Source organism: Argiope bruennichi, chromosome X2 (genome assembly GCF_947563725.1).
Source record: "Argiope bruennichi chromosome X2, qqArgBrue1.1, whole genome shotgun sequence".
Taxonomy (NCBI): Eukaryota; Metazoa; Arthropoda; class Arachnida; order Araneae; family Araneidae; genus Argiope; species Argiope bruennichi.
Genome location: NC_079163.1, coordinates 51,097,153 through 51,169,241, shown reverse-complemented (window position 1 = coordinate 51,169,241; position 72,089 = coordinate 51,097,153). Strand labels below are relative to the sequence as shown.

Below are 72,089 nucleotides of genomic sequence, written 5' to 3'. Positions count from 1 at the left end.
AACAATACATATAGAAAGTGATATGTAATTAGTAAATATTTATACATTTACAAAACAAAACATTTGTATGGGCTAAAGAAAAAGTATTTAAATGTTATTTTAATTGAATGATCTATAATTAATTATAATAGAAAATCTTTATAAAGCTGTGTTATGAAGTTTAATATCAATAGATAGATTCCTAAAAATTTATATTTTCATAAAAACCTCTTCTTTTTTAGCAGTTAGTGAATCACAAAATATTAGTTCTATCTTCCCTTTTCTGCTATAGTCTGTTTTGTTTGTTGCTTTTATTGATTGTTCTCCCATTTGTCTCACATGGGATGTATATAAAACTTTTTCTTTGAAAAACCTTGGTCATTGATCAAGGTAATTTTGTTTTAAAAATTAAATAAACATCTCAATATTTAAACCAATAAATATCATGGGAATGATAAAGGTTTCTATTTAAAAATAGTATAAAAATTTTTTGTTCAGTAGTTCCACCTTATGAAAATTTACTTAAATTTCACTTAATTTTTAAATGAAAATCTAATCCAAAAAAGCAGGTGGAGGCACTAATGCACAGATTCCTAACCTCCCAAATATATCTATTCTCAAATCTGGTCACTCTCAACAATTTGTTCTGTATATTGCTATTAGACACACAGATATTGAAACCTCCTTTCTCCTGGCTCATCTGTGGTAGACAATAAATCACTTTATTAATATTTTAATACATTAATTAAGATACTTTTAGATTTTAATATAAAAATTGACGTATAATATAAACTGAAATTTGTTATTTAATACACCATTTGTCCAAATATAATTAGAGACACACAATACTACTCTAAAATAATTTTCAACACTTTTCTGTTATATTGTGATATATTTAAAACCAATTACAATAAATAAATGGAAAAAGAAAGTAATAATGATATTTGTAATTCAAAGTAAGCGTAGGGACTCAGAAGGATGAAAAAAGCTAAGAGAAGTTATAATACAGTGACTCGCAATGATAAATTTAATCATTAAGAAGTATCCCTTAAATTAAGCAACAAGAAGAAAGGCCATTTTTTTTAAACTCAAGAGTTAAATGTTGAATGAAAAATCATCTATACTTTAATTACCCCTCAAGAGATTTAATGAGTGTTTTTCGAGATGATAATGCTAGACTCGTGTCTTCACTTATTTTGCATTTACATCACTTTATTTCTGCATTTACTTTGCAAGCATAAAATTAGTTACTCAGCTCATTTTCTTCAAATGCCTAGAATGTATCCGTTATTATATTAGAAATATTTTCCCACTATCAGCATTAAAATCTGATACTGTTTCATTGTATTTTGATGGCTATAACCCTTTTTGAAATGTTCAGAAGAGCCAGAACCTTTTCCACATAGGCTGGACTACGCTATCAGTAAAATTTTGCTCCCTATCCTAATGTGTTTCTTAGATAGAAATAAACAGGAATTCATTGTCAATATTTATGTTTCCAACTGTTCATCAAGAAACTAAAGACAAAAACCTGCAAGTAAACAGTATTTTCTTTAATACAAACATTTTAAGTGAAAGGTACAATCAGAAGAAATATTAAAATGAGAAAAATGAGATCGGACATTCTGTAGCAGCAACAGCAACAAGCACGAGAAATGAAAAATACATATAGAAAGTGGCAAGAAGAAAAAAAACATTGATTTTATACCGTAAGTTCATGATTTGTTGTATCATTTCTCGAATTCATGTACAAAGGTCCAAATTATAATTCATGTTACTTTTTTCTGATCCCTTTCATTAGAACACATTTAAATATTAAAGATAAGTGTTCATTAAATTTAAAAAAAACATTCAAAATATGAAAGAAAAACAAAAATATACACAACTGCTTCTTAATGTCTTAAGATTAGTTTCGCTCCTTCTTTGCATTTCAACCAAGTCCCTTTCATAACTTTTCATACTTATAAAAGGAAATGTGAAAAATGTTTATATTCAACTTGCAGTATTGCTAAAGAAATGCAAAACACATAAGGTCATAAAAAATTATTTTTAAAAATTCATACAATTAAATATTTACACACCAAATCCCAATCTCAGTTTTTTCGAAAGATAGATTAATTATTAAGTTCATCAGAGGGAAAGCAGATTTCATCCTGCATCGACATTAGTATGTAACACAGATATTAGATATAATTAAAATTCAAATCTAATAATAACTGAATATACTTTTTGCGACATGCCAAAAAAAAAAAAAAAAAAACCACTACATTTTAAAATACATTATATCTTAAAAAGCACTATTTTCAATCTTTAATCTTATAAAAAAGCTGAGAAAAGAATATACTGGAGTGAAAAACATAATCAGTCTTAATAACATACAGAAATGTTCGAATATTTCTAATGAAAAGAAAGTCTTAGATTTATTTTCTTTAATACAAACATTTTAAGTGAACAATACAATTAGAAGAAATATTAAAATGAGAATAATGAGATCGGACATTCTGTAGCAGCAGCAACAAGCACGAGAAATGAAAAATACATATAGAAAGTGGCAAGAAAAAAAACATTGATTTTATACCATAAGTTCATGATTTGTTGTATCATTTCTTGAATTCATGAACAAAGGTCCAATTTATAATTCATGTTACTTTTTTCGGATTCCTTACATTTGAACACATTTAATATGAACATAAAGTGTTGACTGAATAAAAAAAACTTGAAAATATGAAAGAAACACAAAAATATGCACACCTACCTCTGAATGTCCCAAGATTAGTTTAGCTCTGTAATGATTCGGTTATACCGAGGACTGAACAAGCATTGATTGGGTTTGTAGTCGAATAACATGACCACAAGACAGAAGTAATTACTTATGTCTCGTAGTTGTTAACTGGCTTATAAAACATCACCACCCCTCGAGTGAGTCGGTGGTCAGACGAACGATATTTTGTCCTGTTTCTTGCTTTTGTTAGTGGGGTAATTGGCTGTTGCGTCTTACCCATTTTTATTGTCTGAATATTTATCAGCATTGTTTATTATCAGTTACATATTATTATTAATCATGATTTGGTGTATCATTTCTTGAATTCTGAACACAAAGTGGTAATGAAATAAAAAAAAAACTTAAAAATATTACAGAAAAACAAAAATATACACACTTGCCTCTTTATGTCCTAAGATAAACTAAGCCCCTTTCATAACTTTTCATACCTATAAAAGGAAATGCAAAAAATGTTTATATTCAACATGCAGTATTGTTAAAGAAATGTAAAACACAAACACATTAGACCATAAATAATTATTTTTAAAAATTGATAAAATTAAATATTTACACAACAAATCCCAATCTCAGTCTATTCCAAGGCCCGCCAAGGTTAAAAAATTAAGTCCTAAGCGAACCGCACATGTATAAAGCGTCCACCCACACCTAAGAAACAGATATCCAAAACACCACCAAGAAAAAAACGAAGAACCAGGAAACCATCTAAAAAAGTTGCCAAAATCAAAAATACTGTAAAATTAATAAATCAAGCTGATAAATAATCAGCCAATAAATAAATCAAGCTGATAAATAATCAGCCAATAAATAAATCAAGCTGATAAATAATCAACCAAAAAATAAATAAATAAAGCTGATAAATATTCAGACAATAAAAATGAGTAAGGCGCAACAGCCAATATCACCATTAATACCAGCATTCAATAATACACAAACCAAAACTAACTTCAAATTACTAAAAAACGCTGGATAATCAGATTCTTTTGACTCGTAAAATAAGTTAGGATCTTTTATCACAAGTGGGCACGTTTAAATTAAGGGTAAATAATATCTTAATTACTTCAAAGATACTTTTACTCTTTCAAATGAAAAACTCACATTTTGTATAACGAACACTCTATTCAAATTATTTACAAGAAGAAAGTAGAAGTTGTAGTTGTTCTCTTTTGACAAGAAACTCCGGGTTGAGTTGTATACAATTTCGCTCGCGTACGCAACACTCCCACCTTTTGAGTTTGAAATTTTAAAACTCAAAACTAAATTAAGATCAAAGATCAAGTCTCTTGACAGTTTTAATCCTGGAAATGTTAACCTGGTTTTCATTCTTAATAATCCATTTTGGTCAACAATATATTGGATATTTTTTAGACCTTCGTTCTTACCGGAAACGAATGATGTTTTTTTTACAATCAACACGATTTTTGTTTCTGCTTCCTTCAGTTTGTCAGGAGTCAGTATGTCTGTTACACGACAAGATTTTGCTAGTTTACTGTTTCTGCAAAACCTGATCATCCATGCATTAACTCGAACCAGCTTTTCAAATGACGAAAATCTTATTAAGAATTCTCTAATGTAATTTGACACAAACAGAGAAGTGACAACTGATTTTTTCTTTTCTGCATTGACGACATTCTTGTCAGGGGATAAATTAGACATGGGCCACAATTCTTCTTCCTCTGTTAACCAGGCTGGACCTTCCCACCATCTTCGAGCTATCAAAGTATTAACTGAACAGGCTCTCGAAGGTAAGTCAGCTGGGTTTATATTTCCTGGTACGTGATTCCATTAATGATATTCACTGACCGATTTAATTTCCTTTAATCGGTTCATTACAAACGTTGCCCATTGCTCATCATTTTTAATCCAATACAAACAGTTCATGGAATCTGACCAGTAATAAGCAGGTATGTCACCAAGTTCTTCTAAATCGGTGCAAATACTTTTAGCAAGCCTGAAGCCGATGCAACAACCCAATAGCTCTAATCTGGAAATGGAAATACTTTTTAGAGGTGCTATTCGTGATTTTGCTACTACTAAATGACAAGTAACTCCTTGTTGGTTCACAGATCTTAAAAAAATGCAAGTAGCATAGGCTTGTTGACTAGCGTCACAAAATACATGCAAACTATGTTTTGAGTTCTTATGCCCCTGAATCCATCTTGGTATTTCTAGTTTGTTTAACTGATGTAATTGTCTGTCCCATTTTTCAAATTTATGAACAATTTCTTCTGGAAGAATATAATCCCAATCAGCCTTAATTTTCCACGTTTCTTGGAGCAATATTTTTGGAATTAAAGTTATGGGGGCAGTAATTCCAATAGGGTCAAATATTTTGTGACATTTTGAGAGAATATATCTCTTTGTTACTTTCACAGATTCACTCTGCGTGTCACTTCTGACATCAATTTTTAACGTGTCCCTTTCAATGTTCCAAAGAAAACCAAGAACTGGAACGTCTTGTAAGGTAAGAGAAGCATCTTGAGATTCATTACAATTGTCTTTTAAGGACTCAAAAGAATTGTATTGCCAGCCACGTCAATCAAATTTTCCGAGAGCCATGACTTTTGTGGATTCATTTATAAACTTTGTCAAGTCAGCTTCGCTTTTAACACTAGCCACACAATTGTCAACATACATAGATTTCTGTAGGTGTTGAGCTGTCATCTTGTAGCAATCAGAAGCTCCATCTAATAGGTGATTCAATGTCGCCCCTAAAAGGAATGGACTTGATTTGATCCCAAACACTACGCGGCAATGTCTGTAGATTTTGACATTATTTGATTGGTGGCAAGAATTATTTTGCCACCAAAGAAATCGCAGATAATCCTTGTCACTGTCATTCAGCTGAATCTGTAGAAAAGCTTTGCGTATATCGGCGATCACACCATACTTTCCAATACGAAACCTATTTATTAGGGATGGAATAAGTTCCACAAGGTTTGAACCTGTTATTAGGCAGTCATTTAAGGATGGACTTAATTTCGATTTTGCAGAACCATCGAAGACAGGTCTCATCCTTGTTGTTGAATTATCTTTTATGACAGGTCGATGAGGAAGATAGTGACACTTAGAGTCCTTGAGATCTTCACTATTTAACTCTTCAACAATACCTTCTTTCTTCCAGTCTTCAAAAACATTTTCATAGTCCTGTAGAATACCAAGATTTTTGATTCTATCAACTGTATTTTTCAATCTTTTCTCAGCAAGAGTTTTGTTCGAAGGTAGAACAGGGTGATCTTCTAACCATGGTAGTGAAACAACATATCTACCATCTCCATCTTGTTTAACAGAATTCAAGAACAGGTTTTCGGTTTCTTTCTCAATTTCCATTTGACTTTGTTTATTTGCAGGATCCAATATTCCAAGAGTGTCCAAACTCCAAAGATCACTAATGCTTTTATTGTTCACGTGTAAAGACAGTACTGTCATGTAGCTGTCATTTTTCACTTCATTTTCTAATTTTCCCATAAGAGTCCATCCAAGTAGCGTTTCCATTGCTACTAATCCGCAACTTTTCCAGTAAAAAGTTGACCGGCTATATCAGCACCTATCAACAAATGCACTGAAGACATTGAATCATAGAGACAGACTTCTTTGTCACTAAGAAATATTCCTTTTTCTTCAATCTCTTTGGTCCAAGGTCCAGAAGTCGCTGTTGGTATATCAATACATTTTGTCTCTTGATCATAAGCTTCGAAAGAACACTGATAGTCCTTTTAAAAACTGTTTGCATACACTTTGTATAAATGATGTTTCTGCTTACTCTCTATACCACCAAAAAGATTGTGGATCATCTTCAGCTCTAATTGGTTCATAACTCAATTTAGAAGCGGTTGCTTTAGTTATGGAAGATTTTTGGTTGACTGTGTCAATTAACGCTCTCACAGGAAAATTGCCGTCATTACCATAAAGATATACTACTAAAGTTTGCAGAAGAACATCAGCTGAACAAGTTGGATTCGCCAAGGTATTGTATTTTTCCTTTGAATTTGCCACAGCCTTGTTGACTATTTTATCGGAACCAGTGGATTCAAAATGCTTCATTTCAGGACACATAACATTATAATGTTTTCTTTGACACTGGGAACATTTAATTTCATTTGTACACTGCCTTACCATATGTCCAATCCTGAAACATCGATAACAGCATTTCTTCTTTGCCAGCAAAGTTGTTTTTTCCTGTAAATCTAAATTCAAAGCAAGTTTGCAATTTTCACTTTCATGATTCTTTTTGTTGCAAAAAACACAATTAGTAGAGCTTTGACTTCCAGCAAAAAGCCCGGCAGCAGTGTGCATTGGTTTTTTTCAATGAGTAAATCTTAGGAACAGAAAACCCTTTCATGGCCAGACTAATTCGTTCTTCTCCGTTTTTCAAAAATATCCATCTTTGGCCACATCATCATGACTTCTATTTTTAGGAATTTTTTTTCACTATAATCCTGTTTCTTTGTTACATTTTGTCGATACCACAAAATATAATTCTGATATCACACATCATAACTAAATCTTTCAATTATTGTTCATTTGGTGTCAAATCGTGCTTGGTTTTTAATTTCGCTACAATTCAACTTTATTTTATTTCAACATAAAGATATCTCTTTACAGAGATTACATATTCATTTGAACTTGAAATAAAAACTGATGTTCATTACACATTTTCATTTTTCAATTATTGAAAAAAAATTACTACCTGCATTTTATTTACAAAAATGTTTAATAATTGTGTGAATATTTAAGAAATTATTTGCAAATTACTATCATTTCATTTTATTTATAGCGTAATAATTCTAATTTTTATTATTTGGAGGCATTTTTTTTTCAATTGATAGGTGTTTACTTTTATTTGGTTTTGTTAAATGCTTAGAATGAATTGCTCCCTTTTTTTAATGGATTTGATTAATTGTCACATTTTATATGATATCAAGTATCATAAATGATTTACATGAATATTAAATTGAACTTTATGCCACTGATAAACAATCTGATTGATTTTGCTCCTGGGTCAAAATATTGGCCTAATATTATAAAAATCTGTTTAATTTTGATTTACTAAGAATTTGGAATATTTAATTTTTTGCACAATAAGTTTCTTTTTTTGATACATTTCGACAGATACCCCATTTCAAAGATAATTTACTTAATTATTATACAACACATTTTCAGTGAATGTCTCGTTAATTCTTCATTTAGTGTGAAATCACATTTTGTTTTTAATTTCACTAAAATTCAACTTCATTCCATTGCAATATAAAATTTCTCTCTATGCAGATTACATAATCATTTGATTTTGGAATAAAAAACTCATGCTGAACACACATTTTCATTTTCCAATTATTGATTTAAATTACATACTGCCATTTTATTAACAAAAGCAATTAATAATTGTATATTTAAGTAATCAGTTGCAAATGATTATCATTTCCTTTTGTTTATAGCACGAAAATTCTGGGTAGTTTCAAGTTGAGGAAAATGTTTTCCATAAAAGTTAAGGTTTGTATATTTTTCTACTAAAAATATTCTCCGTTTATAAATTTGATTGTCTGTTATTTTTTGTAATTAGATACCAAGGATAAGATACAAGAATATTAAAATGGAATTCATACCATTAATAGCTTAATATTTTGATTTATTTTGCTCCTAAGCCAACAAATTGGACTTATTATAAAAATACATTTAGTTTTGATTCAATAAATATTTGATTTTTTTTTTTTTTTTTTTGCTCAACAAGGGTTTTTTTTTATATATATATACATATTGAATAATACAACATAACAAAACTAACTTGCATAGTTATTATTTTGCACATTCTTGATGACCTCATTTATTGTTCATATGGTGCCTAACCTTCATTCAGTTTTAAATTTCTGCTTTGAAAATGTAGCTTTATTCAATTGCAATATAAATTGTTCTCACCATGTAGTTTACATATTCATTTGATCTTGGAATAAAAACTGATGTTCAACACACATTATCGTTTTCCAATTATTGATATAAATAGCATACTCCCACTGTATTCAAACAACAGTTTAGTAGTTGTATCAATATTGAAGAAATTATGTGCAAATTATTTTCATTCCATCTTATTTACAGCACATATGAGTCAACTTTTCAATTTTTAATTTGAATTTTCTCTTCAAATTCAACTCAAAATTTCTCTTCAAATTATTCACGTGTTCTATTTTATGTTGTTAAATATTTAGAAAAAAATTTCTTCTCTCTTTTAATGGATTTGACGACTTGTTATATTTTATTTTATACCAAGGATCATAAATGATTTACACCAATATTAAATTGGACTTTATATCATTGATATCTAAATAACTTGATTGACTTTGCATCTAGGTCAATAGATTGAACTAATATTTTAAAAATATATTTATTTTTGATTTACTAAGTATTTAGAATATTGATTTTTTTGCACAATAAGCTTGTTTCTTTATTACATTTTGATTAATACAACAAAACAAAACTAACTTGCATAATTATAAAATAGAACATCCTTGATGACCTCATTTATTGTTCATATGGTGTCAAAACTTCATTAATTTTTAATTTATGTTTTGAAAATTCAGTTTTATTCAATTACAAAATAAAGTTTTCTCTCTATGTAGATTACATATTCATTTGAAATTGCAAAATAAAGTTTTCTCTCTATGTATGTTACATATTCATTTGAAATTGCAAAATAAAGTTTTCTCTCTATGTATGTTACATATTCATTTGAAATTGTGTCACATGAAACGAGTTCCAGCAAAATTTACTTACTTGTTGGAATAAAAAACTCGTATTCAAGACAGATTTCATAATTTTAATAATTGACGTTAATTACATTCTGGCTTTTTATTTCAACATTTGTTTAAAAATTCTTTGATTATTTAAGAAATTATTATTATTTCCTTTTATTTTAGCATGATGAGTGATTTTAATACGTGGAGACTTAGAAGTATTTTCTTTAATACAAACATTTCATGTGAACGGTAAAAGTAGAAGTAAAATATTAAAATGAGAATAATGAGATCTAATATTCTGTAGCAGAAGCAACAAGCATAAGGAATAAAAATACATATAGAAAGTGATATGTAATTAGTAAATATTTATACTTTTATAAAACAAAATATTTGCATGTGCTAAAGAAAAAGTATTAAAATGTTATTTTAATTGAATGATCTATAATTAATTATAATAGAAAATCTTTATAAAGCTGTGTTATGAAGTTTAATATCAATAGATAGATTCCTAAAATTTATATTTTCATAAAAAACCTCTTCTTTTTTAGCAGTTAGTGAATCACAAAATATTAGTTCTATCTTCCCTTTTCTGCTATAGTCTGTTTTGTTTGTTATTTTTATTTATTGTTCTCCCATTTGTCACACGTGGGATGTATATAAAACTTTTTCTTTGAAAAACCTTGGTCATTGATCAAGATAATTTTTTTTAAATTAAATAAACATCTCAATATTTAAACCAATAAATATCATGGGGATGATAAAGGTATCTATTTAAAAATAGTATAAAAAATTTTTGTTCAGTAGTTCCACCTTATGAAAATTTACTTAAATTTGACTTAATTTTTAAATGAAAATCTAATCCAAAAAAGCGGGTGGAGACACTAATGCACAGATTCCTAACCTCCCAAATATATCTATTCTCAAATCTGGTCACTCTCAACAATTTGTTCTGTATATTGCTATTAGACACACAGATATTGAAACCTCCTTTCTCCTGGCTCATCTGTGGTAGACAATAAACAACACTTTATTAATATTTTAATACATTAATTAAGATACTTTTGGATTTTAATATAATAATTGACGTATAATATAAACTGAAATTTGTTATTTATTATACCATTTGTCCAAATATAATTAGAGACACACAATACTACTCTAAAATATTTTCAACACTTTTCTGTTATATTATGATATATTTAAAACCAATTACAATAAATAAATGGAAAAAGAAAGGGATAATGATATTTGTAATTCAAAGGTAGCGTCAGGACTCAGAAGGATGAAAAAAGCTACGAGAAGTTATAATATAGTGACTTACAATGATAAATTTAATCATTAAGAAGTATCCCTTAAATTAAGCAACAAGAAGAAAGGCCACTTTTTTAAACTCAAGAGTTAAATGTTGAATGAAAAATCATCTATACTTTAATTACCCCTCAAGAGATTTAATGAGTGTTTTTCGAGATGATAATGCTAGACTCGTGTCTTCACTTATTTTGCATTTACATCACTTTATTTCTGCATTTACTTTGCGAGCATAAAATTAGTTACTCAGCTCATTTTCTTCAAATGCCTAGAATGTATCCGTTATTATATTAGAAATATTTTCCCACTATCAGCATTAAAATCTGATACTGTTTCATTGTATTTTGATGGCTATAACCCTTTTTGAAATGTTCAGAAGAGCCAGAACCTTTTCCACACAGGCTGGACTACGCTATCAGTAAAATTTTGCTCCCTATCCTAATGTGTTTCTTAGATAGAAATAAACAGGAATTCATTGTCAATATTTATGTTTCCAACTGTTCATCAAGAAACTAAAGACAAAAACCTGCAAGTAAACAGTATTTTCTTTAATACAAACATTTTAAGTGAAAGGTACAATCAGAAGAAATATTAAAATGAGAAAAATGAGATCGGACATTCTGTAGCAGCAACAGCAACAAGCACGAGAAATGAAAAATACATATAGAAAGTGGCAAGAAGAAAAAAAACATTGATTTTATACCGTAAGTTCATGATTTGTTGTATCATTTCTCGAATTCATGTACAAAGGTCCAAATTATAATTCATGTTACTTTTTTCTGATCCCTTTCATTAGAACACATTTAAATATTAAAGATAAGTGTTCATTAAATTTAAAAAAAACATTCAAAATATGAAAGAAAAACAAAAATATACACAACTGCTTCTTAATGTCTTAAGATTAGTTTCGCTCCTTCTTTGCATTTCAACCAAGTCCCTTTCATAACTTTTCATACTTATAAAAGGAAATGTGAAAAATGTTTATATTCAACTTGCAGTATTGCTAAAGAAATGCAAAACACATAAGGTCATAAAAAATTATTTTTAAAAATTCATACAATTAAATATTTACACACCAAATCCCAATCTCAGTTTTTTCGAAAGATAGATTAATTATTAAGTTCATCAGAGGGAAAGCAGATTTCATCCTGCATCGACATTAGTATGTAACACAGATATTAGATATAATTAAAATTCAAATCTAATAATAACTGAATATACTTTTTGCGACATGCCAAAAAAAAAAAAAAAAAACCACTACATTTTAAAATACATTATATCTTAAAAAGCACTATTTTCAATCTTTAATCTTATAAAAAAGCTGAGAAAAGAATATACTGGAGTGAAAAACATAATCAGTCTTAATAACATACAGAAATGTTCGAATATTTCTAATGAAAAGAAAGTCTTAGATTTATTTTCTTTAATACAAACATTTTAAGTGAACAATACAATTAGAAGAAATATTAAAATGAGAATAATGAGATCGGACATTCTGTAGCAGCAGCAACAAGCACGAGAAATGAAAAATACATATAGAAAGTGGCAAGAAAAAAAACATTGATTTTATACCATAAGTTCATGATTTGTTGTATCATTTCTTGAATTCATGAACAAAGGTCCAATTTATAATTCATGTTACTTTTTTCGGATTCCTTACATTTGAACACATTTAATATGAACATAAAGTGTTGACTGAATAAAAAAAACTTGAAAATATGAAAGAAACACAAAAATATGCACACCTACCTCTGAATGTCCCAAGATTAGTTTAGCTCTGTAACGATTCGGTTATACCGAGGACTGAACAAGCATTGATTGGGTTTGTAGTCGAATAACATGACCACAAGACAGAAGTAATTACTTATGTCTCGTAGTTGTTAACTGGCTTATAAAACGTCACCACCCCTCGAGTGAGTCGGTGGTCAGACGAACGATATTTTGTCCTGTTTCTTGCTTTTGTTAGTGGGGTAATTGGCTGTTGCGTCTTACCCATTTTTATTGTCTGAATATTTATCAGCATTGTTTATTACCAGTTATATATTATTATTAATCATGATTTGGTGTATCATTTCTTGAATTCTGAACACAAAGTGGTAATGAAATAAAAAAAAAAAAAACTTAAAAATATTACAGAAAAACAAAAATATACACACTTGCCTCTTTATGTCCTAAGATAAACTAAGCCCCTTTCATAACTTTTCATACCTATAAAAGGAAATGCAAAAAATGTTTATATTCAACATGCAGTATTGTTAAAGAAATGTAAAACACAAACACATTAGACCATAAATAATTATTTTTAAAAATTGATAAAATTAAATATTTACACAACAAATCCCAATCTCAGTCTATTCCAAGGCCCGCCAAGGTTAAAAAATTAAGTCCTAAGCGAACCGCACATGTATAAAGCGTCCACCCACACCTAAGAAACAGATATCCAAAACACCACCAAGAAAAAAACGAAGAACCAGGAAACCATCTAAAAAAGTTGCCAAAATCAAAAATACTGTAAAATTAATAAATCAAGCTGATAAATAATCAGCCAATAAATAAATCAAGCTGATAAATAATCAACCAAAAAATAAATAAATAAAGCTGATAAATATTCAGACAATAAAAATGAGTAAGGCGCAACAGCCAATATCACCATTAATACCAGCATTCAATAATACACAAACCAAAACTAACTTCAAATTACTAAAAAACGCTGGATAATCAGATTCTTTTGACTCGTAAAATAAGTTAGGATCTTTTATCACAAGTGGACACGTTTAAATTAAGGGTAAATAATATCTTAATTACTTCAAAGATACTTTTACTCTTTCAAATGAAAAACTCACATTTTGTATAACGAACACTCTATTCAAATTATTTACAAGAAGAAAGTAGAAGTTGTAGTTGTTCTCTTTTGACAAGAAACTCCGGGTTGAGTTGTATACAATTTCGCTCGCGTACGCAACACTCCTACCTTTTGAGTCTGAAATTTTAAAACTCAAAACTAAATTAAGATCAAAGATCAAGTCTCTTGACAGTTTTAATCCTGGAAATGTTAACCTGGTTTTCATTCTTAATAATCCATTTTGGTCAACAATATATTGGATATTTTTTAGACCTTCGTTCTTACCGGAAACGAATGATGTTTTTTTTACAATCAACACGATTTTTGTTTCTGCTTTCTTCAGTTTGTCAGGAGTCAGTATGTCTGTTACACGACAAGATTTTGCTAGTTTACTGTTTCTGCAAAACCTGATCATCCATGCATTAACTCGAACCAGCTTCTCAAATGACGAAAATCTTATTAAGAATTCTCTAATGTAAACTGACACAAACAGAGAAGTGACAACTGATTTTTTTTCTTTTCTGCATTGACGACATTCTTGTCAGGGGATAAATTAGACATGGGCCACAATTCTTCTTCCTCTGTTAACCAGGCTGGACCTTCCCACCATCTTCGAGCTATCAAAGTATTAACTGAACAGGCTCTCGAAGGTAAGTCAGCTGGGTTTATATTTCCTGGTACGTGATTCCATTAATGATATTCACTGACCGATTTAATTTCCTTTAATCGGTTCATTACAAACGTTGCCCATTGCTCATCATTTTTAATCCAATACAAACAGTTCATGGAATCTGACCAGTAATAAGCAGGTATGTCACCAAGTTCTTCTAAATCGGTGCAAATACTTTTAGCAAGCCTGAAGCCGATGCAACAACCCAATAGCTCTAATCTGGAAATGGAAATACTTTTTAGAGGTGCTATTCGTGATTTTGCTACTACTAAATGACAAGTAACTCCTTGTTGGTTCACAGATCTTAAAAAAATGCAAGTAGCATAGGCTTGTTGACTAGCGTCACAAAATACATGCAAACTATGTTTTGAGTTCTTATGCCCCTGAATCCATCTTGGTATTTCTAGTTTGTTTAACTGATGTAATTGTCTGTCCCATTTTTCAAATTTATGAACAATTTCTTCTGGAAGAATATAATCCCAATCAGCCTTAATTTTCCACGTTTCTTGGAGCAATATTTTTGGAATTAAAGTTATGGGGGCAGTAATTCCAACAGGGTCAAATATTTTGTGACATTTTGAGAGAATATATCTCTTTGTTACTTTCACAGATTCACTCTGCGTGTCACTTCTGACATCAATTTTTAACGTGTCCCTTTCAATGTTCCAAAGAAAACCAAGAACTGGAACGTCTTGTAAGGTAAGAGAAGCATCTTGAGATTCATTACAATTGTCTTTTAAGGACTCAAAAGAATTGTATTGCCAGCCACGTCAATCAAATTTTCCGAGAGCCATGACTTTTGTGGATTCATTTATAAACTTTGTCAAGTCAGCTTCGCTTTTAACACTAGCCACACAATTGTCAACATACATAGATTTCTGTAGGTGTTGAGCTGTCATCTTGTAGCAATCAGAAGCTCCATCTAATAGGTGATTCAATGTCGCCCCTAAAAGGAATGGACTTGATTTGATCCCAAACACTACGCGGCAATGTCTGTAGATTTTGACATTATTTGATTGGTGGCAAGAATTATTTTGCCACCAAAGAAATCGCAGATAATCCTTGTCACTGTCATTCAGCTGAATCTGTAGAAAAGCTTTGCGTATATCGGCGATCACACCATACTTTCCAATACGAAACCTATTTATTAGGGATGGAATAAGTTCCACAAGGTTTGAACCTGTTATTAGGCAGTCATTTAAGGATGGACTTAATTTCGATTTTGCAGAACCATCGAAGACAGGTCTCATCCTTGTTGTTGAATTATCTTTTATGACAGGTCGATGAGGAAGATAGTGACACTTAGAGTCCTTGAGATCTTCACTATTTAACTCTTCAACAATACCTTCTTTCTTCCAGTCTTCAAAAACATTTTCATAGTCCTGTAGAATACCAAGATTTTTGATTCTATCAACTGTATTTTTCAATCTTTTCTCAGCAAGAGTTTTGTTCGAAGGTAGAACAGGGTGATCTTCTAACCATGGTAGTGAAACAACATATCTACCATCTCCATCTTGTTTAACAGAATTCAAGAACAGGTTTTCGGTTTCTTTCTCAATTTCCATTTGACTTTGTTTATTTGCAGGATCCAATATTCCAAGAGTGTCCAAACTCCAAAGATCACTAATGCTTTTATTGTTCACGTGTAAAGACAGTACTGTCATGTAGCTGTCATTTTTCACTTCATTTTCTAATTTTCCCATAAGAGTCCATCCAAGTAGCGTTTCCATTGCTACTAATCCGCAACTTTTCCAGTAAAAAGTTGACCGGCTATATCAGCACCTATCAACAAATGCACTGAAGACATTGAATCATAGAGACAGACTTCTTTGTCACTAAGAAATATTCCTTTTTCTTCAATCTCTTTGGTCCAAGGTCCAGAAGTCGCTGTTGGTATATCAATACATTTTGTCTCTTGATCATAAGCTTCGAAAGAACACTGATAGTCCTTTTAAAAACTGTTTGCATACACTTTGTATAAATGATGTTTCTGCTTACTCTCTATACCACCAAAAAGATTGTGGATCATCTTCAGCTCTAATTGGTTCATAACTCAATTTAGAAGCGGTTGCTTTAGTTATGGAAGATTTTTGGTTGACTGTGTCAATTAACGCTCTCACAGGAAAATTGCCGTCATTACCATAAAGATATACTACTAAAGTTTGCAGAAGAACATCAGCTGAACAAGTTGGATTCGCCAAGGTATTGTATTTTTCCTTTGAATTTGCCACAGCCTTGTTGACTATTTTATCGGAACCAGTGGATTCAAAATGCTTCATTTCAGGACACATAACATTATAATGTTTTCTTTGACACTGGGAACATTTAATTTCATTTGTACACTGCCTTACCATATGTCCAATCCTGAAACATCGATAACAGCATTTCTTCTTTGCCAGCAAAGTTGTTTTTTCCTGTAAATCTAAATTCAAAGCAAGTTTGCAATTTTCACTTTCATGATTCTTTTCGTTGCAAAAAACACAATTAGTAGAGCTTTGACTTCCAGCAAAAAGCCCGGCAGCAGTGTGCATTGGTTTTTTTCAATGAGTAAATCTTAGGAACAGAAAACCCTTTCATGGCCAGACTAATTCGTTCTTCTCCGTTTTTCAAAAACAGCATTAGTTTTTCCAATCGGGATTCTTCTTTTTTATCACTGTAACTATTATTCCTTTGCTAAGCTCTGAGAACTTCCTCGGATAAACAAGATTCAACTAAAGGAAAGTGCATAGCTGCATATTTTTCAGTGGTTACTCCAAAACTTTCTAAAGCTCTAAGCTGTGTCTCAATCCAATCGTACAAAATAGGACGTTTTAACCTTTGATCCCTAGAATTCATAGAAATTGTTAACTTCAAAAGTTCCCGAACATAGAATTCGACAAGTAAGTCATCTCGTCCAAATCGAGATTTTAACGAGTCTATTGCTTTGTGATAATTTTCCTTTGAAGGTGGAAAACTTTCAACTAACTCTCTAGCTCTAGTAGAAAGCAATGTAGCTTGTACCAAATACTGAAGTTTATCAGCCTCGTCAATATTTGGGTCACTATCAATTTTACTAAACTGACCCCAAATTGGCAACCAGTCTTTGATTTCACCACCAAACTTTAATTCCAGTAAAGGTAACTTAAATTTTCTTTTAGAAATACTCTGAACAGAACTAGAGTCATCACTTTCTTCACAGTTATTACTTTCGTTTTTAAAAATAATGTTGATTCGCTTAATTCATCTGCAGCAAAAGTTTCAGCATCCAAGTCATCTGGTTTCGTTTCTGTTTCAAGCAACATTAAATTCATAATTTCATCATTCAGTACACAAAGATCGTTATAATTTTCGCCAAGTAGCTCAAATTCGGCCAATAAATCAAAATCGTCCGTTAAATTGGCACCATCTTTAGAAATCACATCATTAATAGTTATATAAACGTGTAAATGCTGAACGTGCAACAGTTCTTTTCTTTTTAAAATTTTCCATTTTTATCTTAAACAAATTCAAAGTGCAATAAATTACTTAAATTCAAAATTCACTTGCCCTTTTCTCACTTATTATCCACATCAAATTATACAAGTACTGTCGCGGACGCCATTAGTTACGTTGTACCAGCATTCAATAATACACAAACCGAAACTAACTTCAAATTACTAAAAAACGATGGATCATCAGATTCTTTTGACATTAGCATGAATTATTATTGAAGTTAACAGTAAAGATTTATTCTAAAATGCTCTGTTTATAAGAATGAAATTAAATATTTTGCGGATTCTTTGTCTGGATATGTTGCTGAATGCAACTCTCATAAGACATTTTTATACTAACCCTTTATTTATTGAGGGGGACTCTGAAAGCTCCTAATTTTTCTAAAGGCATATAGCATTGTGTTCTATATTTTGCGCAAAATTTAAGGTTTAATTTTTTATATCTTCCAAATTACGATTGAATTTTCAAATATTATTCTAATATTTGACATTTTAATGGTAAAAATAAAATATTTACATTACATCGGTCTTCATCGGGAATTCGTTTCAAATGTTGCAAGAGCAATTTATAATTAGTCAATGTTGATCTAATTTCTCATCAGAATGTTTGCTTCTATTTTACGCTGCTCTCTTACTGCTAACAGACGTATGTCTCTTTGCTCTAATTCTGCAATGGATCATGATGAATAACTTTAACAAAGGGAAAATGGTGATAAATAATTTAAGACAAAGAACAACAACAACAGCAAAAGAAAAACAAAAAATCAAGACGATTAAAAGTTCCAGACATTGCTTGTTTAAGTTAGAATTAACATTCACTTGAAGAAGCAGAGTCCGAATTTGTTAATTAACTTGTCTCTTTTTTTTTTTTCCCTTCATTTTCTTAATTCATTATCAAATAATTTATTTGATTAAACACTTTGTGTAATATTGTTTATATATTTAAAGAAACATGTATAGTGGTACCTTACGTAATAAGCGAAATTCGTTCTAGAATCTTATTCGGAAAAATGCTACATCCTTGTTACGCACAAAAAAAAAAAAAAAAAAAATCTATCCAGAGAAAACCATGTAAAACAGGACAGTCTGTCCCATTACACACACACACTGCATTTTAATGCATGCCTTTTTTTTACAAGAAAACTGTCTAAAGACATTTGTCTTTGGATACGCTTCGAAATTTAGCGAAAATGAAGAATAGCATTATTCGTAAATTAATTAGAATGTGTATAGCTACTACCTTATAAGGGTGATAAGACAGTAACTTTCAGTATCTCCCTTATTTCACTGGAAGGCTGCTGCTCTGTTGAAGTTGTGATTTTCTTTTTTCTAGATCAAATCTAATACTGCAACTTCTTGCTGCAGTACAGAACACACCTCCATAAAGTTTTCGGGAGTTCTTTCTATATTCTTCCGTCAGCTCAATGATGTCGTGCTATCCATCTTTGGCCACATAATCATGACTTCTATTTTTAGGAATTTTTTTTCACTATAATCCTGTTTCTTTGTTACATTTTGTCGATACCACAAAACAAAATTATGATATCACACATCATAACTAAATCTTTCAATTATTGTTCACTTGGTGTCAAATCGTGCTTGGTTTTTAATTTCGCTAAAATTCAACTTTATTTTACTGCAACATAAAGATATCTCTTTACAGAGATTATATATTCATTTGAACTTGAAATAAAAACTGATGTTCAATACACATTTTCATTTTTCAATTATTGAAAAAAATTACTACCTGCATTTTATTTACAAAAATGTTTAATAATTATGTGAAAATTTAAGAAATTATTTGCAAATTACTATCATTTCATTTTATTTATAGCATGATAATTCTAATTTTTATTATTTGGAGGCATTTTTTTTTCAATTGATAGGTGTTTACTTTTATTTGGTTTTGTTAAATGCTTAGAATGAACTGCTCTCTTTTTTTAATGGATTTGATTAATTGTCACATTTTATATGATACCAAGTATCCTAAATGATTTACATGAATATTAAATTGGACTTTATGCCACTGATAACTTAAACAATCTGATTGATTTTGCTCCTGGGTCAAAATATTGGCCTAATATTATAAAAATCTGTTTAATTTTGATTTACTAAGAATTTGGAATATTTAATTTTTTGCACAATAAGTTTCTTTTTTTGATACATTTCGACAGATACCCCATATCAAAGATAATTTACTTAATTATTATACAACACATTTTCAGTGAATGTCTCGTTAATTCTTCATTTAGTGTGAAATCACATTTTGTTTTTAATTTCACTAAAATTCAACTTCATTCCATTGCAATATAAAATTTCTCTCTATGCAGATTACATAATCATTTGATTTTAGAATAAAAAACTCATGCTGAACACACATTTTCATTTTCCAATTATTGATTTAAATTACATACTGCCATTTTATTCACAAAAGCAATTAATAATTGTATATTTAAGTAATCAGTTGCAAATGATTATCATTTCCTTTTGTTTATAGCACGAAAATTCTGGGTAGTTTCAAGTTGAGGAAAATGTTTTCCATAAAAGTTACGGTTTGTATATTTTTCTACTAAAAATATTCTCCATTTATAAATTTGATTATCTGTTATTTTTTGTAATTAGATACCAAGGATAAGATACAAGAATATTAAAATGGAATTCATACCATTAATAGCTTAATAATTTGATTTATTTTGCTCATAAGCCAACAAATTGAACTTATTATAAAAATATATTTAGTTTTGATTCAATAAATATTTGATTTTTTTTTTTTTTTTTTTGCTCAACAAGGGTTTTTTTTTATATATATATATATATACATATTGAATAATACAACATAACAAAACTAACTTGCATAGTTATTATTTCGCACATTCTTGATGACCTCATTTATTGTTCATATGGTGCCTAACCTTCATTCAGTTTTAAATTTCTGCTTTGAAAATGTAGCTTTATTCAATTGCAATATAAAGTGTTCTCACCATGTAGTTTACATATTCATTTGATCTTGGAATAAAAACTGATGTTCAACACACATTATCGTTTTCCAATTATTGATATAAATAGCATACTCCCACTGTATTCAAACAACAGTTTAGTAGTTGTATCAATATTGAAGAAATTATGTGCAAATTATTTTCATTTCATCTTATTTACAGCACATACGAGTCAACTTTTCAATTTTTAATTTGAATTTTCTCTTCAAATTCAACTCAAAATTTCTCTTCAAATTATTCACGTGTTTTATTTTATGTTGTTAAATATTTAGAAAAAAATTTCTTCTCTCTTTTAATGGATTTGACGACTTGTTATATTTTATTTTATACCAAGGATCATAAATGATTTACACCAATATTAAATTGGACTTTATATCATTGATATCTAAATAACTTGATTGACTTTGCATCTAGGTCAATAGATTGAACTAATATTTTAAAAATATATTTAGTTTTGATTTACTAAGTATTTAGAATATTGATTTTTTTGCACAATAAGCTTGTTTCTTTATTACATTTTGATTAATACAACAAAACAAAACTAACTTGCATAATTATAAAATAGAACATCCTTGATGACCTCATTTATTGTTCATATGGTGTCAAAACTTCATTAATTTTTAATTTATGTTTTGAAAATTCAGTTTTATTCAATTACAAAATAAAGTTTTCTCTCTATGTAGATTACATATTCATTTGAAATTGCAAAATAAAGTTTTCTCTCTATGTATGTTACATATTCATTTGAAATTGCAAAATAAAGTTTTCTCTCTATGTATGTTACATATTCATTTGAAATTGTGTCACATGAAACGAGTTCCAGCAAAATTTACTTACTTGTTGGAATAAAAAACTCGTATTCAAGACAGATTTCATAATTTTAATAATTGACGTTAATTACATTCTGGCTTTTTATTTCAACATTTGTTTAAAAATTCTTTGATTATTTAAGAAATTATTATTATTTCCTTTTATTTTAGCATGATGAGTGATTTTAATACGTGGAGACTTAGAAGTATTTTCTTTAATACAAACATTTCATGTGAACGGTAAAAGTAGAAGTAAAATATTAAAATGAGAATAATGAGATCTAATATTCTGTAGCAGAAGCAACAAGCATAAGGAATAAAAATACATATAGAAAGTGATATGTAATTAGTAAATATTTATACTTTTATAAAACAAAATATTTGCATGTGCTAAAGAAAAAGTATTAAAATGTTATTTTAATTGAATGATCTATAATTAATTATAATAGAAAATCTTTATAAAGCTGTGTTATGAAGTTTAATATCAATAGATAGATTCCTAAAATTTATATTTTCATAAAAAACCTCTTCTTTTTTAGCAGTTAGTGAATCACAAAATATTAGTTCTATCTTCCCTTTTCTGCTATAGTCTGTTTTGTTTGTTATTTTTATTTATTGTTCTCCCATTTGTCACACGTGGGATGTATATAAAACTTTTTCTTTGAAAAACCTTGGTCATTGATCAAGATAATTTTTTTTAAATTAAATAAACATCTCAATATTTAAACCAATAAATATCATGGGGATGATAAAGGTATCTATTTAAAAATAGTATAAAAAATTTTTGTTCAGTAGTTCCACCTTATGAAAATTTACTTAAATTTGACTTAATTTTTAAATGAAAATCTAATCCAAAAAAGCGGGTGGAGACACTAATGCACAGATTCCTAACCTCCCAAATATATCTATTCTCAAATCTGGTCACTCTCAACAATTTGTTCTGTATATTGCTATTAGACACACAGATATTGAAACCTCCTTTCTCCTGGCTCATCTGTGGTAGACAATAAACAACACTTTATTAATATTTTAATACATTAATTAAGATACTTTTGGATTTTAATATAATAATTGACGTATAATATAAACTGAAATTTGTTATTTATTATACCATTTGTCCAAATATAATTAGAGACACACAATACTACTCTAAAATATTTTCAACACTTTTCTGTTATATTATGATATATTTAAAACCAATTACAATAAATAAATGGAAAAAGAAAGGGATAATGATATTTGTAATTCAAAGGTAGCGTCAGGACTCAGAAGGATGAAAAAAGCTACGAGAAGTTATAATATAGTGACTTACAATGATAAATTTAATCATTAAGAAGTATCCCTTAAATTAAGCAACAAGAAGAAAGGCCACTTTTTTAAACTCAAGAGTTAAATGTTGAATGAAAAATCATCTATACTTTAATTACCCCTCAAGAGATTTAATGAGTGTTTTTCGAGATGATAATGCTAGACTCGTGTCTTCACTTATTTTGCATTTACATCACTTTATTTCTGCATTTACTTTGCGAGCATAAAATTAGTTACTCAGCTCATTTTCTTCAAATGCCTAGAATGTATCCGTTATTATATTAGAAATATTTTCCCACTATCAGCATTAAAATCTGATACTGTTTCATTGTATTTTGATGGCTATAACCCTTTTTGAAATGTTCAGAAGAGCCAGAACCTTTTCCACATAGGCTGGACTACGCTATCAGTAAAATTTTGCTCCCTATCCTAATGTGTTTCTTAGATAGAAATAAACAGGAATTCATTGTCAATATTTATGTTTCCAACTGTTCATCAAGAAACTAAAGACAAAAACCTGCAAGTAAACAGTATTTTCTTTAATACAAACATTTTAAGTGAAAGGTACAATCAGAAGAAATATTAAAATGAGAAAAATGAGATCGGACATTCTGTAGCAGCAACAGCAACAAGCACGAGAAATGAAAAATACATATAGAAAGTGGCAAGAAGAAAAAAAACATTGATTTTATACCGTAAGTTCATGATTTGTTGTATCATTTCTCGAATTCATGTACAAAGGTCCAAATTATAATTCATGTTACTTTTTTCTGATCCCTTTCATTAGAACACATTTAAATATTAAAGATAAGTGTTCATTAAATTTAAAAAAAACATTCAAAATATGAAAGAAAAACAAAAATATACACAACTGCTTCTTAATGTCTTAAGATTAGTTTCGCTCCTTCTTTGCATTTCAACCAAGTCCCTTTCATAACTTTTCATACTTATAAAAGGAAATGTGAAAAATGTTTATATTCAACTTGCAGTATTGCTAAAGAAATGCAAAACACATAAGGTCATAAAAAATTATTTTTAAAAATTCATACAATTAAATATTTACACACCAAATCCCAATCTCAGTTTTTTCGAAAGATAGATTAATTATTAAGTTCATCAGAGGGAAAGCAGATTTCATCCTGCATCGACATTAGTATGTAACACAGATATTAGATATAATTAAAATTCAAATCTAATAATAACTGAATATACTTTTTGCGACATGCCAAAAAAAAAAAAAAAAAAACCACTACATTTTAAAATACATTATATCTTAAAAAGCACTATTTTCAATCTTTAATCTTATAAAAAAGCTGAGAAAAGAATATACTGGAGTGAAAAACATAATCAGTCTTAATAACATACAGAAATGTTCGAATATTTCTAATGAAAAGAAAGTCTTAGATTTATTTTCTTTAATACAAACATTTTAAGTGAACAATACAATTAGAAGAAATATTAAAATGAGAATAATGAGATCGGACATTCTGTAGCAGCAGCAACAAGCACGAGAAATGAAAAATACATATAGAAAGTGGCAAGAAAAAAAACATTGATTTTATACCATAAGTTCATGATTTGTTGTATCATTTCTTGAATTCATGAACAAAGGTCCAATTTATAATTCATGTTACTTTTTTCGGATTCCTTACATTTGAACACATTTAATATGAACATAAAGTGTTGACTGAATAAAAAAAACTTGAAAATATGAAAGAAACACAAAAATATGCACACCTACCTCTGAATGTCCCAAGATTAGTTTAGCTCTGTAACGATTCGGTTATACCGAGGACTGAACAAGCATTGATTGGGTTTGTAGTCGAATAACATGACCACAAGACAGAAGTAATTACTTATGTCTCGTAGTTGTTAACTGGCTTATAAAACATCACCACCCCTCGAGTGAGTCGGTGGTCAGACGAACGATATTTTGTCCTGTTTCTTGCTTTTGTTAGTGGGGTAATTGGCTGTTGCGTCTTACCCATTTTTATTGTCTGAATATTTATCAGCATTGTTTATTATCAGTTACATATTATTATTAATCATGATTTGGTGTATCATTTCTTGAATTCTGAACACAAAGTGGTAATGAAATAAAAAAAAAAACTTAAAAATATTACAGAAAAACAAAAATATACACACTTGCCTCTTTATGTCCTAAGATAAACTAAGCCCCTTTCATAACTTTTCATACCTATAAAAGGAAATGCAAAAAATGTTTATATTCAACATGCAGTATTGTTAAAGAAATGTAAAACACAAACACATTAGACCATAAATAATTATTTTTAAAAATTGATAAAATTAAATATTTACACAACAAATCCCAATCTCAGTCTATTCCAAGGCCCGCCAAGGTTAAAAAATTAAGTCCTAAGCGAACCGCACATGTATAAAGCGTCCACCCACACCTAAGAAACAGATATCCAAAACACCACCAAGAAAAAAACGAAGAACCAGGAAACCATCTAAAAAAGTTGCCAAAATCAAAAATACTGTAAAATTAATAAATCAAGCTGATAAATAATCAGCCAATAAATAAATCAAGCTGATAAATAATCAACCAAAAAATAAATAAATAAAGCTGATAAATATTCAGACAATAAAAATGAGTAAGGCGCAACAGCCAATATCACCATTAATACCAGCATTCAATAATACACAAACCAAAACTAACTTCAAATTACTAAAAAACGCTGGATAATCAGATTCTTTTGACTCGTAAAATAAGTTAGGATCTTTTATCACAAGTGGACACGTTTAAATTAAGGGTAAATAATATCTTAATTACTTCAAAGATACTTTTACTCTTTCAAATGAAAAACTCACATTTTGTATAACGAACACTCTATTCAAATTATTTACAAGAAGAAAGTAGAAGTTGTAGTTGTTCTCTTTTGACAAGAAACTCCGGGTTGAGTTGTATACAATTTCGCTCGCGTACGCAACACTCCTACCTTTTGAGTCTGAAATTTTAAAACTCAAAACTAAATTAAGATCAAAGATCAAGTCTCTTGACAGTTTTAATCCTGGAAATGTTAACCTGGTTTTCATTCTTAATAATCCATTTTGGTCAACAATATATTGGATATTTTTTAGACCTTCGTTCTTACCGGAAACGAATGATGTTTTTTTTACAATCAACACGATTTTTGTTTCTGCTTTCTTCAGTTTGTCAGGAGTCAGTATGTCTGTTACACGACAAGATTTTGCTAGTTTACTGTTTCTGCAAAACCTGATCATCCATGCATTAACTCGAACCAGCTTCTCAAATGACGAAAATCTTATTAAGAATTCTCTAATGTAAACTGACACAAACAGAGAAGTGACAACTGATTTTTTTTCTTTTCTGCATTGACGACATTCTTGTCAGGGGATAAATTAGACATGGGCCACAATTCTTCTTCCTCTGTTAACCAGGCTGGACCTTCCCACCATCTTCGAGCTATCAAAGTATTAACTGAACAGGCTCTCGAAGGTAAGTCAGCTGGGTTTATATTTCCTGGTACGTGATTCCATTAATGATATTCACTGACCGATTTAATTTCCTTTAATCGGTTCATTACAAACGTTGCCCATTGCTCATCATTTTTAATCCAATACAAACAGTTCATGGAATCTGACCAGTAATAAGCAGGTATGTCACCAAGTTCTTCTAAATCGGTGCAAATACTTTTAGCAAGCCTGAAGCCGATGCAACAACCCAATAGCTCTAATCTGGAAATGGAAATACGTTTTAGAGGTGCTATTCGTGATTTTGCTACTACTAAATGACAAGTAACTCCTTGTTGGTTCACAGATCTTAAAAAAATGCAAGTAGCATAGGCTTGTTGACTAGCGTCACAAAATACATGCAAACTATGTTTTGAGTTCTTATGCCCCTGAATCCATCTTGGTATTTCTAGTTTGTTTAACTGATGTAATTGTCTGTCCCATTTTTCAAATTTATGAACAATTTCTTCTGGAAGAATATAATCCCAATCAGCCTTAATTTTCCACGTTTCTTGGAGCAATATTTTTGGAATTAAAGTTATGGGGGCAGTAATTCCAATAGGGTCAAATATTTTGTGACATTTTGAGAGAATATATCTCTTTGTTACTTTCACAGATTCACTCTGCGTGTCACTTCTGACATCAATTTTTAACGTGTCCCTTTCAATGTTCCAAAGAAAACCAAGAACTGGAACGTCTTGTAAGGTAAGAGAAGCATCTTGAGATTCATTACAATTGTCTTTTAAGGACTCAAAAGAATTGTATTGCCAGCCACGTCAATCAAATTTTCCGAGAGCCATGACTTTTGTGGATTCATTTATAAACTTTGTCAAGTCAGCTTCGCTTTTAACACTAGCCACACAATTGTCAACATACATAGATTTCTGTAGGTGTTGAGCTGTCATCTTGTAGCAATCAGAAGCTCCATCTAATAGGTGATTCAATGTCGCCCCTAAAAGGAATGGACTTGATTTGATCCCAAACACTACGCGGCAATGTCTGTAGATTTTGACATTATTTGATTGGTGGCAAGAATTATTTTGCCACCAAAGAAATCGCAGATAATCCTTGTCACTGTCATTCAGCTGAATCTGTAGAAAAGCTTTGCGTATATCGGCGATCACACCATACTTTCCAATACGAAACCTATTTATTAGGGATGGAATAAGTTCCACAAGGTTTGAACCTGTTATTAGGCAGTCATTTAAGGATGGACTTAATTTCGATTTTGCAGAACCATCGAAGACAGGTCTCATCCTTGTTGTTGAATTATCTTTTATGACAGGTCGATGAGGAAGATAGTGACACTTAGAGTCCTTGAGATCTTCACTATTTAACTCTTCAACAATACCTTCTTTCTTCCAGTCTTCAAAAACATTTTCATAGTCCTGTAGAATACCAAGATTTTTGATTCTATCAACTGTATTTTTCAATCTTTTCTCAGCAAGAGTTTTGTTCGAAGGTAGAACAGGGTGATCTTCTAACCATGGTAGTGAAACAACATATCTACCATCTCCATCTTGTTTAACAGAATTCAAGAACAGGTTTTCGGTTTCTTTCTCAATTTCCATTTGACTTTGTTTATTTGCAGGATCCAATATTCCAAGAGTGTCCAAACTCCAAAGATCACTAATGCTTTTATTGTTCACGTGTAAAGACAGTACTGTCATGTAGCTGTCATTTTTCACTTCATTTTCTAATTTTCCCATAAGAGTCCATCCAAGTAGCGTTTCCATTGCTACTAATCCGCAACTTTTCCAGTAAAAAGTTGACCGGCTATATCAGCACCTATCAACAAATGCACTGAAGACATTGAATCATAGAGACAGACTTCTTTGTCACTAAGAAATATTCCTTTTTCTTCAATCTCTTTGTTCCAAGGTCCAGAAGTCGCTGTTGGTATATCAATACATATTGTCTCTTGATCATAAGCTTCGAAAGAACACTGATAGTCCTTTTAAAAACTGTTTGCATACACTTTGTATAAATGATGTTTCTGCTTACTCTCTATACCACCAAAAAGATTGTGGATCATCTTCAGCTCTAATTGGTTCATAACTCAATTTAGAAGCGGTTGCTTTAGTTATGGAAGATTTTTGGTTGACTGTGTCAATTAACGCTCTCACAGGAAAATTGCCGTCATTACCATAAAGATATACTACTAAAGTTTGCAGAAGAACATCAGCTGAACAAGTTGGATTCGCCAAGGTATTGTATTTTTCCTTTGAATTTGCCACAGCCTTGTTGACTATTTTATCGGAACCAGTGGATTCAAAATGCTTCATTTCAGGACACATAACATTATAATGTTTTCTTTGACACTGGGAACATTTAATTTCATTTGTACACTGCCTTACCATATGTCCAATCCTGAAACATCGATAACAGCATTTCTTCTTTGCCAGCAAAGTTGTTTTTTCCTGTAAATCTAAATTCAAAGCAAGTTTGCAATTTTCACTTTCATGATTCTTTTCGTTGCAAAAAACACAATTAGTAGAGCTTTGACTTCCAGCAAAAAGCCCGGCAGCAGTGTGCATTGGTTTTTTTCAATGAGTAAATCTTAGGAACAGAAAACCCTTTCATGGCCAGACTAATTCGTTCTTCTCCGTTTTTCAAAAACAGCATTAGTTTTTCCAATCGGGATTCTTCTTTTTTATCACTGTAACTATTATTCCTTTGCTAAGCTCTGAGAACTTCCTCGGATAAACAAGATTCAACTAAAGGAAAGTGCATAGCTGCATATTTTTCAGTGGTTACTCCAAAACTTTCTAAAGCTCTAAGCTGTGTCTCAATCCAATCGTACAAAATAGGACGTTTTAACCTTTGATCCCTAGAATTCATAGAAATTGTTAACTTCAAAAGTTCCCGAACATAGAATTCGACAAGTAAGTCATCTCGTCCAAATCGAGATTTTAACGAGTCTATTGCTTTGTGATAATTTTCCTTTGAAGGTGGAAAACTTTCAACTAACTCTCTAGCTCTAGTAGAAAGCAATGTAGCTTGTACCAAATATTGAAGTTTATCAGCCTCGTCAATATTTGGGTCACTATCAATTTTACTAAACTGACCCCAAATTGGCAACCAGTCTTTGATTTCACCACCAAACTTTAATTCCAGTAAAGGTAACTTAAATTTTCTTTTAGAAATACTCTGAACAGAACTAGAGTCATCACTTTCTTCATAGTTATTACTTTCCTTTTTAAAAATAATGTTGATTCGCTTAATTCATCTGCAGCTTATATTCATCTGCAGCAAAAGTTTCAGCATCCAAGTCATCTGGTTTCGTTTCTGTTTCAAGCAACATTAAATTCATAATTTCATCATTCAGTACACAAAGATCGTTATAATTTTCGCCAAGTAGCTCAAATTCGGCCAATAAATCAAAATCGTCCGTTAAATTGGCACCATCTTTAGAAATCACATCATTAATAGTTATATAAACGTGTAAATGCTGAACGTGCAACAGTTCTTTTCTTTTTAAAATTTTCCATTTTTATCTTAAACAAATTCAAAGTACAATAAATTACTTAAATTCAAAATTCACTTGCCCTTTTCTCACTTATTATCCACATCAAATTATACAAGTACTGTCGCGGACGCCATTAGTTACGTTGTACCAGCATTCAACAATACACAAACCGAAACTAACTTCAAATTACTAAAAAACGCTGGATCATCAGATTCTTTTGACATTAGCATGAATTATTATTGAAGTTAACAGTAAAGATTTATTCTAAAATGCTCTGTTTAGAAGAATGAAATTAAATATTTTGCGGATTCTTTGTCTGGATATGTTGCTGAATGCAACTCTCATAAGACATTTTTATACTAACCCTTTATTTATTGAGGGGGACTCTGAAAGCTCCTAATTTTTCTAAAGGCATATAGCATTGTGTTCTATATTTTGCGCAAAATTTAAGGTTTAATTTTTTATATCTTCCAAATTACGATTGAATTTTCAAATATTATTCTAATATTTGACATTTTAATGGTAAAAATAAAATATTTACATTACATCGGTCTTCATCGGGAATTCGTTTCAAATGTTGCAAGAGCAATTTATAATTAGTCAATGTTGATCTAATTTCTCATCAGAATGTTTGCTTCTATTTTACGCTGCTCTCTTACTGCTAACAGACGTATGTCTCTTTGCTCTAATTCTGCAATGGATCATGATGAATAACTTTAACAAAGGGAAAATGGTGATAAATAATTTAAGACAAAGAACAACAACAACAGCAAAAGAAAAACAAAAAATCAAGACGATTAAAAGTTCCAGACATTGCTTGTTTAAGTTAGAATTAACATTCACTTGAAGAAGCAGAGTCCGAATTTGTTAATTAACTTGTCTCTTTTTTTTTTTCCCTTCATTTTCTTAATTCATTATCAAATAATTTATTTGATTAAACACTTTGTGTAATATTGTTTATATATTTAAAGAAACATGTATAGTGGTACCTTACGTAATAAGCGAAATTCGTTCTAGAATCTTATTCGAAAAAATGCTACATCCTTGTTACGCACAAAAAAAAAAAAAAAAAAAAAAATCTATCCAGAGAAAACCATGTAAAACAGGACAGTCTGTCCCATTACACACACACACTGCATTTTAATGCATGCCTTTTTTTTACAAGAAAACTGTCTAAAGACATTTGTCTTTGGATACGCTTCGAAATTTAGCGAAAATGAAGAATAGCATTATTCGTAAATTAATTAGAATGTGTATAGCTACTACCTTATAAGGGTGATAAGACAGTAACTTTCAGTATCTCCCTTATTTCACTGGAAGGCTGCTGCTCTGTTGAAGTTGTGATTTTCTTTTTTCTAGATCAAATCTAATACTGCAACTTCTTGCTGCAGTACAGAACACACCTCCATAAAGTTTTCGGGAGTTCTTTCTATATTCTTCCGTCAGCTCAATGATGTCGTGCTATCCATCTTTGGCCACATAATCATGACTTCTATTTTTAGGAATTTTTTTTCACTATAATCCTGTTTCTTTGTTACATTTTGTCGATACCACAAAACAAAATTATGATATCACACATCATAACTAAATCTTTCAATTATTGTTCACTTGGTGTCAAATCGTGCTTGGTTTTTAATTTCGCTAAAATTCAACTTTATTTTACTGCAACATAAAGATATCTCTTTACAGAGATTATATATTCATTTGAACTTGAAATAAAAACTGATGTTCAATACACATTTTCATTTTTCAATTATTGAAAAAAATTACTACCTGCATTTTATTTACAAAAATGTTTAATAATTATGTGAAAATTTAAGAAATTATTTGCAAATTACTATCATTTCATTTTATTTATAGCATGATAATTCTAATTTTTATTATTTGGAGGCATTTTTTTTTCAATTGATAGGTGTTTACTTTTATTTGGTTTTGTTAAATGCTTAGAATGAACTGCTCTCTTTTTTTAATGGATTTGATTAATTGTCACATTTTATATGATACCAAGTATCCTAAATGATTTACATGAATATTAAATTGGACTTTATGCCACTGATAACTTAAACAATCTGATTGATTTTGCTCCTGGGTCAAAATATTGGCCTAATATTATAAAAATCTGTTTAATTTTGATTTACTAAGAATTTGGAATATTTAATTTTTTGCACAATAAGTTTCTTTTTTTGATACATTTCGACAGATACCCCATATCAAAGATAATTTACTTAATTATTATACAACACATTTTCAGTGAATGTCTCGTTAATTCTTCATTTAGTGTGAAATCACATTTTGTTTTTAATTTCACTAAAATTCAACTTCATTCCATTGCAATATAAAATTTCTCTCTATGCAGATTACATAATCATTTGATTTTAGAATAAAAAACTCATGCTGAACACACATTTTCATTTTCCAATTATTGATTTAAATTACATACTGCCATTTTATTCACAAAAGCAATTAATAATTGTATATTTAAGTAATCAGTTGCAAATGATTATCATTTCCTTTTGTTTATAGCACGAAAATTCTGGGTAGTTTCAAGTTGAGGAAAATGTTTTCCATAAAAGTTACGGTTTGTATATTTTTCTACTAAAAATATTCTCCATTTATAAATTTGATTATCTGTTATTTTTTGTAATTAGATACCAAGGATAAGATACAAGAATATTAAAATGGAATTCATACCATTAATAGCTTAATAATTTGATTTATTTTGCTCATAAGCCAACAAATTGAACTTATTATAAAAATATATTTAGTTTTGATTCAATAAATATTTGATTTTTTTTTTTTTTTTTTTGCTCAACAAGGGTTTTTTTTTATATATATATATATATACATATTGAATAATACAACATAACAAAACTAACTTGCATAGTTATTATTTCGCACATTCTTGATGACCTCATTTATTGTTCATATGGTGCCTAACCTTCATTCAGTTTTAAATTTCTGCTTTGAAAATGTAGCTTTATTCAATTGCAATATAAAGTGTTCTCACCATGTAGTTTACATATTCATTTGATCTTGGAATAAAAACTGATGTTCAACACACATTATCGTTTTCCAATTATTGATATAAATAGCATACTCCCACTGTATTCAAACAACAGTTTAGTAGTTGTATCAATATTGAAGAAATTATGTGCAAATTATTTTCATTTCATCTTATTTACAGCACATACGAGTCAACTTTTCAATTTTTAATTTGAATTTTCTCTTCAAATTCAACTCAAAATTTCTCTTCAAATTATTCACGTGTTTTATTTTATGTTGTTAAATATTTAGAAAAAAATTTCTTCTCTCTTTTAATGGATTTGACGACTTGTTATATTTTATTTTATACCAAGGATCATAAATGATTTACACCAATATTAAATTGGACTTTATATCATTGATATCTAAATAACTTGATTGACTTTGCATCTAGGTCAATAGATTGAACTAATATTTTAAAAATATATTTAGTTTTGATTTACTAAGTATTTAGAATATTGATTTTTTTGCACAATAAGCTTGTTTCTTTATTACATTTTGATTAATACAACAAAACAAAACTAACTTGCATAATTATAAAATAGAACATCCTTGATGACCTCATTTATTGTTCATATGGTGTCAAAACTTCATTAATTTTTAATTTATGTTTTGAAAATTCAGTTTTATTCAATTACAAAATAAAGTTTTCTCTCTATGTAGATTACATATTCATTTGAAATTGTGTCACATGAAACGAGTTCCAGCAAAATTCACTTACTTGCTGGAATAAAAAACTCATATTCAAGACAGATTTCATATTTTTAATAATTGACGTTAATTACATTCTGCCTTTATATTTCAACATTTGTTTAAAAGTTCTATGAATATTTAAGAAATTATTATTATTTCCTTTTATTTTAGCATGATGAGTGATTTTAATAAGTGGAGACTTAGAAGTATTTTCTTTAATACAAACATTTCATGTGAACGGTAAAAGTAGAAGTAAAATATTAAAATGAGAATAATGAGATCTAATATTCTGTAGCAGAAGCAACAAGAATAAGGAATAACAATACATATAGAAAGTGATATGTAATTAGTAAATATTTATACATTTACAAAACAAAACATTTGTATGGGCTAAAGAAAAAGTATTTAAATGTTATTTTAATTGAATGATCTATAATTAATTATAATAGAAAATCTTTATAAAGCTGTGTTATGAAGTTTAATATCAATAGATAGATTCCTAAAAATTTATATTTTCATAAAAACCTCTTCTTTTTTAGCAGTTAGTGAATCACAAAATATTAGTTCTATCTTCCCTTTTCTGCTATAGTCTGTTTTGTTTGTTGCTTTTATTGATTGTTCTCCCATTTGTCTCACATGGGATGTATATAAAACTTTTTCTTTGAAAAACCTTGGTCATTGATCAAGGTAATTTTGTTTTAAAAATTAAATAAACATCTCAATATTTAAACCAATAAATATCATGGGAATGATAAAGGTTTCTATTTAAAAATAGTATAAAAATTTTTTGTTCAGTAGTTCCACCTTATGAAAATTTACTTAAATTTCACTTAATTTTTAAATGAAAATCTAATCCAAAAAAGCAGGTGGAGGCACTAATGCACAGATTCCTAACCTCCCAAATATATCTATTCTCAAATCTGGTCACTCTCAACAATTTGTTCTGTATATTGCTATTAGACACACAGATATTGAAACCTCCTTTCTCCTGGCTCATCTGTGGTAGACAATAAATCACTTTATTAATATTTTAATACATTAATTAAGATACTTTTAGATTTTAATATAAAAATTGACGTATAATATAAACTGAAATTTGTTATTTAATACACCATTTGTCCAAATATAATTAGAGACACACAATACTACTCTAAAATAATTTTCAACACTTTTCTGTTATATTGTGATATATTTAAAACCAATTACAATAAATAAATGGAAAAAGAAAGTAATAATGATATTTGTAATTCAAAGTAAGCGTAGGGACTCAGAAGGATGAAAAAAGCTAAGAGAAGTTATAATACAGTGACTCGCAATGATAAATTTAATCATTAAGAAGTATCCCTTAAATTAAGCAACAAGAAGAAAGGCCATTTTTTTTAAACTCAAGAGTTAAATGTTGAATGAAAAATCATCTATACTTTAATTACCCCTCAAGAGATTTAATGAGTGTTTTTCGAGATGATAATGCTAGACTCGTGTCTTCACTTATTTTGCATTTACATCACTTTATTTCTGCATTTACTTTGCGAGCATAAAATTAGTTACTCAGCTCATTTTCTTCAAATGCCTAGAATGTATCCGTTATTATATTAGAAATATTTTCCCACTATCAGCATTAAAATCTGATACTGTTTCATTGTATTTTGATGGCTATAACCCTTTTTGAAATGTTCAGAAGAGCCAGAACCTTTTCCACATAGGCTGGACTACGCTATCAGTAAAATTTTGCTCCCTATCCTAATGTGTTTCTTAGATAGAAATAAACAGGAATTCATTGTCATTATTTATATTTCCAACTGTTCATCAAGGAACTAAAGACAAAAACCTGCAAGTAAACACTTACAGTGAAAAACGTTATACTGAACACCCCCTCCAGTTATAAATTGCTCCTCAAAGGAGAGTTATGTGAGCATTCTCTAGAATTTGTTCAATAACTCAAGTATACTATATTTAATAAAGCATTCTTTGGCATATATGATGTAAGTTTTCTAAAGCAAAAAAAGACAATGAAACTGAAAAAGAAATTGGCCATCCCGAGAAACCGCAGTATATGTTGTTATTTTTTTAAAGAAAGAATAATGATTGCTAATAGCTTGGCTTTACATGAGTTGGTAATTTACAAATAACATATATATCACTATTTTAGCAATTTTGCTCAAAATAAACTTCCCTATAGTTTTTTTTAATTATTTTTTATGTATCTGTGTTTTTAAAGAATTATTTTTTCTTCCTACTTTATTTTACTGTGCTATGAAATAAATATATTATTTCATAGCACAGTAACAAATTGTGCAAAAAAAAAAAAAAAAAATGCATGGATTTTACATAATTCAAACTAATCGGAAATTCAGTAAGTGTAAATGATGTTTTTTTTTTTTTTTTCTGAGAATTAAATTTTATTTTACAATGATTTCAGTTAAAAGAATAGAACAAGTTAGAACAAATAAATTTAAGAACATATTGTGCAATAATTAAAGAGAATAAAATAAAGCGACATCATTCTGAAGATTATAGAAACATCAAAAAAAAAAAAAAAAAAAAAATGTCAGCGAAATTTTTTTAAAAAAGTCAGGGAAATTCAAACAGCAGAAATACTAGCCACCCTGGGTAACTATAATTGTGTAGTTAAAAAAAGAACAGATTTGCAGTTAGATAGTTGAGATTAAAAATTAAATTACATATTAATGCAGTTTTTATGATAACTGATAAAACGTGACGTTTTCATTAAAAATTTACATTCTTGACCACAATTATTTTGATATTCCCAGTGTCGTCTGATCCCTTATAATGTTTTCCAATAACACTCTGTATTCGCCCTTCCCTATCCCTTTTTCCTGTATTTTCCCACTAGAGGAGCAAAATATTCTTCTTGGATTGGGAGAGAAGATGATTGGTCTCCTTATTTACCCCATCCTCCACTTCACTTCACCCTCTCCAGGAGAGGTCGACTGCGCTTTAGTTGGCTTCTGTCTGCTCTTTCTGAATCAATTACGAATATTCTCTAGTCACCAATAGATGGCGGTAGTAATTCTACCCCATCTTCCACCACCTTCCCCAACATTCTGGAAGTAGGAGAGCTCGGCTGCGCTTCTGTTGCTCCTTCTGAATCATCGACGAATATTCTCTAGTTACCAATAGATTCGTATAGATATGGAGTAATAATTCGTATAATAGTAGTAATTCGTATAGATATGGAGAATTGGCTAAAATTTGCTCCTTTATGTCAAGTGAACTGGAGAGTATTTGAAAAATAGATATAGCTTTCTCTCTGTCTTATTTTTTTTCTTTTTCGGCTCTCACTTCTTTTAAAATTATCTCTTTCTATTCGTCTTTAATTATTCATTGTCTCGCCTCAAAAATTTATATTAGAAAAAATCTGAATGAAAACATTTCCTTTATGAGTATCTGTACATTCAAGAATCTTAAAGAAAGAAGCTGATCTTGCGAAGACTGGCCCGGAATCCTTGCCATTCATGGATTGGATCTCTCCAGAGAGTAATGAATTCAACCCAAATAGCCTTAGAAAATTATCATAGGAGCAAATACTCAGTGTCGATTGAAGACTTTTTAAACTTTATTACCATCACAAAATTGAGTCAAAAATAAAGACGTGACGCACATCTCACTTTTCGGAGAGTGGCTGGGGGGAGGCAATAAAAATGCTGACTCCAGTGATGAGCATTGTCGACTTAAAAAACAAGTATTTTCATATCTAATTTACAAACATCCTCATAATATGAAGTCTAATATCTTTCTCGATTTTTAATTTAAAATTTGAAAAACTATATTGCAAACAAGATGTATTGGTATACTGTATTATATGATCAAAGAGTTCAGAAAGTAATTAAAGATAATAGGGACGAAAAGCTTGAAAAATTGATGGTATAAAAAATGCTCTAATGATAATAAATATAAAAAAAATGTATCAAGATACAACTTTGTTTTATGAATATAATTTATCGTACGAGATTTTTCTTGAAAACAAATTTTGGTCTACAGCTTAATTTTACGGAACTTTAATTGAGAATATTTCTTTAGAATTCTAAATGTCAAATCTGTTGCAAAGTCTTTTAAGGAACAGAGTAACATTATTTAAAACAAGTGTTGATTTACTGTGTTCCTTTTTCAATATAAACGAAAACCATCAATGGCCTTTCATTAAATTTTGAATGTAAAAGAAATGTTAGATCGATAAGTTTAAAACTTAGTTTTAAACTTATCGAAAAATTATTTAGAGATATATCTGCAAATGTTTCTTTTTTATTTCTGCATTATTAATGTAAATTAAAATTTCGTATTATATTAGAAACGAAATAGAAGTAAGAAGGTGAAAATAAACCAAAATAAAAATTTTTACTAATCAATGTTGTTAACAATTTTTCTCTTCTGATTTACTATCAGTCTTATGTCAAAAAGAATTACATGGATGCACTGGATTAAATCATAAAAATTGAATGATATTAATTATGATAAAATCGCAAAAATAGCATATTCAATATTAGCTTGTATAGTAAAGCAGAAATAAATGAAAGTATAATAAACATGAATTGATACTTTACATAAAGTTTTAATTATATAAATTTACTGAAGATGTAGTAAAATATGTAAAACACTTTTTATTATTTAAATCTGAAATGCGATTAAAAAAAAAAGGTTAATTCAAGAATCTTTTCAAAGTGATGTGAAGATTTTGTTTCATAGCAACTAATGCTACAGCGATTAAATTCATTCTAGTTTAAAAAGCTATTTTACTTTTCTACAAAATTCTTGTTTCAAAAATATTGCAGCATCACAATGCGAAAAAAGTGTACGAAAATTGTCCAAGCAATGAACGGGGGGCCGCGTTGGCCTGGTGGTAATGTCTCGGCTTCGGAACGGAGGTTTCAGGTTCGAGACCCAATTCCACCGAAGAATCATCGTGCAAGCGGGCCTGGTGCACGTTAAACGCCCTGGACAAACGTCCTCCCGCTGCTGTGGTGAGGGGGATGCCAGCTCCGGTGCCGTCTTCTTCATCTGACCGCGGTTCAAAATTACGAGGGAAGTCCCAGAATAGCCCTAGTGTTACTTTAAAACGGGACATTAATATAACTAAACTAAACCAAGCAATGAATATAGGAATAATAACAAACCAAACAAAAAAAGCTTGCTCTAAGTATGCTTAAATTTTAATTTATCTGATTTACAAGAAAAGAATAGCAAATCTTAAAATCCGAGATGAAACTTGGAAATTTAATGACTGAATAATCAATCTCACTAATATTCTTACTAATCGCTTTATAAAATTTATGTAATCATTCGAGAGAATTAAGGGATTTAAGAAAAAAAATTTTCTGAATACTAGAGACAAAGCGTACTAACGTGTTAAAACAATAAATATATTTCAGAAAAAAATGCAATTTTTAATTTTGTATAATGTCTTTGTATACTTTTAATACCTCTCTAAACCTATAATATAATTAGAAATTCATGGGGCCAGAGAAAAACTTGTATTACCGACGAATTTGACTTAAAAACATTCCAATTAGTCAATTGTCAAAGTTTAGGAAGCTAAGAGAGATAGTATCTTAGGTATTTTTGTTTTCTGGCGTTGAAAACTTTAAATAAACGTTTCCCATTACGACGTACAGGGCATCGGTAATTTGGCAAACATACTCTAAACCTTCTTCTGTTAGTTTTGGATTAATATTTTGATTGACTTGTGTTAAAACTGTTCAATCTTTCTGTTATTATTTTCGGGCTAAAATTTAACAATCAGAATTTCGTCTCTTTTTCTTATTTTGGTGCTTCAAATGACGCATATAATATTCGAAAACTTGTTATAATCTAAAGATAAAAAAAACATTTGTTTTCTGAAAAATACAGTGATATATTTTAAAAAATATATATTGGTTGATTTTCTCTTTCAGTCGACATTTGTTTTCTTGTTAAGATTGCAAGTGTTTATACAACTGGTTTGGATTGATTGGTTTGTTTATTATTGGAGAAACTGTGACCTCATTCAAAGTAGATTAGAGATTTTTTTGAAACAGTGAGCTGCTCAAAATACGGATTTAAAATGAATTGGACGGATAAAAAAAAAAAAAAAAAAAAAATCAAACCTGAATTTGTTGAATGGGCTCGAGAAGTTCAGCAAAATCCATTTGTTGCGTACTGCTCGCTTTGTAAGAAGATATTAAGCCTAAGTAATTTTGAAAAACAGTGACTAACTATTGCCCGCGATAGTTGATCTCGTGTGAATACTGCTTTACACATAAGGCAGTAAAATCCCCTCCCATCTCCCCCAAGATGTCTGTGTGAAAGAGAGAGAAAAAGGAAACAATTTGCGAATGAACATAATTGCTGGAACTTCCCTGGTCTTTCTTCAAACAAATACACGAAATAGCAAAAAATTGTATATTATAAATACACAACCTCTTCGATGCAAATAACACAGAGGTTTTAGAACTGTATGAAGCTTGCAGCAAGGAAGGGAAATCATCCCTTTATGCAGTCCTAGCGAGAGGTGACGAAACAATATGCTTTTCTTTCTCTCTTTTTTTACAGCTACATTTTAATATTGTAAAACTGATGAATGTAAAAATGATAGATCAGCAAGCGAATTTAAAAATATGAACAAAAAGTCTTAAAATTGAAGATAAAAAAAACAACAACCGATACCTGATTTTATTTTGAAAAAGTCGAGTATATTTGGTAGCACACCTTACTCACAGAACCCTGTTGGAAGCAAGGCCGCTTTTTGACATAAAATATAGTCACCTTACCCTACTTTAGTAAATAATGAGAATTTAGGATCGTAATTCCTTTGTAAATTATCGTTCCGTTTTGAATATGGATATTTACTACCATTATAATGATTAAAGCGAAACTGAAGAAATCGTGCCATGATTACATTAGGCGTGTTCTTATTAAGTTATATTTTCATGCAACATTCAATATAGTCAAGTAAATTTCTCATTTCTATTATATTGGATACCTTTTTTATGATCTATCCATGTTTGGCTCATTTAGAATAGGGTAATATTTTGAAGTAGCATAATTACTATTTGGGGATGGCTCATATTATTTTGACCCAAGGTCAGGTGGTGGCTCTTCAATTAGAGCTGTAGGACTTTCTAAAAGCTATTTTAAAAGTTCTGTTTGTTTGTAAACCTATTTGGTTGATTTTTCCACATTGAGAATTTGGTAAATATGAAAATGTTGGGTGGGAGTTAATAGCTGACTCCATAAACTGTTTTAAAATTCAAAAAATTTATTTTTAATGATGCCAATTTGTTTGCTAAGTAGACAATATATTATGCATCTGATTTGTTAGTAATTTGGTTTTAGACCGATCTTCAAAAATATATATTGTTTTTCCTATCATTCAATTAGTTTTTGTTAATCTTTACACAACAGTGTTTTAACTACAGAAATTTTAAAAACTTGACTTGTACATGATAATTATATTTTGTGAACTATCTGATTGGTTTCACTCCAGACCACCAGATATGTATACTATTGTTAAGGTTTATTTTTTTATTAACTATTTTGAAAAAACATTACCTTTCTTGAATCATAAATTTGTTCTTTTAGTTACATATGATCTAATATCAAAAATAATTTAAATGAATTTTAAATCATATTTCCTCTCTAATTCTAAGAATGATGTACATAGTTAATCTGAATTATTAATAATTTACATTTAGAATGACCATTTAACATATGTTTTCTTTTCATTCCAGTTTTTATATTGAGTTTATCTTCACACAAAAGTCTTCCAACTGCAAGAATTCTAAAAATTTGATTTCTACTTATATATGATTGGTTTCAATTCGAGGCATAAGGTAGTCTTATTAAATGTTTGCATGTTTGTTTTTACTGATTATTTTGAAACCTTTATTTTCTTAAATCAAAAATTTGTCATATTTTTTATGTGAGATCTTATATCAAAGATCATTAAATTGTACTTCTCTCTAAACATGTCATTTCTATCTTAATTTTCTTCTACCATACTCCGAAGTGGGACAATTTCTTTTTTATGGCTTTTCTGTGATCAAAATTATTATTCACTGTACAATTTTAAATCAAGTCTTTAAAAAGAAGTGATTTTCACTTTCTGACAAATGGAGGATATCCAGTGAAACCAATTTCGCTATTTTTTTGAAAATGTATTTAATTAAAAATAATCTTTATTTTATATATTTTTCGTTGCTTGCAGTCTTTCAGAGGGAACGTTTACATTTATTTCAGTCTTTTTACGCTTCATATATATTTCATTTCAATTTTCAAATAGCACAAATGAATGCTAGAATAATTAAGCCACAAGGAAATTTACAACATTACAATCAGGCTTAAGTGACATCTTCATAATTTATTTTTCTGCAGGTTGTTCTATCAGGTCTAGCAAATAAAAAAAAAATACATATGACGCTTCTACATATAAGATCTAATGAGTCTTTATATCAAGTCAATTCATTTGTTGTGCAGTTGTGACTGACCACATTTACAGTTTCAATAAAATCCACCTCTATTTCAATGCAGTATAGATTTTAAGCTTTAAAAGGGATGTATACCATTCATCTGAATTGTTAGTAATTTGACTTTAGAATGGTCATTGAACATATATAATTTACCCTAACAGTTTTTTTTTTTATATATACTGGCTTTATCTTTACACAGAAATGTCTTATTTGTAGGAATTCTGAAAGCACGACTTGTACATGATTCTTAATACCATGGATTATCTGACTAGTTTTGCTCCAGGCCTTGATATACTCATATTGTTATTAAAGTTTATTTTTACAAACTTTTTTGGAGCATTTTCTATCATTTAATTGTAAATCTATTTTATATGTTATCTGTGATGAATTTTAAATCATACTTCCTATACTACATGTCATTTTTGTCTCGAGTTTTCATATTCAATACTCTGGAGAGTGACAATTTTCTTTTTAATGATAAAATGTTATTATTCAGTTTCATTAAAGAGAAATAGTTTTATCAGACCCAAGATAAAAAATTAACTTCTACATAATTTAAAATATAGTAAGTCTTTATATCAAGTCAATTCCCTTGTAACTGGTCACCTATTGCTATATGTTTTTATTGAAACTATATAAAACTTATTTTGGATATACTTTATTTTTATCAGAAGGGCTGAAGCACAGGAAAATGTAATGTTTTCATATTTTTAAAAATGATTCAAGAATTTGTTCACTGAAAAACAAAAAAGATGAGTTGGAGATACGAAATGCTACAATAATTCAGTTTTGATATTTACAGAATAAAGTTGTTGAAATATAAGTGTACATTGAAACTTCAGCATTATGTATCTTGAGTTTCCATGGTGTCATCATGTTCCTGCTCCATATCCTCAGATGTTTCTTCCTCCTTTTTGTCAGCTGGTTTTTCATAAGCTTTCATAAGAGGGGACACAACAACTCCTTCCCACACGCTCATTTCAGTAGCCAAATCTGTATAATACAAAGAAGTATATTCAATACATTACACCTTCATTTATTCTTAATCATAAAAGCATAATTATGATTAATAATGACAAAAATCTAAATTACCACACTGATAAATATAACATTTAATTATTTTCTGCCATACAACTTTTAGGTGCAAGAAACTTTTACACTTTACTTAACACAATTGAGCAATTTTTTTTTTCAAAATATAAATTTTATTTACAGACAGTATCAAAAAATAGATACAATTAAGAATATTAGTATAATATCCATGATGAAGAAAACCACAAGATTGACAAAAGCCAATAAAGATAAAAAGAGGTAAGTATAGTAAAGGCTTTCAAAACCAACAGCTCTAGACACATATAAGAAATAGTAAGAATAAAAAATAGATAATACAGTAAAATTAATAAATATAATAAAAAATGTTACATCCTATTATTATCATTAATGATGCGACAAATTTAACAGAGTTCAAAGTATCAAATAAATATACATCTAAATGTTAACAAGCAGTAGAGATTCCAGTATATATTGAACAACGTTTATGATCCCTATTTTTTCAATCTTATTTTGTATCAATTGCAAAATTTTCAAAGGTCTATGACTATTTGCAAAGAATGGTTATTTGTATAATTTTATAATAAATGAGTAATCATTCCAAAGTATTATTTTATCATTTTACACTTAATGCTTACCCTGCAACAGCAACAGTGTTTCATACAATTAATTAAGTGTGTTATAATTAAAGGAAACTGAAATATTAGTCTTGTACAATTCAACAAAATTTTTGTAAGACATATAGAACTTCAAGAATTCTTCGTAATTTTACTTAGGAAATCTAACTAACACTAAAGTTTTTTGAATTTGAAGTAGATATAAAAAACTTTCCACATTTAAAATTTACACTTAAATAGATGATTAATAAATTTTCAAATGGGTTACAAACTATTTTTCTAAATCGATTAAATTACAGTATCAAGAGACAATAGACAACAAATCTTGTAACTAAAAAGCATAGATATGAATTAAGGAGTACATCTTTTGAGAAAAATGTCTAGCTCCCATTTGTTTTCTAAACTGCAGTATCATGAAACAACACAACTAGTTTTAACATAACTTAAATTAGTTTTGATTAATAGAGTTTTTAAAAAATATAGCAGGGAAATAAATTTCTTTAAAAGTAGGACTGAATCATTTCCAGAATACTACTGAATTCTATGTTGCAATAACAAACATACCAAATGTGATATTTTTCAACTAGTAGCACATCGACACTATGTGTTATTTTTCAAAACAGTTGCCATTTTCAAAATAACTACACAAAACTTAACTTCATACATACAAGCTTGGCTGAGTTAGTGCATCAGATTTCCGGTGCTTTTGGCCTCACCAGCTTTAAACTGAGAAATGTAGATACAAAAACAAAATCTAGAAAATGCTCTATGCATGAGTTCATAAACTATTCGCAATAATTTTAGATTCAGCATTGTGGAAAAACAAACCAATATTTGTCGGTTGAAAACACATATGTATTGAATACATAGCACATGAAATGCTATTCAAAATAATTTTAAAAAGACCTTAAAAACTATTTTGAATAGCATTCCATGGTTTAAACAAATATGGTGAATATACATTTTTTTACAAAACAACCAAACCCAGAATAAAAGAAAGTTTCATCTACAGCCCTACCATTATGCTGTGATAGAAATCTGAATAAATCATATAAAATAAACCATATAATCATATGTCTTCTTTATATGGAATAAAATAAATATTGTATTTTGATTTGAAAAGTTTATCTCTTATATTTTTTAAGTTCATTCTCTCTCTCTTTTTTACATAATTCTCTATATTTAACAAAAAATGATGAAATTTATATATATAAATAAAAATTTATAATAAATTCTAGGAACACAATTATTACTGTCATTTTCCAAGGGAAAAAAATGAAATTCAGGATGGTAAGATTTAAAAAATAAAAGAGTATGATAGTCTACTATTTAAATACCAAGAAAAAAAGTTTTTAATTGCTTCCTGTGTATATAAATTGTTACATAATATTGTGCAAAAGACCTAAATATATATACATTAGCTTGGCCTTTATCAACAGATTGATATATATCAGTTATTTTTACATGTAATTTCGTCTGTATTCAGCAGAAACTAAGAAAACAAAAGTAATTCATCATTAATGCACAACACGATATGGTCAGTGGAAAAATTCCCTTCGAAAAAATTTGAATATATTCTTTAATATCTTGACATTCAGGTTAATAACAAAGGAAATAAAATCATTACATAAATATACGAAAAGTATACTTACTGGGCAAACGTTCAAGACCAAGCACTTGCTTATAACCCCCATGAGATATTACTCTCAACAAAGTTTGAGCAGTAAGACATACAAGGTCCTGTGAAAGATCAGTACTGTTGATGAATAATATTATTAATAGTAGCTAAACTTTTAGTATCAAAACGTTTTTATTTTTTAAAGAAATAAAAATGTGTTGAGCTATAAGGAAACTGTTTCAGTCTAAGTTACAAAAGAAGAAATGACATATTTTCTATTGTACAAATTTTTTTCATCCTAATTTTAACTTCAGCTTATCTGGCTAGAAAAAATATTAGAAAATAAAATAATTTCAAAATGTACTTCTATAATGTCTAACTATTGTTGTTTTAATAAAAAGTCTATATAGAAAAAATAAAATCTAATAATTAAAAAGGATTTTTTTTTTCAGATAATCTTAAGTATCTTCCATTCATGTTCATGTTATACTAAGTTATCATTTAATTAACTTCAACAATACAAATAATTCATTTTACAAACAAATAATTTAATTTTATATTTAAAAATTGAGAGTATTGTCCCTGTTTTGATATACTCCAACAAGAGAATATTATCAGTGGCAGATTTACGACTAGGCAACTGCCTAGAATCACTTAGCTGAGATGGGGCTGCAAGCAGAAATATTAACTTTTTATCAAGTAAAATTGGTTAGGCCCCTATGTGTTTAATTAAATTCACTTAGTTATTAGAATATTTATAAACACTGAAAGTCTACTTTAATAGCATTGAGTATAAATGTGGCAGCAGTTTAGAATCATAATAAATAAAAAATAAATTTATATTCCCAAAGTTTATGAAACAAAAAATATTAACCTTAAATAAATCACTAACAAGCTACAAATGTGCTGATATATGAAACTAAATTGACCATCTTATTACAAAAGGGCCATCATAATATGCACTACATAGAATCACAAAATACTTAAATCTGCCACTGAATGTTATATAGTACAATGTCTTGCAATGGCCAACACTCTCAACAATCAATAAGTATATCTAACAAAAAATTTAAGATACTTATAAATTAAAGCAGCTCTAGATTCGAACACCAAACAACCAAAATACATTATGCATGATGGAGCTTGTTAGCCTTATAGTATTTTAGCCTTAGGTTGCTAAAATACACAAATTACAAAAACTAAATAATAATTTATATAAGAAGTTACTCTCAGCTTTTACACAAATGAATGGAAAAGCACATTGCAACTAAATGAATAAACCTGTAGCCACATTTTAAGAAGTAGCAATGAAACTGGAGTTTAAATTTATCTAACTTATTCAGTTTTGCACTGTGATCTTAGATAGACAATGCTCATATGAATACACAATTATAAGCATACATAATAATTTCCTTAGATGTTAGTAAAAATTTTTATGTAAATAAATTCAAAAATTAAAAATGAATATATTTCATACAATTTTACTAGCAAGAAAAATTTCAGAAACCTTTGCAAACATGCTTTATTTCTGCATAGGATTTTCATGTTTAATGTGAAAAAAACTGAATAAATGATTGCATAAAAATACTTTTTCCAATCTTATATCAACTATGGAATTTTTAGCTACAATCTTGATGTAAAGAATATTTACCAAATTTCAACTAGTTATCTCTAGGGATTGCAATATCGGACCAAAATTTCAATACCAGTAATCGGTATTTTTTAGATCTTAATACTGGTATTAGTAATTTTAGAAAAAGAAAGAAAACACAGGTGTTTCTTTGTTTTATTTGCCAGTTTTATTAGAGAGTGTAAATATCACAAAAAAATAATTTGTAACTAATAAATTACAACAGTATATAAAGAATCACAAAATAGTAAGGGAAAATCTTATTTATTTAAATCACAGAGAAAGTGTAAATATCACTATTCAGTCTGTGGTACTATTACAAATTTTTGAAATGTGATCTTAAAAAACATAATGCATCAATTGTACTATCATTAAATCTGAAAAGTAATTTTGTGTAAAAATTACCAGCTGTCGTAAACGCTCTTTCGGCATCTACGTTAATTGGTGGTACCGTTAGCAATGCGCGATATACTTTTTCCAAGTATTTACCTCTAAATCCCTCATCTTCAAATAAATCGATTTCTCGTCGGATGGTTTTGGATATAACTGATTTATGTATTGTATTTTTGTTCGTTGAAATTTTTTTTAATTTATCGCCAATTCTAATTTTTGTTCAAGAGACAATTCCTTTTCACTATCGACATTAGTGTCATTATAATTTTCGATAGCTGAACTGAATTCTTTTGAAGGTGGATAGGTTTGTGCGTAAAAATTTTTAAGAAAATTTACTCTAAACTTAATCAGATTTGAATTGGTTATTTTCTTTTCTTCTTTTTCATTTTTAAAATCATTATAATTATATAAATACGATAAGACATTTTCTATTTCGATATGCCTTTCTTCTGTGCGATTTTTCAATGTAATATATAATTCTTCAGATAGTGATGTGTGCTGTTCTTTCAATGACTGCAACATGAAATTTATTGTTGCATTAGCTGTTAATAAATTAGAATCTCTCCGACATAATGCCTCAATAGTCAGTTTTATTGGAAGTAGAGCTGATATAGTTCTGGATATTAAGTCGAATTCACTATCTGAAAAATTAATTTACAGGTTTAAGTCGATTATTGCTTTTTGGATTGGATTTCTCAGTTTCAAAAATCGAGGAGTAAACTGTTCCAACGTGTTTTAGAATTTAATATTAATATATATTCTGTTTTATTTTCAGTTAGTATATATTTTAGTAATATGTCATTTTTTATAGGGGAACGTTTAAATATCTTAATTTTTCGAACTTTATAAATTAAAGGAAGCAATTTTTGATCGGTTAATATTTCATCCTCATTAGCAATATCGTCTTCAACAATTACATTGTCATTATCTTCATTTTCAATATCACTCTCACTCTCTTCAAAGTCGGAACCTGAAGTTTCTATAGCCACAGTATTTGGATTCTTTTGTTCTGTATTTTTTTGGTATAATACATCTATTACTCGTAATTGAATTCCATGAGCATAGCACAATTTCTGATTTGCACCAATCAACTTTCCAACTTTTTTCATAACTGTTGCTCCAGCAGTCGTTATGGATACAATATCTTCTTTCAGGGATAATCCATGTTTCGCTAATTTAGATTTAAGCAATTAATTAGCTAATTAATTTCGCCCGTTAGGTAGACAAAAACAAAAACGTGTACTATTTTGCTATGTTGGCGATCCCTGAACATATAATGTGAACAATTTTAAAAATTTCTATCAAATACCGAAAAAACGGTATTTAAACTTGTGAATACTGGTATTACAAAATTGTACAAATGGCTCAAAATACCGGTATTCGGTATCCCGGTATTGCAATCCCTAGTTATCTCATTACATTTTTGTGTTATGTCTGCACATATACTGACAATCCTAAAAATGCTTTTCCCTCCTCCCAGACTGAGAAAAATCTAAAATTTCAATATCATAAAAGTTTTGAGACAAAATTTTTCCAATGTTTTTTTTTTTTAAATTATTATTATGCTTTATAATTATGAAGGAAAAATAATTTACAAAAGAAAAAGCAAACCTGTTGTTCCAAGGACATGGAAGTGTGAACTCGAACTGTGCCTCCTTCACATGGATCAGGAATTCCTGCAGAACCAGGGAGAAAAAGACCACCAGCTAGCAACTGTAAACAACGCCTTCAAACAATATGAAATATTCTGATAAGAAATATGTGTTAACATGCTTAATTATAATAATTATAGGGTATCATTACATAAGAAAGGATCGCTTTTATATATAGTGTCATTAAATTCTTAATAGCAGCAGAAAATACAGATGATGATACACAGAAAGAAACAATATTAATCATCTGAATTAAGAGTTTAATTCATACTGGTAGGGAAAAAAAAAAAGATAATGTTTATTCATATGGGCTTATATCAGTGGTTCTTAACCTTTTTAAGCCGCGACCCAAATTTGAGAAATATTTGAGAAAAAGTCAAAATTTTTTCATTGCTTTATTTTAGATCGTATTTTTAAAAAATCTTCAATCCTACGATGATGATTTTTTTAACTTACAAATTATTTATTTATTTTTTTAATAATAAAGATAAACAAAAGTACTTTTCGATCCAAGGAAAAATTAATTAATAATCAAGTGTTTTTAATAATTTTTATTGACCAAATTAAAATATATTTATAACTTTTTGAAAATGATTGACATTTTAACTTATTCCTAAAAAAAAAGAAATATCAATACATATGTTAAGTCTTTTAAATTTTAAATGCAAGTCATACAGTTTTAATGAGAACCTTGTGCTTGAATACATTTTGAAAGATCTTCAAACCTCGGTTGAATGCTTGTCAAGGAGCACCTTATATCTATTTCAGGATTTAACTTGGTCCGGTAATTTTTTTTGATTACACACAGAGCCGAAAAACCAGCCTCACACATATACGTTGTTGCAAAGGGCAATGATACTTTTAGGGCTTCTTTGACAATTATTGGCTTTTCGGTTTTTAATTTTAACCAGAAAGCACATAAAGATTCAGTGTTTTTGTAGAAATTGTATCGAAGTGCTTGGTCACTTTGTATTTCTATTAATTGTTCTTGAATTAACAAATTCCTCATGCAAATCACTTACATCAAAATTAAATGGCATTCGAACCCAATTATATTTGAAAACATCGTCTGCAGGGAAATATCGATCAAAGTCTGCTATTAGTTTTTCTAAATGATTAATAATAATTTTCTGTATTTCAAAATCTGTGATATCAATATTATTGTCTTCAACAAGTAAATTAAGAGTCGGGAATGAAGCAAGTTTCTTTACTTCAACCTTATTTCTCCATAATTTGAGTTTATTTTTAAAACATGTCATTTTTTCAGTTAATTCTATAATAGTATGATTACGTCCTTGCATAGACGTATTTAGATTATTTATTTCAAATAAAATATCTGACAAATAAGCAACTTGAGTAATCCACTTCAACTCGGAGAATTTAGATGCTAATGGGTGTTTCTTTTCTCTCAAAAATAATTCGACTTCTGTCCGTAATGATAATACTCTTTGAACAACTTTGCCCCGGGACAGCCATCTAACTTCAGAATAATATAATAAATGTTCGTATTCTGCCCCAAATTCGAAACACAGTTCACGGAAAATTCTACAGTTAAAAGCTCTTCATTTGATAAAATTGACTACCGCAACAATTTCATCCAAAACGATACATAATTCGGGTGATAATTTTTTCGCCAGCTTTGCTCTATTTAGTTCTCACCGTTATTATCATCACACGTACTTTTTTTGCTCTCGCTTTTTAATTAGCTGATATTTTTTGATCTTGTTAATCACATTCATTTTCGAATGTTGATATTTATTCAAGTCGTCATTTCTAAAATGTCTGAAATTTGGTGTATTACTAACTTTTTTGGTTCAACTCAGCGCGACCCAAGAAATATGCTTCGCGACCCAATTTTGGGTCGCGACCCATAGGTTAAGAACCGCTGGCTTATATAATGGAAATATGGCTTATACAATACAGAAAAAAGAAAAATTGCAAAATCCCAGTTTTTATCTGAGTGCATTAGAGGTATAACTTATATTTCTGAATTGCTTTCTAACTGCTATAAGTACTGTATGCATTTCACTTTTGTTTGTTAAGATCAAGGCAAGTTATTTCTACCTCTATCAGAAAATTTTGAAATATCACATGTCTAACACAACAGACAATATGTACATTGCCTGGCTTCTAAAAAGTTGCTGAATGTATAAAATTTATGATTTTTCACCAAAGATCTCATTATGTACACCTGTGTAATGAAAAATAAAATCAATATAATTAGAAGGATTTTTTTAAGGCAGTCAAAATATTTATTATCTTAGTGAACTTATACAACAAATTCTATCAAATCACTTTTAGCAGCTGATAAATGAAATTTATATCACTTATGTCAGTCCCCCCCCCAACTCTAACAAAAAATCAAAATGGATCAGTAATGATTTCTTATTCTGCCGGTATGACGGAATTGCAACTCACAGTTTTACAGAAAAAAATTGCCAAATATAATATTACCACACTTAACATGATAATGTTTATAGATTGTCGCATTATGTGCAACTTGCATCATTAAACATTCGTCATGAAACAAGTCCTTTAAAACACTCTACAGAGCAGACTAGATTCTAGAGAAATCAAATATGACACATGATTGCTCTTCAGTAGGTGCTTAACCATGAAAGGGTTCAAAATTTTAAATAACTTTTTATTTAAAAATTAACAATATATTAATGTTTTTCCTCAACAACTTTGAAACATATGTACAAACATCATTTCTATGCCATTTTAGAATTCAAAAAATAAATTTCAGTGATATCTATTTTATTTCTATATAATTTCTTTTCCAATTCTAATAAATTTTTAAAAATATAAAGTTTATTTGATAAGAATACTTTTTATTATTTTAATTACTAGATTTATACTCATGTGCATTGACATCAATATTAAAAAATATTTTCTGTTATGATAGATAAATCAAGTTGAAAAATTAACATGTTACAATGCTCTGAACTAAAGGTTCAAATCTCCTTTTGCAATTCTATTAAAATGCACAGATGAAAATCCCTAACTCCTAAAAAAAGTTGATCAAAAAGAGCAAAAAACATTAAAAAATATTAACTACAAGATTTAAACTTTAAATGCAAAAAATTTCCAAACAATTTCCATTTCATAGAAGTGATATATTACAAGCGTAATGCTACTCTATATCAGTAGTTAATTACTGAACAGAGAATCAACTGATTATTTATAAGAATAAAAAAAAAAAAAAAAAGTGGATTTCTATAAGAACTGAAATTGAAAAGATTATTAACAAGAAAAACCAATTTTAAATAGAGATGATGGTGATAAATAAGCATATACATTACCACAAGAAACTTGATTGAAAGCTATAAACTAAATTAAATTTGATTGAAGGTAATAAACTAAACTAAAAACCAAGTATCGATTTCCAAAAATTTAATTTTAAATATTTTTGAAAGCAAAATGTAATGCAGATTTAAATTTAAGATATATTTATTCAGCTTAAAGTATATATGACATCAATGTAATACAAGGTAAAATTTATATCAAATATAAGCACAAAAAAAAAAAAAAATTACTTATATGCAATGTTCAAACCCAATGGCTGACGACTAGGGTGATGATTAATAGCATAGTGTGCCTAAAAAAATACAGAACAAATTATGACATAAAATCAAGAAAGGAAGGAGAGAAAAAAAGAAAAGGAAAAAAAAAAAAAAAACCGTTGTTTAAAAACAAGTATACTACATACGAGGAGATCAAGAACCCATGGATTCAGAGGTTGGAGTCCTTCAAACCGATTTCGAAGATCTTTAAACAATCTGATCAAAACTTTGATGCTTGAGTGGTGCGCATTTTCCTCAAACCATCGAGCATGTCGAATAGCAGCTAAGTGATGTTGAAGAATTTTGGTGTCCACTGAAAGATTTTAAGCAAATTAAACTTTAGTAATTGGTGTAAATTAATTAGTTTTTAGTAAGTTCTAAAATAATTAGCAATAATTGTAAGCAGAAGCTAAAATTTTATTTAAAAAAAAAAGGAAAATAAAACTTACAGTGCAATTCTGGATCAATTTTTCTTAGATTTTGGGGAACAGTTGTAATGAGACATTTAACTGATGCCTCAGGGGAACTAATTTCAAAACCACCATCAATCATGACAAGTGCCAAAACTATATAAAATGAAAAAAAAAAAAAAAAAATGTATACACAGTTGTAGTTCTTATTTACAACAATTTACTTGCTCTACAAATTATATCAATAAAAAAGCATAAACTACTTCTTGCAAGGATTAGTTTATTAATAAAAACTTTTTTTGTAAGCATGGCAAATTATACAAAATTCTAGATATAAAAATGATAGTTTGTCTAGAGCTACAAAACAAGTATTTACAAAAAACAAACCCAGACATAAGATACAAAAAGATATTAAGATAAAGCATATTTATCAGTTTTGCATTATTTTGCAATTCGTATACAACTAGAGAAAATAAAATTTTAAAAAGTTTCAAATTAAAAATACCGAAAAATATTTGAGATTTTAAAAAGGGGAACACCAAGCTTTACAAAGAAATTAATCCAAGCAATTTATAGAAATGCTGTTTAAAATTATTACAAAATTTTACTACTTTTAATTAAATATTTGTACTATGCTTTATGAAAATATTTACTAATGACTGCACATGTAATACATTTAATCAAAACATGGATGGAATAATTTTGAACAGAAAATTTTAAAAATCAAACACTATTTGTTACTTACTTTCATTGCGATCAATAAGTTTCAATTCATCCAATACCTTATTTCCAAGAGCGTGGACAGCTTCCACTATTAAAAAGAAAAATTGTGTAAATAAAAATTACATCAGCTGTTTACGTGAAATTCTGAAAGAATAGGCTTTACTTTCTTTCATGTTATTTCCATTGGCATCAATCTTTAATCACATTTTAATATGTTCATTCAGTTTAACTGTTTTACAATAGAGTTTCCTCACTACTTTCAATGGTAACAAACATATACATCCCTTAAAATTAAAGGTTACAATTAAGATTAACTGTCATAAATGCCATATTCACACAAGGTTCATATCCATAGCTCAGAAAATTAAAATTATCCATTTAAACTGTAAAACAACATTCACAAAGCCTTCCTTATCTTCTTTTATTTACAAATTCATTGCTCCTTTACATCTCTTGGAAAGATAATCTCTTCTCACTTTCATATTTCCTACAGATTTCTAAAATTTACAGGAATTACAAAATTTATATATATATATATATATATATATATATATATATATATATATATATATATATATATATATTATAAAGAGTCCCTTTAAAAAGCAATTGATTGCAAATTTCATTTCAGTTTTGCTTAATATGATTTAAGAAAACCTACTCTCAATAAAATGCAGACAAATCAAATTAATAAAATGTGAATATACACATCATTTCCCAAAAAAAAATTTTAAGTGATGGACTCCAAATTTAAGAAAACAATTATATTTTCTATTAAAATCGCACAAATTTAGAGTCTTTATATGTATAATTGCAGATATTTGTGGCAGAATCATAAACTGTATAATTTTTAAAAGAATTTTACCTCATAATGCAATAAATTTCTATGTATTATTTTAAAAAGTGCAACATTAATACATTACAATACTGAATTAAAAAAGTATGTTACAAAATATAAAATTTCTATTTAACCATGACTCTCATAAAAAGATTACAAAATTATATATTTTGTGCAAGTTATTTCAACCATGAATTAGAAACATATCAAATTAATTCAATAAAAATATGTAAATAAAGCATTTATACATGTAGGAAGAGTTTTCAGAATTGTAACAATATCAGCTACAGCATTTCCAATCATCATAGTCCCCTTCTTAAAGGATCCAACTTGTCGAACTTCTTCAATTTGCTATAAAAATATGACATTCATAATTCAAAACAAAATAAAAATAACAGAGAAAAAATTAGTAACATTAATTCACTCTAAAATATTTGTACTTTTTTTTTTTACATATGGGGACTAGTTTCCAAATATAAATTTATGAAATGATATATAAATATAGCTGAAATATTCCATTGTATGATGTTAAGATATCAAAAACAGTATGCTCCATTGAGTAGTATATTTATTTATATTATATATAAAGGTACTCACACATGCATCAAAATTTCCAGGGGATAATGCAATATTATCCAAAACAGTTTGAATTTTTGTAACAAGATTCAATACAGATGTTTGCTCCTGAGCAGTAGATGTCAGATCTTGGTTTCTTTTCAAAATAGCCTTCATAACCAAAAATTATAAAAAATTAATATGTTTGGCAAATAATTTCATAAAACTATAAAGAAATACATAATATATTAATTTACCAAACAGTAGAAAAAGAACTTTTAAAAATTAATGAATTATATGATTCAGAAAGAGAACAAATATTTAGAAAATTCTGTACATAAGTAGTGAGGAGTAAAAAGGAATAATAATAGAAGAAATTTAAGAAAATATGACATGCAATAAAAATAGATTTTTACAAAGGTCTTTGATAAAACGAATGGAACAATTTTAAAAAAACATAAATGTCTGCATTTTTATTTCAAACATATAAAATATTAAAACAAAAAAAGCTTTCTATGCTCATTATTATAAAAACAAAAACCGAGTAAATTTTCAATTATTTCTCAAGTTACAAGTATCTAACTTTTGTCAGTGAAGAATAATCACTGAATTATCATATATTTTCAATTTGAGATGAGTATTCTAAACACAAAATACGCAACTAGACAGAAAAAAAAAATAGCAACCAATAATGCTTAAAAGAATAAAAATCATTACTATAAACAAACACGGACAAAAAAAAAAAAAAAAAAAAAAAAAAAAAAAAAAAAAGATGAGGAAAACTATCATATGACGATGGAAACAAAATAACTATATTAATAATAGATTATCTCATCTTTTGAACATCAAAATTTTAAACAGGAATAATTCTCTTAAAATTTATAAAGCACAAGAAAAATAGTGTTGCAATGAAAATTAAATTCATTTCTAATACATATTAGTAGAGGGCACAGAAGTATGAAAACAAAAACACTAGGCTAAGAAAAAAATTTTTTACAAGAATAAATTTAAAAAAAGAAATGATAGCCTTTTTTTTAAAATCAAGTATTGTGAAAATAACCAAAATAATCATCCAAAAAGAGTAAACACTGATCACAGGATATAGGTGACAAACAGTGAGTAAAAATCAAATGATAAACTCACAAATCTAAATCTCCTTTCTTATTCTAACAGAATATTTCAGAAATTTGCAGTTATAACTACTGTAACAGCAATAATATAAAAATTAATAATAAAAAAGGAAAATTTGAAAAATTTATGTTCCCAAGTACATTGAATTAATATAACTCTAAAAAATGTGCAAACTTTTGAATAATGTTGTCAGAAAATGTCCTAGTATTTGTTCAATCTTAATCAAAGCAATGCCACCAGACAAATATCATAAGCTGTTCAAAATTCTTCAAAAGGCTTCTATTAATAAGAAATTTTGACTTAAAAAATAATTTTGGAAACACAGAATGAGGCAGATAACCTGAACATTTCTCACAGTATAGGAACAGCCTTGGAGAGAAGTCCAAGGGTTAGGTAGGGGCATCCTGTTCCAATGGCCAGAGCAATATCATTTTGGTTGGTGTCATGTACATAACACCAACCAAAGTGTGTTTTTGCTTATAATAGTTGTTTTGTAAGGAGTGGTAAATCAATTACCATATTTCATCAAAAGCAATTTATTGCATTCACCTTTATTGCAGAATCAAAATTCAGTAAAATTACTCTTTTCTTTCCCAGAAAACTATCTTGCAATGGGTTAGTCTTCATCTTACGAAGTTCATAAATTAAAATGAAAATAAAAATTTGGAGTATATGCCTTGCACAAGCTCCAAATAGAGTGGAAAGAGAATAGAAATATAAAATCTGCATGAAGACATTCTGAATAAGATGATCATTTGGAAATCGTAATTTAAATTAAATGTTATGAATGTTTAAAAATCAATATAATTCTTTTTACAATTAACTTTTGTTTTTAAAACATCTTACTGTTCTACTCCATCCAATACAAAATGTAGAAAAGTAAATTTTAATTATTTCATATTCAGATAAAAAAACTATTAAATATTTCATACAATATAGATACCATATATACATATATAAATTCTTAAGAAATTTCTTTAGAATGGGATATAAATTGTAATTTATATGGTCAAAGTAAGAAAAGGAGAAAAAAAGTCATGTTTCACAAGTGTCCGTTCTTTAAATTTTCACAAGGAAATAATAGCTCCCTCAATATCTACGAGGTTAATATTGAACTAATCCAACTATTAATCTTGCTTTAAATACATTAAATTAAATATTCTGCAATATGAAGAAGGTGATAACAAAATCTATTACAATCTTAATATATCAACCTTTAAACATCACATAAAAGAAAGCAAGACTCAATAATTCTGAAAGTTGTAGACTGCAAGTTTGCTGATTTTCAAAGGAAAAATTTCTGCTTTTAAAAAAAATTTCCTGTCATTTAAAGATACTTGCTTCTATATAAAAACATTTTTATAACCTATTTCATATTTAGTACTCAATCATAAAGAAATAGTTTAAATGAAGTTTAAAAAGATGAAAAATTTGTTTCTAAGTCACCATGTCATTAAAATATTTCACAAAGACATGCAATGCATAACAAAAAGCTAGAAAAATGCAGAGAAATTGCTGAAATTCATAGTCTGTAAGCAAATCAATTATATAAAATAAAATCATTTTCTTGCTGAAAAAAGATAAATTTCAAAGACATGAAAGTAAATTAAATGCAAACCTAATACTTTTTTTAATCAATTATAAATGCTATTAATAATATTACTTTAACCTTCTGAAAGCTAACACTTTTAAAAAATTAGTATCATATTTATATATAATATACGAGTACAGAAAATTATTAGTTTACTTAAGATCGATATAAAATAGTTACAATTAATTAAAAGTTGCATGTCATAACCCTGCAAAAATATTACTCATATGCAAACAAAGTTCAAAGAAACAGACTTTAATTATTTTAAAGAAATTCTAAAGCTGAAAACCACATAAAAGTACTAGATTTTAGGTATCTTAACAAATTTATATGAAAAATAAAACATATTTTTAAGTCAGTTGATTCTTCACTTACCTGGGTCAATGTATTATCATCAGGTGCAAGTTTAACACGTGGAAAAAATGATTCACACTGAAAGCGAAATAAATATTAATTATTATGCTGCATTTTTAGTAAACCTGCAAAAAAAACCTTCAAATTTAGAAATACAATATTTACAACATAAACATCAAATGGCACACGAGGGATGAAGACTTTAGGCTTGTAAGGACCAGATCGTCCACCTCTTGAAGATCTACCACCACGAGTTCCACCCCTCATTTCAAAAATCTGCAAGGCAAGGAAACAAAATTATATGATCACTTCCATATCAAAATATTCAGAAAATATAATAAAATGCTTTTTTATATAATTAAAAAATATTTAATGATATATTTTGTTTAAAATGATTAAAAAATAAAATATTTAAGGAATAAATTAGAGTACTTTATACATATAATAATTTTAACAATAGCACCACAGTGTTTCCGGTATACCTAAAACTACAAATAGAAATCATTTCAACTGGTTGCCCCAAATAAAAGAAAAAGGACATCTTTTACTAATATTATATAGTTAAATCTTATAAGTACATCATTTACTGTGCCAACATAACTTATTTCTGATGTCCTAATTTATTTCACTAATTTCAGTGAAGTAAAGAAATTGTCAGGTTTTCCCAGTATTGCAGTCAAGTTCCATTAAACGATAAGCTACATGTTCATTGACATGTTTTTCCAATTGGTCTTATTTCATCTTTGTCTGGATGGACAGGAATATCTGTTAGGTAAACAGTTGTGTTTACCTAATCACAATTGTTTATCAAATGCTAGCAAAATTTAATGCTAAATTTATTGGATGTTTCAGACATACACTGAATAAATCGATTCACAGGAAACAATTATTCATTCATTATTTTATTTCCACCCAGTTTATAATATATCAAACAATTTTCTGTATATGTAATCCAAACATCTGAAAAAAAGGCAAATAGACATCCATTTGCAACCTTTGGATCAAATTGATTTCATACTGAAGTGCAAATACTTCATAATTTCCACAATTCTGTATCTGGCCATTATCAAAAAAGTTGGGCAATAAAATTTTTTATCATAAATCAAAACAAAGACATGTTGCCACCAAAGCCCCACAAGTACAGAAGAGTGAAATTAAAGCATCTCGCTCACTGAGAAACACACAACGGTTAGGATTTTGGAACTTCTTGCATGTTTCTTCAGAACAAAGTTGAATTTGACGCAATATTTTTTCATTGATAAAACAACCAAGCACAATTTGTGTTGTCATCAATTATTGTACACTTTGAATACAAAGTTGATCCAGCTATTTCTCGTAAATTATTTTACAGAGGACTTTTCCTAATAACACTTGAAATATTTCACATCTTCCATTCATATATCCAAATATTCCAAACTGAACATGAAATTTGGTTTTTTCTTCAGTTCTATCATTTTATCGCATTTTGAATGTGTCTCCTTCATTCTCAAGTTCTATTTGGTTGCCTTTGACTATTTTTTCTAATTTGAATGCTGTCAATATTAGAGAGTGTATTAGCACCTGGCAGTGGAACATATTCTTAGTCTAAATTTTTACTTTCAATAATGCTATAAATAGATTTCAAACCCACAAAGATGAATTGGATTCATTGATTGAAATATCAGAAAAAATTCAGTCTTCATCTAATAAGTAAGATGCAAATTTGACAAATTCTTCACCAGTTCAACCTCTGAGCTGGAATTACCACCACAAAGACTATTAAACATTTTCAGTATATCTACTTTTGTTGGGTATTTTCTATCAATACTTCCACACAATATGATGTACAGGCCAGAAAATACACAAGCCAGAATGCTGAAATTATTCAAAATGAAATGAAGTTAGATATATTTGTATATTTAGAACAGTAGCCTTTTTAACACAAATAAAATGTGCAATCAGATTTCACTCAAAAATTCCAAATAGGTATTTTAATCCCCTTTCCCTCACCATTTATTTGTACTTCTGCTGTTCTTGTTTCTAAGGGTACTTGTTATAGACAATCCCGCTGACGAAGTGAGCGATTTTAAGCCGAGAGAGCATCTCTTTTTTTTCAGTAACGCCATTTCGGACCAAGAATACATCTTAGCTACTCGCACGCCACAACCCTTTTTACAAGACGGAGAAAGATCACCTCTGAACTAGTATCCCCAGTGGTATTACTCGACATAGAAGACTTCATGACCAAGACAGATTTATACGTGCGCCAGCCACCACACACATGGCGAGTCCACTGCCAGCGGGGTTTAAACTCGCAACCTAACACCCTACCAACCAAGCTATCCCGGCCCTTCCGTGACATACACACACCTCTTCATGACAATTGCACCTGTTTATCTATCAGCATAAGAAAATAGATAAGAAAGTTCCAAAAAATAATGTAAACACTGTACGACAGCCAAAAATGTAGGTATATATTGCAACATTTGTAAAAATAATCATTCAAAATGAATTAAAATTCTGAACAGTAATATTCATACATGAATAAGAAAATAAAAAAGTTAAATTTATTTCAAATGGATTCCTGTTCAAAATGTCTGCTGCTTTAATTCTAGTATTAATTTCTTTGCATTTTAAAGATAATTATCTCATTGGAACTCACAGCTTTACTTTAACTTCTAAGTTTCATAGGTTTTTAGTTCAAGTGCACTTCAGTTTGTATGAATGTAAAATAAACACTGATCCTATCAGAATTCAAGGAAAATGTTTAGAAGCTATGAAAGCTCAAAATACATTTCCATTGCCTCTTTTCCCTGCTTTCTATCTTCTTTGGACTGTGCATCCTACTTGCCATAGCTTTTACAAAGAAATTGTAATAATTTACCTCTTTTCATTACTCAAAAAGAATAAGAAATTGTTAAAGAACCTTATGCCTACTTCTTCTCAATTCAAATTGCTTTACATACATATTAAACTATAACAAAATTTAGTAAAATTCACAGAGTAATAAAAACAATTTATAATACAAATATTAAACAAAAAAATACATGAAAAAAATGTAAAATGGTATTTAACTATGAATTTATCAGCTTTAACAATCAAATCCAGAGAGTAAAACTGAAAAAATATACACTTTTATAGTAAACCTGGATTAAAATTTATACAATTCATTCATAAGATGCTTACACAAAGCATAAAATCTCATTTTAATAAAGTGATAAATGTCCTATAGAAAAAATATTAAATATAGAATATGCATAGAAAAAATCATTTTCTATGAATAAGAAATACTATTTTTAAAAATTTGTAAATAGATTTATTTGATTATGTATTAAATTTCTAAGAAGTTATCGTACATTTTTTAAAAAAATTAGAAATTAAATAAAAATCGCAATAAAATAAAGAATGCAAGCATTGCAAAAGAAACACAATCCCAACAAAAGTTTTAAGGTATATGAGGAATTAAATAAAGTTTTATGTTATGAATAAACCCAATTTTCATTAGTTCTGATGAAGGACATTAAATATAAAACAAGTTAACAGCAAACTTAAATACAGCATGAAATTGATCTTTTGAAAGCACTGCAGGAAAATCAAAAAAACATACAGCTCTGGAACCAAGACACAGAGAACAGAATAACTCATAAAAAAGATATTTTAAACATAGTGATTGTAACTATCTAAGCCTACGAACTCACTTATTAAAATTAATATTATTATTATTTAAGCAGGCACTTTAATTGATTTAATACGATATAAGATAAAATATAATTTAAATCTTATAAACTTTTGGATGGATGTTGGATATATTTAAATTCAATGACGGGTTAACAAAAATAACAACTTTTTTTATTTTACGGAAACATTCAGAAGAAGAAAGATACAGTTGCAGTTTATAAAATGCAGTAGAATAAAATCTCGTGCACGTATAATAAATCGCTTGCAGGATCACGCAACTTAAACTGTGACGTCATTTTGATGGAAGCAGGTCCACCACAAACTCTTACTCGTATGGTTACCGAGGTCTGATAAATAAACAATAGAAGAAGAATAAACAATAGGAGACAGAATAAAACACATGCTTGTGTTCAAATTTGTCGTTTTATAATCCATCTATATTATTAAACTTGACTACCCGATTTACGAGATTCGAAAACAGCACAATCTCGAAAATGCACAACTGCATATGGACCTCGTAATCTAGCTGAGTTTATATGAATACCAATGTGGGGGTGAGCGGCAAGTAGAGCGGTGCACCTTACACGCACAAAATATTATTAGTCAGTCAGCATGTAGAATTGGGAAACAACATTTCTCATTGTTTTGTTTAATGGAAACATTTTGTTTGATTAGTACTTCGAAGTAAAATAAAGAGGGTTTTTTTTTTCTCTTTTTTCAATTTACCAGAATTTATTGATTCTTAATTCCATTAGTTACTTCGGTTCTCTTACTAATGGGCCTTGAACATTCTAGTTTAAATCTTATTATACTTCAAAAATTTATTATTGACCAATTCTGTAAGTGAGTCATAAAAGCATCGAAAGATTTCCGTAGAATCAAAATAAATAATTTTAGAATTTTTTATACTCAACGTTTAATTTTATTGCAAATTAATTGGGCATCAACACATCATTTTAGGTACCATTTTTATTTGAATACCTTTTTAATTCAATTTTATATTGAAATGCTATGCTGCACTTTCTTTACAAAAGAAAGAAAGATGTAACATTTTTTCCAATTAAAGTGATAATCCTTTTTTGCTTTGAAAAAGTTTCCATTGATATTATAAAAGATAGAAAACTTTAGTTAATATATTTATTCAAATCTGAAATTTGTGTGGCTTGACTAGAGAAATTATCTTTCAGTATACAATGAATGAATTAAACAGTGGTAACATTAATTATGTAATTTAATTAATAGTTTTGAAATGGGTAAAAGGGTAATTCAGTCTGTGCCTTGCTGCGCCACGGATGCCAAGTTGTCAATAAAGATGGCGGGAAAAAAAAAAAAAAAAAAAAACCAACCTTCTGCAAAACAGTTACGGTTACAACTTTCTGTCTTAAAATTATGATCTTTACTGATAAGTATTGTTTCATCTGAGATTTTTTTTTAAACCTTTAGGATCACTATTGCTGCTTATCTTAACAATTTTGAAATAAAGAAGTTTTTCAAACTGGCAATGCCAGTCTGTTGTGTACAGACTAAAATTTAGAGAATGCATCTGAAGAAGGCACCGGGAAGAATCTTTTAACTTTGAAAAAAAAAAAAAAAAAAAAAAAACATCCTACGGCTGCGCCAGCAGCTGGAGAGGGATCCTAATAGCTTCGGTATCTCATTGAACCCAAGGACTGTGTGGATAACAGGAACAGTGCATAATCAAAAGAAAAAACGAAGAAAGGGGCAATCAAACAATTTTCCATGCAAAATTTCAAACAGGCATACTTTTCCTAGCTTCATCAACTCGTAATTTATATATATATATAGATATATTCCACTCACCCTTCATTCATTCTGCAGGTTCAAAATATTTTCTACCATCCCATTCACCACTCATCCGTTCTTGAACATTTAGCGACATAAAGAATTACCAAGGAAACCATCGAATCATGAAAAGAAATGCGAAAAGTGCAAGAAATTCCATTGCAGACGATTTCTTAAATGTTTAATTCAGACGATTTTTAAAACGCATACCGACAGTTAAATATCGCAAGAATAGATATTTTCTGTTGGTATTCACATTAAAAATAACATTTCAGTGTCTAATTAGCAATTAAAAAATGTCATTTTTGAATTAAGATTATATATAGGCCTGAAATAAGCGGCGGGTTTTTCCACTTGATATGATAAAAATCCAGTTGGTTGTTATCAAAGGTTTAACGTCATCAAAATTCTTAAGTCCCAAAGTGATCACATTAACTATATTTAATAAGTGATGTGAAAATATTTTATGTTTGTCGAAATTTGGTCTAAATGGACACTAATTTTTAAAAATTAAACCAAAATAAAGTTTTAAAAAACTTTTTTTACGATATTTTAAGCAAGAAAAAGGGCAATACGAGCCATTTCATTCGAAATCAGGGCAATTTCCAAACAGGAATGAAGAACCAGGAACTGGAATATTTGGAAAACTTTTGTGGAACAAACTCATTCTTATCTACATTCATTCTTAATTTCACTTTTTTGGAGAATTCTCACAGCTCATTTACAAATGGAAAATAACTTTATTACAATTAATTTGAACAACATACTGTTTTATTTTACAGGATTGGTTGAAATTCTGATAGGTGAAATTTATTTCTTATCCGATATTTGTTTGACATAACATTCGATTTTCCAGATTTATTCTCACACACATTCGATTTCAAATTTATCTCACAACATTCGATTTCTCACAAAGAAGCTGATTCCTACTTTTTGAGGCGGACAACAACTCTCCTGCCTTTTTTAAAATCTTTTTTTAATATATAATTTCATTTCATTCATTTTAATTTTTAATATATCATGTTCTTGTCCATTCAAGGCAAAATTATCTTTATGGAATTTTCAAATGCTTATATTTTAAGAAAATTAGACTAACACTAAAGATTAATTATAATTTCTTAAAAATGATTTCAAATTTATGCCGTTTGAGAGGACAAAATTCTTTCTCATGTGTAAATATAAGCAAATTTTCAGAATGTATGTTTCCTGCGTAAAAGAAGGTCTTTTAAGATTTAATGAAAAAACAAATTGGGCCATCAAAAATGAAATTTCTTTGTCATTTATTACAATTTAAAAAGGTGGGCTCAACATAGCTCTCCACCCCTGTATCAGCCAAAAATAAAAGGTAGCACTCAGTAATGCATTCCACTGAACTTCAACCAGTAGTCTTTTGTAGCAGTTTTTTAGGTTCAGAACCGAATAATTGGAAACGCACATGCTGATACTGAATTCCTGGTTATTCTCATCTATGAAATTCAAAAGAAGGGTAAAATTTTATTGACGGCAAATTCCGGTATAGGTGACCAAGGTTTTGGTTGTCTTTGAAGTTTTCAAAGAGGATAACATCCATCAAGATACTATGAAATAGAATCAGATTTGAGTGCTGGTTGCTGGAAAATTTTTCTGTAACAACTGCAGATACACATATGTTCCAGGAATTTGAAGAAAATGGGCCAAGTAACTAAGTTTATTCTCTCCATGGAAATAAAACAAAGACGTGTCTTCAGGAATACTTAAGTAATTTGAAGAGCAGATGGACATAGATTGTCCCACCTTCCTGTGAGAAAGCTAAAGGAAACAAAAATTTAGATGCAAAATGTTTTATTGTAGGTGTATAGAATTTCAACTTTTAATTGCTGCTTTTTTAATTTAATTTAAGGAATGCAAATTTCATAGTCCTCTTTCTTTCTTCATTTATTTATTACAATTGATAATAAAAAGATGAAAATATATTCACAAAGTGCTAAAGACATATTTCAAGATTTTTTTTTTGAGATAGAGAAAATTAAAGCTTCTAATTAGAGATATTTGGACTTATGTTGAATTAAGTAACAAATTTAAATTTATTTTATATGCCAATTATTATTTTAAAGTTAAAAGCCTCTAAATGCTCTCAAAATTTATAAACTGTTGTTTAGTGCCTAACAAAGACAAGACTAGCATGAGGAGATTAAGATTTGAGCTTATACTCAAATATATATGTACTAAATTCAATTTGTCTACTGTAAAATATCTTCAATAATTACTATGGATGTGATATGAGAGAACACTTTATTTGCGATTATTTACATAGCAAAGTTTCGAAAGCATATTTACATCGAGAAAGCAAAATCTGAATTAATTACACTTAGGAGCGGAGTTGAGTTGCAACTAGTATGACGCTTACATAATCTCCCACCTTTCAATTTTATGGAGTACCTAAAATTGCAACAAAAGTTATAAATCGAGTCTATTGGGAATTTTAATACGCCGTCCAGCTTTAGTGACAACATCAGGAGTTACTTTGGTTATATAATCATCATCTTCACTGGAATCTTGATCTGAAACAGCTGGAGTTGCAGGAAGTTGAGTGTTTGTGTCTTTATCCTTTTGCTGAGCAATGAATGGAAATTTTTCAGAACTTCTGATTTCCAAGGAATAAAGTCTCTGGAATGGTCTTAATTTTTTCCCTTGAGCTGTTCTTACTCTGGCGACTCTTGAATGTCCATCTGCTCCAGGGAGGACATCAGTTACAATTCCTAAGGGCCAGTGAAGGCGTTTTCCATCAGTTTCAAGGAGAATTATGTCTCCAACATTCAAAGATTCATCTCGGGTGTGACGACCTTTATGCACTAACATTGCTAAGTATTCGTTGCGAAATCTCATTCTTAAATCATGCCGTAGTTTTTGAATAAAACGTAATCTTCTATTTAGGCTTTTACTGTCGATTTCGTCTAAATCAGTTGTATCACTACTGGGAATGCCTTGCAAGAAACAAGCAGGTGTCAATGGCCTTAGACCTTCTGAATTATCTTCAATATATGTGAGAGGCCTGGAATTTATTGTAGCTTCACAGTCACATATAAGAGTTTCCAATTCTTCATAATCAATACTCTTTCGGCCCAAAATTCTCCTTAGCATTTCTTTTAGCATGCGAATCATCCGCTCCCACCATCCACCCCACCATGCAGCAGTTGGAGGGTTGAAATTCCATTTAATTTTCTTGATAGTGGAAAACGACATGATCTTCTCCCAATCTAGATTTTTCAAGGCATTACTTGAACCAACGAAGTTGGTGCCGTTATCAGTGTAGATTATATTAACTCGACCTCTCCTAGCAAAAAATCTTCTTAAAGCCATTATAAAGGCATCCGTGGACAAGGAATTGACTAACTCAAGATGAACAGCCCTATAAATAACACAGGTAAAAAGGACAATCCATGTATTTTCTCCAGAACGCAAAAACAATGGGCCTGCCAAATCAATCCCTGTGACTTCAAATGCTGCAGCAACTTTTATTCTATTTTTAGGAAGAGGTGCTAAAGGTGGCTCCGTAGGTTTGGCTTTAAATCTTTTGCAAGTAATACAATGAGAGCTTACTTGTTTTGCTATTTTATTGACAGAAATAATCCAGTAATTTTCCCTCAAATTGGAAATGAGAGTTCGAAGTCCGGCATGCTGCAACTCACAATGTTTCTGGTGTATCAATCGACGAATTATTTCATGGTTACCTGGCAACAATATAGGGTACTTAAAATTCTCTTCTTCATCTCCCAGTATGAGCTTAGTTCTAACTTTAAGAATGTCGGAATCGTCTTTGAAAGTTTGCATATTTTTCAATGCTTTCATCTTGCTTCCTGCAAAACTTTCCTTTTGAATTAGCTTTAGCAAACAGTTTTCAGTTGATTGGACTTCTTCATAGGTTAGTTCGGTTTCCTTACATTTTTCTTTAAGACGACAGTTTTTAATTAAACGTAGTATCCAAGTCAACATTCTTAAAATCTTTGTATATTTCGAGAAATAAAGTAGATGGTCAGTAAAGTTAACTGATTCATGCTCCACATTACTGACTATTGTTTCCCTTTTCTCTGATTCAACTAAATTTTCATCAATAATTTGTTTTTCATTCAAAGGCCAGTATTCTTGTGACTTTGATAACCATTCTGGACCTTCCCACCACTTGCTCTTCAATAAAATCTTTGCATCACAGCCTCTTGAAGGAAGGTCTGCTGGATTCATATGACCTGGCACGAAATGCCAGTTATCAGAATTGGTATATTTTCTTATTTCAGTTATCCTATTTCTTACAAATGTATTCCAAGAACTATCCCGTTTAATCCAAGTTAAGACAACAGTCGAGTCAGTCCAAAAGTATACTTCATTAAAATTTACCTCAAGTCCATCTGTCACTTGGCAATATAATCGGGATAATATAAGAGCTCCCAACAGTTCTAATCGAGGAATTGTAATTTCCTTTGTTGGTGACACTCTTGACTTACTTGCCACTGAAACTTTCCCGTTATATTCAGCACGTAAAAAAATACATGCAGCATAAGAGGCTTCACTGGCGTCACTGAAACAGTGAAGACTTATCTGACAATCTTTAAAGGGATTTGAAATGAGTCTTCTTGGAATTTTGCAATCTTTTAGCAGATTTATATGTTTGTACCAGGCTAAAAATTCATTACATATATCTGGTGGAAGCACATCATCCCAATTAATTTTTCTTTTCCATGTTTTTTGTAGAATGATCTTTGGAATTAGAGTAGTTGGACTTGTAAATCCTATTGGGTCGTAAATTCGTTGAGCAATAGATAATAATGTTCGTTTGGTTATATTTTCTTCTGAAATTTTAATAGCACTGTTACAAGAAAGTTCATCATTTTCAGTATCCCAGGAAAGTCCTAGTATTGGAATATATCTCTTTTTTGTTTCTTCTACAATTTCTGCAGAAGTAATCCAACCTCGCAAATCAAATTTGGCTGCAGACATTAGTTCTTTAGCTTCAGAAATAAATTTGGCTGCCTCTTCTCTAGTTTCTAAACTAGTTATGCAGTTATCTACATAAAAGGATTTTTGAAGTTGACGAGCTGTTTCCTTCCTTCCATCTGAGACATTCTCTAGATGATGAGCTATCGTCGCCTCAAGTAAAAATGGACTAGGAGAAGCACCAAATACCACTCGACAATGTCTCAGGGTGATCAATTCCTCTCTTCTTGAAAAATCTTTCCACCATAAAAACTTAAAATAATCTCTATCCTTTGGGTTCAAACTGATTTGTAAGAAGGCCTTTTTAATATCTGATGTTATTCCAATAGCATTTTTGCGAAATTGCATTATCAATTTTGGTACTAATTCTAATAAATTTGGACCCTTTTCTAAGCAATTATTCAAGCAATTTGCTTTAGAGTCTTTTGCTGAGACATCGAAAACAGGGCGAATCTTTGTAGTTGTATCTCCAGTCTTTATTACAGGATGATGAGGTAAATAATGTCCTTTATTCTTATCTTCATTTACAATTTTGATAATTCCCTCTCGAATCCATTCATTAAACACATCATCATATTCGCTTAAATGTCCTGATCGAATAAGATTTTTTGTAGTTGACATCAAACGCTTAGTGGCTAATTCTTTGTTGCTTTCTAACTCTGGATATCTACTTTTCCATGGCAAACATACTTCATATCACTTGTCTTCATTTCTCTTAATAGTTTTACGGAAAAATTCAACTGTTTCTTCATCGGCTACTTGCCTTGATTTAATTTCTACAGGATCTCGTATACCGATGGCATCTAGACTCCATAATTCCGTCAAATCTAAATTGGCAACATAAATAATATTCTCCAAAGATTTTGACTGTTTCGTTTGTTTACCTTGAAGTGTCCATCCGAGTTTTGTTTTTATGGCTACTAAATTTTTATCAATGTGTTCAATTGATCCCGTCAGCAATACACCAAGGTAATCTGCTCCTATTAATAAATCTATTTCAGGAGTGTCTTCCCCTGTATCACTTAATTCTATATTTTTTCTCTTCAAAATGGGAAAAATTTCAGGATTACTTACACGAGGAATAGCACCACATATTTTCTTTTCATCTAAAACGGAAATGTTGTGCCTGAAATTTGAACACAAGCTTTACAACGTAATGTTATATACATTATGGGACCTTTGTTTAGTTTCACTGCCCCCCAAAAGTCCATGACTTAACATTTCTTGATCTACTGGTTCCAATCCTAGTTTATCCACAATATCCTTTTTTATGAAAGATCTTTGAGCACCGGTGTCGAATAATCCTCGGATAATTAAAGATCTGTCTTTATTGATGATTTTCACCAATACCGTTAACAATAATGTAGATGAATTCCTTGGTGACAAGAGAATCTTGGCATCTAATTCAGGTGATGGATTCTGTTTTGTTTGATTTATATTTGGACACATAATACTATGATGTTTTTTCTTGCATATAATGCACTTCAAATAGGCCCTACAAATCTTCGAATTATGACCTGGTTTCAAACAAATAAAGCACGCACCTTTCTTCTTTAATATTTCTTTTTTCTCTTCCAGTGACATATCAGGAGCTTCAAAGCATTCTGTTGTATTATGAAATGACTTATTACAAAATATGCATTGCTTGTCATTTTTTTCAGCTCTTTTCTTTTCACTAGATACAATACAAGCTGCCGTAGGAATTTTATCTTTCGGTTTAATTCTTTGAAACTCTTGATCCTTCACAAAACCGGATCGAGCAAGTTGTAATCTCTCATCACTCTCGACTTCCAATCGAAGAAATTCCAACAAGTTTTCCAAAATATTCGGCTTGACTTTATTTTCAACTCTGCTACATGTTCGTTCCCACTCTTTTATAAGATCTTCTGGAAGAGCTGACTCTACTAATGGATACAGCATTGCTTCGTACTTTTCAGATGTCACTCCTAATGTCTCTAATGCTCTTAACTGGGTTTCTAATTTATCATAAAGAGCACGTAAAGTGAAATTTTCTCCATTCTTTGCTTGCGTTACAACAAGATTCAAAAGTTCACGAACATAAATTTGGATCAACAACTCATCTTTAGCAAAACGCGATTTCAATTGCTCAATAGCTTTAGTATAAATCGCGCCCGACGGCGGAAAACTTTCTACTAAATCTCTTGCCGATGAACCAATTTCCATCGCTTGCAAAAGATACTGAAATTTATCATCCGAATCAATAGTATCATCATCGTGAATTTTTTTGAATTGTCCCCAGAATCCAAGCCAGTTCTTTATATCGCCGTCAAAACGTTTTAATTCCAACTTGGGAAGGCGAAAAGTTCGTTTTGTTTCATTTAATACACAGGAAGTATCACTATTTTCTTCTTTCGTAGCCAAAACAAAATCGACTTTCGTTTTCAAAGCAATCCACTGATCGCGATAATTTTCCACTATGTCAAGGTCATTAGAAAATTCTTCTTCTTGAATATTTTCCATTTCGGACCATTTTACTCTTATTTTTTCATCTAATTCAAATAACCTTTCAGCTTTATCACTTAAAATATTAAATACCGGTATCAATTCAATTTTACTTACCGGTTCCGTTTTCACAGCATTTTCAACTTCTTTCAACGATTTGGAAATAATCGCCTGAGTTGTGTTCTCTCCCGTTTTAGATAATCCATAGTCCTGTCGCGGACGCCAATTTGTAAAATATCTTCAATAATTACTATGGATGTGATATGAGAGAACACTTTATTTGCGATTATTTACATAGCAAAGTTTCGAAAGCATATTTACATCGAGAAAGCGAAATCTTAATTAATTACACTTTTGAGCTGAGTTGAGTTGCAACTAGTATGACGCTTACAGTCTACACTTTTAAAAATTAATTTTTTTCTACCCAATTAAATTCAACCTTAAAAGTACTTTAATTTCCAAACTGTGTTTCCCATGCTTCTTGGAATCTAATAGCTGTTAACTTTTTTAAACTGCTTCCTAAGTAATTCTTTAGTTCCATTACCTGTTTCAATTCTAAAACAGTCAGTTCTCTGAGCTGTTAAAAGATTTTGTACTTCTTTCACTCTTTGTTTTGTTTGGCGTTCTAACTGGCGAAGCTTTGTCATGTTTATCTCCTATGGTCATGGCTTGCTGATAGCAATATGTGAAAATTACATTTATGATTCATTTTGAATCTTTTGAGTTTAAAGTAAGTAAATTTATGGCTTTTTTCTTTATGGCTGCACTTTCTTCCGAGACTCAAGAAAACAATGTCATTCATCTTATGCCTCCTTTCAGTCTTTTTATGGGTCCAACAATTTTTTATTTTTATTTTGATGATTTTATAAATTTTTTAGAATAAATTTCAACAAACTATCTAATATTCTGTACATGATTTAATTTAATAATTTTTGGTGAGTCGGCTTGTAGTGAAGATGAAAGTTGAATATTAGTGTGATGTAGAATATATGGCTCTTAATCAAATAACTACCCATATAT

General features: G+C 29.3%; 5 protein-coding genes across 7 annotated transcripts; all 5 read right to left on the bottom strand.

Moving 5' to 3' along the window:
• Positions 1-5,293: 5,293 nt before the first annotated feature.
• On the bottom strand, positions 5,294-6,253 carry LOC129959759 (uncharacterized). The gene has a single exon (XM_056072650.1). It carries the CDS (start codon positions 6,251-6,253, stop codon positions 5,294-5,296), a length of 960 nt encoding a protein of 319 aa, XP_055928625.1.
• An 8,823-nt stretch (positions 6,254-15,076) lies between these two features.
• On the bottom strand, positions 15,077-16,036 carry LOC129959758 (uncharacterized). Its single transcript, XM_056072649.1, has one exon. The coding sequence runs from the start codon at positions 16,034-16,036 to the stop codon at positions 15,077-15,079; it is 960 nt and encodes a 319-aa protein (XP_055928624.1).
• Positions 16,037-27,160: 11,124 nt separating this feature from the next.
• On the bottom strand, positions 27,161-28,120 carry LOC129959756 (uncharacterized). The gene has a single exon (XM_056072648.1). It carries the CDS (start codon positions 28,118-28,120, stop codon positions 27,161-27,163), a length of 960 nt encoding a protein of 319 aa, XP_055928623.1.
• Positions 28,121-42,692: 14,572 nt separating this feature from the next.
• On the bottom strand, positions 42,693-62,044 carry LOC129960241 (interleukin enhancer-binding factor 2 homolog). Of its 3 annotated transcripts, none has more exons than XM_056073506.1 (12): positions 62,002-62,044; positions 58,344-58,454; positions 58,200-58,256; positions 55,145-55,273; positions 54,796-54,898; positions 53,732-53,797; positions 53,026-53,142; positions 52,723-52,889; positions 52,550-52,611; positions 48,970-49,084; positions 45,370-45,457; positions 42,693-43,043 (listed from the first exon to the last, which is right to left on the bottom strand). In XM_056073506.1, exons 2-12 carry the CDS (start codon positions 58,443-58,445, stop codon positions 42,895-42,897), a joined length of 1,155 nt encoding a protein of 384 aa, XP_055929481.1. In that variant the 5' UTR covers positions 58,446-58,454; positions 62,002-62,044; the 3' UTR covers positions 42,693-42,894. The 3 variants fall into 3 exon arrangements, with proteins under 3 accessions (XP_055929481.1, XP_055929479.1, XP_055929480.1); XM_056073504.1 differs by lacking the exon at positions 62,002-62,044 and adding an exon at positions 61,856-61,995; XM_056073505.1 differs by lacking the exon at positions 62,002-62,044 and adding an exon at positions 61,765-61,985.
• A 4,030-nt stretch (positions 62,045-66,074) lies between these two features.
• On the bottom strand, positions 66,075-69,227 carry LOC129959755 (uncharacterized). The gene has a single exon (XM_056072647.1). It carries the CDS (start codon positions 69,225-69,227, stop codon positions 66,075-66,077), a length of 3,153 nt encoding a protein of 1,050 aa, XP_055928622.1.
• Positions 69,228-72,089: the final 2,862 nt, after the last annotated feature.

What these genes read in the sequence shown, in the direction of transcription:
- LOC129959759 (XM_056072650.1), bottom strand. Translation starts at nt 6,253, where the DNA reads ATGGAAACGCTACTTGGATGGACTCTTATGGGAAAATTAGAAAATGAA.
- LOC129959758 (XM_056072649.1), bottom strand. Translation starts at nt 16,036, where the DNA reads ATGGAAACGCTACTTGGATGGACTCTTATGGGAAAATTAGAAAATGAA.
- LOC129959756 (XM_056072648.1), bottom strand. Translation starts at nt 28,120, where the DNA reads ATGGAAACGCTACTTGGATGGACTCTTATGGGAAAATTAGAAAATGAA.
- LOC129960241 (XM_056073506.1), bottom strand. Translation starts at nt 58,445, where the DNA reads ATGAGGGGTGGAACTCGTGGTGGTAGATCTTCAAGAGGTGGACGATCT. An exon ending in CTGGAAATTTTGATGCATGT is followed by an intron (nt 54,899 to 55,144) that starts GTGAGTACCTTT and finishes ATATTTTTATAG; the next exon opens with CAAATTGAAGAAGTTCGACA. An exon ending in GGTTTGAACATTGCATATAA is followed by an intron (nt 49,085 to 52,549) that starts GTAATTTTTTTT and finishes TATTGTTTGAAG; the next exon opens with GCGTTGTTTACAGTTGCTAG.
- LOC129959755 (XM_056072647.1), bottom strand. Translation starts at nt 69,227, where the DNA reads ATGTCAACTACAAAAAATCTTATTCGATCAGGACATTTAAGCGAATAT.